At 36.4% G+C, this 72089-nt stretch overlaps 3 protein-coding genes and 1 non-coding gene across 6 annotated transcripts; 1 reads left to right on the top strand and 3 right to left on the bottom strand.

Annotated features, from left to right (window-relative positions):
- Window positions 1–17806: 17806 nt before the first annotated feature.
- LOC140830829 (uncharacterized) lies at window positions 17807–22064 on the bottom strand. Of its 2 annotated transcripts, XM_073194329.1 has the most exons (5): window positions 21654–22064; window positions 20854–20951; window positions 20708–20773; window positions 19210–19410; window positions 17807–18984 (listed from the first exon to the last, which is right to left on the bottom strand). In XM_073194329.1, exons 1-5 carry the CDS (start codon window positions 22004–22006, stop codon window positions 18068–18070), a joined length of 1635 nt encoding a protein of 544 aa, XP_073050430.1. In that variant the 5' UTR covers window positions 22007–22064; the 3' UTR covers window positions 17807–18067. The 2 variants fall into 2 exon arrangements, with proteins under 2 accessions (XP_073050430.1, XP_073050429.1); XM_073194328.1 differs by having other exon boundaries at window positions 17807–19410.
- Window positions 22065–23387: 1323 nt separating this feature from the next.
- On the bottom strand, window positions 23388–27107 carry LOC140830828 (protein DJ-1 homolog A-like). Its single transcript, XM_073194327.1, has 8 exons — window positions 26894–27107; window positions 26625–26825; window positions 26177–26326; window positions 25902–26081; window positions 24848–24928; window positions 24199–24399; window positions 23977–24117; window positions 23388–23743 (listed from the first exon to the last, which is right to left on the bottom strand). Exons 1-8 carry the CDS (start codon window positions 27050–27052, stop codon window positions 23537–23539), a joined length of 1320 nt encoding a protein of 439 aa, XP_073050428.1. The 5' UTR covers window positions 27053–27107; the 3' UTR covers window positions 23388–23536.
- A 17456-nt stretch (window positions 27108–44563) lies between these two features.
- Window positions 44564–60876, top strand: LOC140830827 (trafficking protein particle complex II-specific subunit 130 homolog). 2 transcript variants are annotated; one of them, XM_073194325.1, is made up of 21 exons: window positions 44564–44776; window positions 45419–45648; window positions 45827–46008; window positions 46349–46532; window positions 47088–47178; window positions 47747–47907; window positions 48162–48251; window positions 48356–48517; window positions 48855–48916; window positions 49176–49266; window positions 53082–53245; window positions 54889–55087; window positions 55482–56027; window positions 56117–56329; window positions 56476–56860; window positions 56946–57042; window positions 57129–57213; window positions 57469–57658; window positions 58297–58592; window positions 60296–60386; window positions 60465–60876. In XM_073194325.1, the coding sequence occupies exons 1-21, from the start codon at window positions 44716–44718 to the stop codon at window positions 60638–60640; spliced, it is 3756 nt and encodes a 1251-aa protein (XP_073050426.1). In that variant the 5' UTR covers window positions 44564–44715; the 3' UTR covers window positions 60641–60876. The 2 variants fall into 2 exon arrangements, with proteins under 2 accessions (XP_073050426.1, XP_073050427.1); XM_073194326.1 differs by having other exon boundaries at window positions 44567–44776; window positions 45432–45648.
- A 265-nt stretch (window positions 60877–61141) lies between these two features.
- On the bottom strand, window positions 61142–61213 carry TRNAQ-CUG (transfer RNA glutamine (anticodon CUG)). The gene has a single exon. It is a non-coding gene; the product is annotated as a tRNA-Gln (tRNA).
- Window positions 61214–72089: the final 10876 nt, after the last annotated feature.

The following is a 72089-nucleotide window of genomic DNA, read 5'->3' as shown; positions in this document are numbered from 1 at the left end:
CATGTGATTGCTTATGCTTCCAGACAGCTGAAATCTCACGAGGAGAAGTATCCCACTCATGATCTGGAATTGGCAGCTATTGTGTTTGCGCTGAAGATTTGGCGTCATTATTTGTACGGTGTTCAGTTTGAAATCTTTACTGATCATAAGAGTCTGAAATATCTGTTCACTCAGGCTGAGTTGAACATGAGGCAACGTCGTTGGATGGATTTGCTGAAGGATTATGATTGCGAGATCAAGTATCATCCAGGTTCTGCGAATCTCACAGCTGATGCGCTTAGTCGCAAGGTGAGAGCCTCTGCACTTCAGACTTGTGCTATGACTAGTGCCATCCAGGATAGTTGCTCGTTGGGGTTTAACTTCAAGCATCGGAAAGGTATGGAGAGCATTCGTGTTGCTACCATTTTATCTGAGCCCAATTTGTTCACTCGGATTCGAGAAGCTCAGATGTCTGATCTCAAGACTCAGAGATTAGCTCGGTTAGTTGGTGGTGATAGCAATTTCCATTATCAGTCCAATGGTCTTCTGTGCTTATCTAATCGGGTTGTAGTACCAGAGGATGACACTTTGAGGGACGAGATATTGTCTCAGGCGCATCGAAGCAAGTTAAGTGTTCATCCAGGAAGCAACAAGATGTATAGAGACTTGAGGATGCGGTTTTGGTGGAAAGGGATGAAGCGCAGCGTGTATCAGTTTGTCTCCAAGTGTCTAGTTTGCCAGCAGGTTAAGGCAGAGCACCGTCGACCGGGAGGATTGTTGTTGAACTTACCTATTCCAGAATGGAAGTGGGAGCATATTACGATGGATTTCATTACTCACTTGCCATTATCTTCGAGGAACAGCGATGCTATCTGGGTAGTGGTGGATCGACTCACCAAGTCTGCTCATTTTCTGCCGTATAATCGTGATTTCACTTTCGATCGTATGGCTCGATTGTACATTCAGGAGATTGTACGTTTGCATGGAGTGCCTGTCAGTATTGTTAGTGACAGAGATCCTCGTTTTACCTCACGGTTTTGGGGTAGTTTCCAGTCAGCTTTGGGTACTACACTGAGTCTGAGTACTGCTTATCATCCGGAGACTGACGGTCAATCAGAGAGGACTATCCGTACGCTTGAGGATATGTTGCGAGCCTGTGTTATGGATTTCGGACCCGCTTGGCAGGATCATTTGCCTTTGATTGAGTTCGCGTACAACAACAGCTATCATCGTAGTATTGGTATGGCACCATTTGAGGCGTTGTACGGGCGACGTTGTCGTACTCCATTATTCTGGGATGAAGTCGGGGAACGACAGGTAGAGGGACCGGAGTTAGTCCAGCAGGCTATAGATAAGGTTGCAGTAATCAAGAAGCGGATTAAGACTGCTCAGGATCGACAGGCTAGTTATGCGAACACAAAGCGTCGACCTCTTCATTTTCAGCCAGGTGAGAAGGTGTTTCTCCGAGTTTCGCCTTTTCGCAGGATTTTGAGATTTGGTCTCAAGGGTAAGCTGTCTCCGAGATTTATTGGTCCATTCGAGATACTGGAATGTGTGGGAGATTTAGCTTACAGACTTGCGTTGCCGCCGTACCTATCAAGTATTCATGATGTGTTCCACGTATCCTTGTTGAGACGTTATGTAGCAGATGAGTCGCACATCTTACATCCATCTGAAGTTCAACTTGATACGGATTTGTCTTACGTGGAGTGACCAGTTCAGATTCTAGATCGCAAAGATAAGGTGTTGCGGAATAAAATCATTCCTCTTGTCTTAGTGCAGTGGCAGCGTCGAGGCACTGAAGAAGCCACTTGGGAGTTAGAGAGTCGTATGCGTTCGGAGCATCCAGAGCTCTTTTGAGTTGTGCTTTGTATAAGTTTGTGTTTTCAGTTGTAATCATAGTATCAGTTGTATTCAACAACAATTGAGATGTATTAATGATGTTGTTATTTCGTTTTGTTCATTCTCTAAGCCTGATTTCGAGGACGAAATCTTTTAAGGGGGGGAGAATGTAGTAGCCCGAATTCCAAATTGGGTAATTAACGGAGTAATGGTGATTAAGAAGGTTTAAGGTGTAATTTTGGCTATGGTCATGATCGGACGGACCGAAGAGGGTTCGGAAGCACCGAAGAGTTCGGACGATCCGAAGTGTAGTTCGGTGAATCCGATCATAGGTGTCAAGTGTTGATCGACACGTCATTTTCCATGCATGTTCGGACGGTCCGAAGTGTATGATCGGAGGATCCGATCATGAGCTGTCAAGAGCCAATGGACACGTAGCGTTCGGACGTTCCGAAGTGTTGTTCGGAGGATCCGAACATGGCCTATAAATAGTGCTCGGATTTCTCATTTGTGACTTGCCAATTCATGATTTTGCCTCATAGTTGAGAGGATTTGGAAGGTTTCTAGGGTTAGTTGTTGGTCGAGCGATAGCCAAGAGCTGCCAGGAGTAGTAGCGTAGCGGCGCCTGAGTTTCAAGGCAATCGACATCAAAGGACTGTCGACGGACGAAGGTAAACCCTAAACCTTTGGTAGTACTAGGGAGTACTGGTTTTGCTAGTCGAGCATGGTAGTATTGATTGAGTATGCTTTTGATGCGTAGGCTTGTGCTAGACCTGATTAGCGGTGTTGCGTAAGGCTAGGCTTGCTGTGATAGAGGTACGAAAGTACTATCCGAGATATCCTGGTTGAGTATACATTCATATATGTGTTGCATGAGTATTTGCTGCATTGTTATATGATGCATGCTATTATGTCACGAGTTATGATGCATATTGCATATCATGTTGAGCCGTATCTCCTTCGAGATAGCCTTTACTGTTGAGCTGTATCTCTTTCGAGATAAGCTATATCTTGGGGCCGCTCAGCCCTGTCTTGTGGACGCATGGACACCGAGAGTACACAGTGGCCGACGGGTCGGGAGGGCTTCGGTGGTCCGGGACATTTTAGGTCCACGTCTGTCTTGTAGTGGATGCAGTGACCCAGAGGTTGGACCGCGCGGCACTATCCACTTGGCGCCTCTAGACTGAGCATTTTGAGATCCTTTGTGATTCCTGTTTCTTGACTACCCTGGTATCATATCATAGCATGTGCATTTCATATAGGTTTGTATACTCATACTTTTGTACTGGGCGTTCTTATCGCTCACGTCCTCGGTTTTGTTTATTCTTGGACACCCCATTCCCACGGGGCAGGCCTCAGGTTGGATGGCTCAGGAGGAGCAGGAGGAGGACGTTGAGTAGCTGGTTGGTTTAGTTTTCAGTGTTTTCCATTTGATTCGATATGGTTGTACTGGATATTTTATTTTGAGTTGTTCTGATTTCGATTGGGTTGTATAACTATTGTTGTTGGCCATATTTCCGCTGTTATCTCTGATTATAATTAATTAGGTTAATTGCATGCTTAGTTTTTGATTAGTAGGTGATTCTGGAACGGGTCACTACACGTCCAGTCCAAGCCATACACACGACAGGATCTTGAAACCAAAGCAGATACATAGCAAAATGCGCATTGTGCAATAATAATAATTTTAACACAAATTTTTCCAATAGAATATTGCCATTTCCTTTTTCATACCCTGTTTGATGCTTTTTGTGTTCAAATACACAAAACTAGAAAACATAATCGAATTGGAAAACCAACTGTTAGAGTAGGTGCCTCAGCGAGTCATCTTGTAACTTGAGCTTTATTGACTCTTATGTAAAAACAATATTTATTTTAATAATATTTTATGGTTTTATCCAAATACAACATTTTTACTTTATCCGTATACACATACAAATTGCATAGATAAAGTCCATAAATATGCAAAAAAGTACTACGAGGTTTGCCTCTCAACATGAGATCATAACTTAAGCTTGAGATTAACATATGTGATATAAACCTCATGTTTCATTGGTAAGGGTATGGAGATGTCCATTTATACAAATTGTTGATCATATGATGATGCACTGAACAGACCCCCACGGACTGTCCAAATGGTTATCATTTATTGAGTATACTGTAACGTCTACTGCTTAAAATACTACTGATTTTTTTGAAAGCTATGTTCGAATACTCATACACATGTATGCGAATAAAAGCAGTCAACCATGCATTTTAAGAGGTCATCCAACCACTGAATAAAATTAACTGCAGTTAATTAAATTTTAAAATGAAATCAATCTCCTAGTCTACTGTTTAAAAAGAGAAGCTCTAACTGATACCAAAAGTCCGACGAATCAACAACGTATAACAATATTCAAAAATATTTAAAAATATTGCTTAAATTCATGTCTCATAATCATATTATGCGGAAGAAATGCAAGGTCTTCCATTTTTCATGTGCACCCTCAGCTCAGCATACTCAGTCTTCAGTACCTTCAGTCTCCTCAACCACATGATCACCTGCATCAATCACACTTAGTGAGTCTAAAGACTCAACACACCTGAAACGGTATAACAAGAACATATACATATTATGCACAGTAAAAAATACTGTAAACAAAGTAACTTTCACGATCTTTCAAAACATGAACATAAACGTAAACATATTCATATCAAATCATGCAATATCGTGTCATCATATACGTATTCTTTTCCTTAATTGAATTCAGATAATTATTTGTGACATTCGTATCAGCTCTAAGTCGATGGATCCATCTACGTATAAGCGCGGTACCCAGCGGCGGGGACATCAAAGACAGTCTTGCCCATCTACTGAGCTTTGGCCTTACATGTTTGTGTTCGTGTTCGTGTTCATGTTTGTATTAGTTACAACCAACGCAGCTCCTTCAAAAACATATCATCATATTCATCACTTATAAAATTCATGCATATACATACATTTTCTTAAAACCAAGCATGCAACATAATTTCCCGTAATTTCATAAAAATTCATATTCGTATTAAACATATACATTTTATTATTCAATTTCGGTTATCAGGGCGTTGCCAGGACTGCTAACCCGACCCATGTGCAAAATGACCATTTTGCCCTTGAAACCCTAATTGACCATTTTACCCCTGGACATCAAAATTTCGACCCAAAGACAATCAAACTTATTAAAACACGTCAAAACAAATTTATAACCATTTTCTAGATGTAAACTCAAGCTCATGCATTAATTTATATGATTCGTTTTAAAACTTGGATCGGGGTCCCGGTTTTAATCCGAATTAATGTGAAACTCAACCAAACTTTTTCAAACCTAAACCATGACTTAAACCCACATGACAATCCTTAAACCACTTATTTCAGACCTCCTAAGAGCCACGAAATCCCTCAACCAACTTCTGGAATTTTCTGCACGCAATAACAATCAAACCCTAGCGAACCTAGCTCCCGATTTATCGACCCTAAACCAAACTCGTTTGGACCAGCCCCTAGCCGACTATCCTAAGACCAAGACCGAACCAAGAGCCCCCTCCTGCACTGGCCAAACTCACGCATACACTCCCTGCACGATGGATCGCTCGAACATCTCCAAATCGCAATCTAGCTTGTTATATAACACATGATCCCATCCAAGTCATGCGTCCAGCGGCTCACTGACCATTCCAAGCCCTGACACGGACCCACCAGGGTCTGAACCACGTCCCTACTGAGCCCATGCACTTTGCCCCCAACCTAACCATCCCAAGCCCTAGAATGACGAGATGCGATAGGCCACTTATAGGACGGGTTCTAGCTCGACATTTCCCATCTGAATTCAAGGTATAACTATAGTAAATCGCCCCTATCTCTCAAGCCATGGCAGTCCCTTACAAATAAAAATCAAGGCATGATAAATATGCAATAATGTCCAATGTTTTCGCATAAAAGCTAAGCAAAACCGATGCATAACACTGTATCTTTAATATAACATGTAAATACAATTCAACATACATAATATAGTGTGAACGATGAGAAAAAAAAAGGGAATCGGGCGTGCCTTTGCATCTAAACGCTCGAAGATTCGCACAAACGACACGAGGGACGAACACTGGAGGGACGAGATCACAACTTTCACGATTTTTCCTTGAAGATGGTGTGACAAAGCTGATGTAGCTCGTGAGGGGCGCTGATGGACGAGTTAAGGTGCGGCCAAAAATTTGAGGGGGGAGAATAGGGTTTTGGGGTAGGGTTTGATATTATATATAGTATATATGATATAATATATATATATATATATATATATATATATAGCCTATATATATATATATATATATATATATAGGCTCATTAAGCCCAATGACGTACTCGTAAAATATTTCATTCAGGTATGTTTTTGAAAATATTACCCGAACCCTCAAAAAGTCCTCTGATTTGCTAAAAATTAGATACCGGTATAAAATATGGCTCGATGCGTAAAATATCCTAAAGGCCCTTTTTCGAAAATCCCTAATAAGTAAAACATATATTAAATAATTAAAAATAATTATTTAAAACAATATTTTTCCTTAACTGTCCCCGATCTCCATTCCTCGTTCGAGCATAAAATACTGCTAAAATTCCTACATCATGCAATCTTAATGAACCAAGAAATAAAAACACATATTCATGTCACAATCATGCATATAATGCATTAAAAATAAATTAATTAAAATACATAAGAAATTTGATAACTTGCATGCATGTAGTTTACACGGACCTTCAAATTTTTTGGACGTTACAGGAATAGTCTGCGGTTATGGTTGTATACCATTTGTCCTATGACTCGGGACAACAAAGAAGCTTTATGTACTAGCATGCACTTTAATCTGTTTACCGACTCCATTGAGGGTTGTCAGGTGGCGAGGGTTGGATGTAGTTTTGAAATACGTAGGAGCAAATGCATTGTAGTCGAGGATTCACTGTTTGCCTAGGGGTGAAGATATCATATGTGATCTGATGAGCTAATAGTGCAATGAGTCTCTGGCCAGAGCAAGACATGTGCTTTACGAAAATCTGTTTTCTTAGTTACACATACCAAGTCACTGCTATCACTAAAAAATACATAACATTGTTATCAAATTCATTTGCAACTCTCTATATACCAATGGTCCAGATTCGATCAGAATCTATGAGTTGAAATGACCGTCATGTACGTTAACCATGACTTAATGTTCTTGTAGGCATTATCAGTGATAACTAAGAAATCATGGAAAGATGCTACTAGACGCTTTTACCATGATCTAATGGGTGTAATCATACTTGAGTTCTGACATTCTTGATTAAGGAATTGATGAAAGAGTGAGGCTAATTAGGATAAGCCCGAACAAGATTAAATATTATTATGAATCACACAAAGTTGTGAACCAACCGCTCGATGTATCCATGAACCATTGAGGGTCATACAAGTATCAGATTCTGTGTTTTTTTTAGATAATCAAATTCAAAGAATTGAATTTCACGACTGTAGTTTGATGAAGATCAAACAGATTGATTATAAAGGATTTTATAAGATAATTCCATATGATGAAAGTTAGCCTAACATCTAATTAAGTGAGAAGAGTGGAACTGCCTGATTTGGTGAAAGATTTCACAAAACTGACAGCTGCAAAAATAGATCAATGGAAATTTTGATATTCGAATTCAAAATTTTCAATTTTCATTATATGAACAAGAATTGTACCCTCGGTATATCGACGATATATGATCGTTGATCGGAATTGTGCTAAGTTCATAATTATTTCTTTAGTGAATTTAGAATCTACTAATTACATAATAATGTTAGTAGTAGTGACTGCTATATGTACATTATTCTCACATAACATTCTAGAGGAATCTAGAATTGATTAATAAATTAAAAAAATTAAATAATGGTTATTTAATTTTACATATATATTTATACATGTATATATATAAGTATAGATATATTAATAATGTTAGTAGTGATAACTTCTAAAATAAAGATAAATGTCATTTGAGCTTTAGAGTAGCACATGTGGCGTAAACTTCATAGAGATGTCCATACATACAGGTGGATCATCATTTGATGATTCACTGAACAATCATCCCTCAAACTGTCCATGTGATTATCACTTATCGAGTGGAATAATCGTGGTTATAGTTGTACACTATTAGTCCTTTGACAAGGAATAACAGAGAGGCTTTACGTATTAGCATACGCTTTGATCCGGTTATCGACTCCATTGAGGGTCATCAAGTACCAAGGTTGAGTGTAATTTCTAAATACTTATGAGCAAATGCATTGTAGTCGGTGATTCATCGTTTGCCTAGGAGTGAAGATATGCTATGTGAAAGATTTCATAAAACTGACAGCTGCAAAAATAAATCAATGGAAATTTTGATATTCGAATTCAAAATTTTCAATTTTCATTATATGAACAAGAATTGTACCCTTGGTATATCGACGATATATGATCGTTGATCGGAGTTGTGCTAAGTTCATAATTATTTCTTTTTACATAATAATGTTAGTAGTAGTGACTGCTATATGTACATTATCCTCACATAACATTCTAGAGGAATCTAGAATTGATTAATAAATTAAAAAAATTAAATAATGGTTATTTAATTTTACATATATATTTATACATGTATATATATATAAGTATAGATATATTAATAATGTTAGTAGTGATAACTTCTAAAATAAAGATAAATGTCATTTGAGCTTTAGAGTAGCACATGTGGCGTAAACTTCATAGAGATGTCCATACATACAGATGGATCATCATTTGATGATTCACTGAACAATCCTCCCTCAAACTGTCCATGTGATTATCACTTATCGAGTGAAATAATCGTGGTTATAGTTGTACATCATTAGTCCTTTGACAAGGAATAACAGAGAGGCTTTACGTATTAGCATACGCTTTGATCCGGTTATCGACTCCATTGAGGGTCATCAAGTACCAAGGTTGAGTGTAATTTCTAAATACTTATGAGCAAATGCATTGTAGTCGGTGATTCATCATTTGCCTAGGGGTGAAGATATGCTATTTGAAAGATTTCACAAAACTGGCAGCTGCAAAAATAAATCAATGGAAATTTTGATATTCGAATTCAAAATTTTCAATTTTCATTATATGAACTAGAATTGTACCATCGACGATATATGATCGTTGATCGGAGTTGTGCTAAGTTCATAATTATTTATTTAGTGAATTTAGAATCTACTAATTACATAATAATGTTAGTAGTAGTGACTGCTATATGTACATTATTCTCACATAATATTCTAGAAGAATCTAGAATTGATTAATAAATTAAAAAAAATAAATAATGGTTATTTAATTTTACATATATGTTTATACATGTATATATATAAGTATATCTATATTAATAATGTCAGTAGTGATGACTTTTAAAATAAAGATAAATATCATTTGAGCTTTAGACTAGCACATGTGGCGTAAACATCATAGAGATGTCCATACATACAGATGGATGATCATTTGATGATTCACTGAACAATCCTCCCTCAAACTGTCCATGTGATTATCACTTATCGAGTGGAATAATCGTGGTTATAGTTGTACACCATTAGTCCTTTGACACGGAACAACGGAGAGGCTTTACGTATTAGCATACGCTTTGATCCGGTTATCGACTCCATTGAGGGTCATCAAGTACCAAGGTTGAGTGTAATTTCAAAATACTTATGAGCAAATGCATTGTAGTCGGTGATTCATCGTTTGCCTAGGGGTGAAGATATGCTATGTGATCCGATGAGTTAATAGCGTACAGTACGGTCCCTTCAACTCATATATCCCGATCGAATCTAGAACCATTGGTATATCGAGAGTTGTAAAGAATTTGATAACAATGTGATGTATTTTTGAGTGATAGCAGTGACATGGTATGTGCAACTAGGAAAACACATTTTCGTAAAGAACGTGTCTTGCTCTGGCCAAAGAATCATTGTCCTCTTAACTTATAGGATCACATAGGATATCTTCACCCATAAGCAGACGGTGAATCCCCGACTACAATGCATTTGCTCTTAATTATTTCAAAACTACATCCAACCTCGACATCTGATGACCCTCAATAGAGTCGATGCACAGATCAAAGTGCATTCTAGTACGTAGAACCTCTGCGTTCTCCCGGGTCTAATGGTGTACAACCATAACCGCGACTATTCCACTCGAAAAGTGATAAGCACTTGGACAGTCTGAGGGAGGATTGTTCAGTGCATCATCAAATGATCATTCATCTATTTGAATGTACATCTCCATGACTTTTACGTCACAGATACTAGTTTGAAGCTCAAGTGACATTTATCTGTATTTTATGCGGCTGATTCGACTAGGAATCTGTTTAGAATATACGACATACTTCCTAATGTGTTTCATGATCTTACGTTGTGAGGCAGACCTCATGTTATCTTTTGTTGGTATACCGTTTTTCTCGTCTCTAAAACGCAGTGAAAGTTTAAAAATTTTATTTTGATATTCAAAATATTCTTTGGACACTCGTATAGTTTAAATTAAATAAACATTTATAGTATGTTTAGTATATACATGTAATGAACAATTTTCATTTGGCTCCAACTATTTTGGTATAAGCGGACGTAGCTCTTATTGTAAATACTCTGCGAACGTTCTTCAAATCTCTTTTCATTAATCCTCCTATCAATTTCACGACTAGATATATTGTTCCTTGAATTTATTTTCTCAAAATTTATTTATCATAAATTTAACTCCTTGGATGTACTATATCATAATTTTACATAAATTCGAATCCTTAAATGTATTCTCTCTACGAGAACAAATGATCAAGTGCTTGTGTGACTCTCAATGATTCAGGGATACAGCTAGCCATGGGTTCACAACTCTTGTGATTCATGACATTTTCTTTCATTCGGGCTTACCCTAATTTTCCCTATTTCGTGAGCCAACATTTGGTCATGAGAATGTCAGAAATCATTTTCTAATTAAACTCATCGAATCATGGTAAGAGCGTCTTGTAGCATCGCCCCACTGATTCCCTAGGTATCACTGATAGTACCTGCAAGAACCAATCGATTATGATTAATGTACAGTACGGTCCCTTCATCTCATATATCCCGATCGAATCTGCAACTATTGGTTCATCGATGGTTGCATATTAGATTTGATAGCTATGTGATACAATCATGAAATATTCATAGTGTCATCGCATTCACAACTAGAGACCTCTTTCCCTAATGTACATCTTACACAATGGCCAGAGATTTCATACACTATTATTTTGTTAGATCATATAGGATATCCACACCCGTAGGTGAGCGGTGAATTCCCGACTACAATGTACTGGCTTCTACACATGTCGATATTGCACCCAACCTCGCCACCATCTCGCGGAGTTGATAAACGAGCCAAAGCACAATCCTAGTATGTAAAACCTCAGTGTTGTTTCGGGTCGTAAGGACTGATCATGTACAATCACAACCACAGTCTTTTCCTCTCGTTGAATGATAACCACTTGGAAAGTCCGAGGGAGGGTTGTTCGGTACAATCATCGTATGATTACCCATCTGTATGATTAGACATCTCTATGCTCTTACCATGAAACATGGTACACAACATCACAGATGTTAGTCTCAAGCTCAAGCGGCCTTTTATCCTTATTTTTAAGTGGCTGAATTTTAGAATATACAGTGTTTACAAATGAGTTTCAATATCGAATTATGATTTATTTGTATTAAAGTATAATCAAGGACTTTATCTATGCTGATTGCATGTGTATACAGATAAAGTAAAATGAAACTATGAAAAGTTAAATTATATTAAAATAAAAATTGTTTATTACACTTGAGTCAATAAATTCTCTAACCAACTGTTGGTTTGCAGAGCATCTACTCTAACACCTTTAGTATATTCAAGGGTCTTATCTATGCAGCTTGCATGTGTACAAATAAAATAAATGTCATAATTGGATAAAACCGTAAAAAATTATTAAAATAAATATTTTTTTATACGTTAGAGTTAATAAAGCTCAAGCCATATGTTGGTTCACTGACAGCTACTCTAACAAGATCTCCAACCCACAATCCACCGACCATGACCCTACTCGATCTTGTTCTGACCCAAATTGCAATCCCAATTATTGAGCCCTAACTCCATCGTTCTGCTTATGAAACTCAACAGAGAAGCTCGCAGCCCATCTCGATTCGAAGAAGCCCCAACTCCACCGTCCTGCATTCGATTTCAATAGAGAAGCTAATATGCCATCTTGAATCATTGTCATTATTCAGATTCACTAGAAGCTTGAAGCTGTTGGGCATCATCCTCTCAAGATCATTTGATTTCTTTTCGAGAGAGTAGTTATTTTCATGATTTTTAGTTGCAGCTTAATCTGATGTGTTACTATGATTTTTTTATTTGCTTTAAGATCTTCGGCAAATTTCTTATGTATTTGGTTTGTGAATGAACTTTAGTAGTTTACGGTCTAGATTATGTTTTAAATCATGTAGAAACCGTGTATATCAATTTGATTCTCCCCCTAGTTCTACTATTAACTTGATTGATTAACTGATTATGTAGTTTGATAAGTAATGTATATGGAATGGCTTTCTAATTTCAAAAACGGTTGATGTGAAACAACAAAAAATTGAGATTGAGTGTGCCATGCCCTCTAGTGGAATAATTTTTCCTTAGGCTATGTCCGCTCGCAGCTTCATGGTTTTTTATGAAGGAAAGTATTTCAAGAGGAATGCCTTGGCCATATCTTCTCAAGTTGTGATTGAACCTACAGGTAAAAAATTCAATCACGCTTTAGCTTTGTCACACAAAGAAAAAGAAAATAAATGCAATCTAACAGCATCATCAGAAATTCAATTAAATTTAAAAGTATTGCAAATTTCTAAGAAGTCGGCAATGTGAGTGTTTGGGTCATCTAGTGCATTTCCCCCAAATTGGACCGTGTTCTAAATCATTTGAATAATGGCTGGTTTGATCTCAAACTGGTTTGCCCTGATGGTTGGTCGCATTATGCTTGGATGGGCTCCATCACGCAAAGGTTGTGCGTATTCCAGCATGGGTATGCGCCTAGGCTCTTCGACTCTTAGATCTTCATGTTGCTCTTCCTAAGGTTGGTTCTTGTTCATCATGTCTCTAAGCCTCTGTTGTTGTCTTCGTCTACGTAGGGTTCTTTCAATCTCGGGATCGAATATCTCTAGTTCAGACTCTAGAGATCTTGGCATGCACCGAGAGTGATACCTGCAAATAAATCGAAGGAGTCAAGCAAAAAAAAATCAAGAATGCTAAAGTAATAACTATGAATAAAATTGTGGATTAACAGTCCCCGGACAACAGCGTCAAAAACTTGATCGAGCAAAACTTGCACTATAAAATTCATAGTAAAAATTAATAATATTCAAGCTCGAAATAATCGCAAGTGTACGATATCAAGTAATAAGATAGTGTACGAGAGTACGAGTATTGTTCTTCTAGAGACTGTATTTCGCAATTTTCTCAGTTATTAAACTTTTAGCAACGATAATTCAGAATGATTGTTTACTACTACGATTATTAAATAAAAGCTCAACGAAATAATTCGCCAATTAATTATGAGATAAATAAGCTAAAATGATTGATTAAAGATTCAATGAAAAATGAATTTGTTGGAAATCTCGGTTCACCTATCCCTCGCTAATTTACTTAATTCGTTCGACAATAATCTATGCTTTCGACGGGATTTCCTATCCAATTGAACACGCCTTCTCGAGCTATGTCAAACTAATTCGACGCAATGAGTAATTAAATCTCTTTAATTATTTATCAAAGGTGAATTGCATGTCATTCTATGAAATCCCCTAGTTTCTGACCTACTGGACTATGACTATCGACGTGTATCCGACTTCGTATTTTTTTGTAAATTGTAAATCTACAGATTATACTACTCGTTCCTATCACGGGCTATTCTCTCGAACTCGCTCGCAATATGAAATCGTTATTAAAGTTAGTTACGCTTCAACAACGCAATGAAATAGCAGCACAATCAAGAATAAGTCAAAAGTCAGTAGATTAATTAACTAAACTCGATTTCGGGATAGGATCCTCTTAAATTCCAACAAATAATGAAACTTAGCTACTAGAATTCATGATGCAAATTAGCAAAACAAGGAATTAAACAATAAGTTTTAAGCTAGAAATACTAGACGTTACGAAAACACGAAGAACGTTGTCAGAAAATCTTGAAATCATCAACTCCAAGCTTTCTCCAAGACTTTTTCTCTCATTCAAACTCATTGGCTGATGAAAAGTCCCTGAATTTTCGTCCTAGGATTCCTTTTGCAGTCACACACCTTCCAAGTTGAATACAAGCCAATAAAAAAAATTCCTTGTTTACTCACGCTGGGGCGATGAAGAATTATCGCTCTAGCGCGAGGTCTTCTGTTGAGCTCGTGCTTCTTCCGCTCTCGCACTGGGGCGATCAAGAAATACCGCCCTAGCACGAGGTCTTCTACCCAAACATCATGTTTTTTATGTGCTCGCGCTGGGGCGCTCAAGAATTACTGTCCTAGCACGAGGTGCCCTGTCCAAGCTTCATTTCCGATTGAATTATCTTCTTTTGCCTAGTTCTACACATTCGTGCAACTCAGTGAGTGGTGATCATATGCAATAATTTAAGATAAAATGCAGTTTTCATGCAAAGAAAATGATGCAAACTAAGACTCGCACTATGCACTAAAATACGTAAATATAACCTCTATCAGTATTAGACATCTCAACAGTATTCAACATCTTCCTTCTATCTTTTTCTGTGAAAACATTGCATGAGAAATCCATATCTCATCTTGTAAAAGATCATTATATGAATCTGAAAAATCCGAAATCATACACTCTTCATTTCGAATATCCACTTAGTGCATTTCCTTCCAATTGTTCATAAACCTACTTGACTTGGATGCATCTTTTGATATCACCTGACGTGCCAACTTGTTTGCTTCGAATTTGCGGGTGTGCCAATTGCACAATGTAAGACTTTAAATATAAGAAATGAAAACATAACTTCTTAAACGAATGAGTCGAAATTATGCCAATAAGAGATAACAAGAACCTCTTTTACAACAAAGATTATGAAATAAATTCTAAGGACTGAAACTAAAAGTTAGGGAAGATAAGTGAAATTACAGTTATACAAATCCAGTAAACTAAAAAAATCGCTTAAACAAAAAATTTGCAGGTTTTGTCTGGAGAGTGCCGGTAGATCGATGAGTTTCCTCCTCTTTAATTGATCCTCGTTCTTTTGTTATGCTGATTCTCCGACAGTCGGATTCCTCCATGATATCCATACTCCACAACCGCTCCCCATGACTATTCATGCAAGGAGTGATTACTTAATAACCAAAAACTTAATCAAATTCCATCTGTCGGTTTTATGTACATGCATGCTGGGCCAGAGCTCATTTCTTCTCATTTGGCCAGAGCTCAAAGTCATTTTTCTGGGGCAAAAATTTGTGTGAGACGGTGTCACAGGTCGTATTTATGAGACGGATATCTTATTTAGGTTATCTATGAAAAAGTATTACTTTTTATGCTAAGAGTATTACTTTTTATTGTGAATATCGTTAGAGTTGATCTGTCTCACAGATTAAAATCCGTGAGACGATCTCACATAAGACCTATTCTTTTCTGGGTTATCACTTTCCTACACTTGCGTCTGTCGGTTTTATAGACGAGGCACCATTTATATTTTGACAAAAATGAACACAATTTAAATTGGGCTAGAGACCACTGCCCCAGCATAATTCTAGATGTGTTATCTGTACTGGTATCAGATTCGAATGGATACTCAGAGACTTATTATATAATTAGAATTTTTTTATACACGTTGTACGTGTAAAAACTAGTAGATATAATATAAATGTATATATTTAACTTCATATTTTTATTTTTTACAATCTTTAACTCAATTCCAAAATATACTACAAAAACTAATATTAGAAATAAATAAAATAAAATTAAGTGATGGATTATTTTAAATAACTTTAAAAATAATTATTAATCTTTATTTCTCTAAAATTGGAAATAAAGTTTAAAATAATGAAAATAATTTAGAAGGACTTCACAATCGACCTAAAAATTAGTTACCTTAAGCATCTCTTTCTTAATTAAAAGTGATAATGAATAACAGTCCATGGGGAAAAATTATTTACAAGGTTTACAAAAATTGAATGATTAAAATTATATTAACATACATTTAATTGGACATATATAGATATGTTTAAATAAATAAAAAAACAAATCCATACTGTTCTTATATATAAATATATTTGTAAAGAAAATATAGAAAATAATTTATTATTATTAATTAAAATAATTTTGATAAATTAAAATGGTAAAAGCATAAACTATTGTAATTTTTACAAAAATATAAATGATACATCGTAGACATGTCAAAATGGGATGGCGGGACGAGCCAGCCCGCAACCCGCCATTATGCGGACCGGGGCGGGCCAGCCTCTAAATGGTCAACCCCACCCACTTTGTGTCACTGGTTAAGCGGGCCGACCTGCTTAATTTTAAAAAAAAAATGCTAAAGAGTATCGCAGTAAACATAGAAGAAAATATATTTCAGTCAAATAGTTTCATAAATACTTAAAACATTGAATAAGAAATTAAGAAAGCATACACATAATCCATAAAGTAAAGTGTTTAAACCAAACATGAAGATTGAGACATGGAAGAGAACATAAAATCGAGGAAAGAGACGGTTGTAAATTTTAAAAAATATTATGTCTTCAACAATACACATAATTAGCAAACATCTGCCGGGTCCACAAAACTTCAATGCAACTCGTCGGACTTCAAACGAAACCGCTCTTAGTTTCACAAACAACTGCTATGCTTAAAAATTATTTTAAGATTCGTGAATAAAATTTACAGTAATTTCTTCCCTTTTGTTTATTTATGTATATCTATAAATTTCTCTCTTTTTATTTTTTTTATGTATATTTGTTCTAAGAGTAAATTATCAATATATTTGTTCTAAGATATGGATTTTATGTATATTTGTTCTAAGAGTAAATTATCAATATATTTGTTCTAAGATATGGAGGCACATGAAACTTATTCCAATTTTTATATAAAACTTAATACTTAAAAATATAAAATTTTATCCTAATTTGGCGGGTTTGTTTGAGCCCGACCCGTCTTGACCCGCAACCCAAACGGGCTCAACCCATTTGGCCCGTCTCTAAACGGGCTGTTATTTTATCAACCCAACCCGTTCAATTTTTATAGCGGGGCGGGTCGGCCCGGCCCGACGGTCCTAACTCATTTTGACAAGTCTAATGCATCATTTATATTTCGTCTGTTTCTTTTTAATTTCTAACAGGTACTCCCAAAAAATACCCTTTTATTTGTTATTTGTGAAGAAACTTTAAAAAGCCAGGAAGAACTTTACACGTCAAATGCCACCTTCATTTTCTTGTTTTGGCTGACAAATTTAAGCCCTTGACTGTTTAATGTGGGAAGATCGCGCATGGAAATGTTAGACTCGTAATCATACAAAGCATCAGTCACCTAAAACAAACACAAACTTCAAAATTATAGACAAGATTTAGCCTTAAAAGCTCCTAATATAGTTTCTTGATGCATTTATGTCGTTCAAATAAGATAGCAGGCATTGGAACAATCATAGTTCTACTCGTTCTGGGTTGATTTGAGTCGTAACCGAACTGTATCCAAGTGATTCAATTTCGATTTTGCCTCTCATTTTGGATCCCAAACTACAGATTTAGGAATTTTTATCAGGCTTAATGCATTTAGTTCTACAGGTATGTAAGACTTCCTTGCAACATACTGAAACTGTATTAACCTAGAACTCCATGACAAACTTAGCACAGCTACACCGGTCAAGATACAAGGTAACTTCTATTCATGTATTGGTTTCTGACGAATACAGTAGCCATTCATGCACTTATCCACATTAAATACTGAAGACCTCTCTCACAAAATTAAACAAAAATAATACAAGAATTCACAGTGTGCAGATACATAATTGCGGAAAAGGGCACCAAAGGACAGACACCTAGCAAAACAAAGGACCGGCAAAATCTCAGTTTCATTGACCAAGTTATATATCAGTATCAATCAGAGTATAAACCGTTCTAGGCTTCTAACAAAAACCTCTGAACTACAACATAAATCTTCGTTCTTGGGAATTCCATCCTCAATCGCTACTAATATCTCAATAGTTTGTAGGCGGAGGTATGTCTCTTCCAGGTAGATTCTGGTTTTGGTAAGGATTTCCACCACCTGTGATTGGAGTATAGCCATTCTGATGTCCCGGACCAGGTGGTCTGATATTTGGAGCAGAGTTCTGATTTTGCCCAGCACTGTATCCAATATCAGGGGTAAAACTTTTATCATTTTGTCCTGGATCAGATCCTGTACGAGGAGCGAAGTTGTTATGACTTGGTCCTGGACCAGATTGATATGGCATTCCTCCGTTGTTAGCTGCATACTGAGAGTTTGGAGCATTATTGGGCACTCCTCTGAAATTATTCGGTGGATAGCTTCCTGTGTTGCTCGGAGGCATGCCTCCACTGTAGTTTGGATGCCCTCCGATATTGGGTGGAGGTGCCCCTCCCCCGTAGTTCGGCTGCCCTCCGACATTGGGTGGAGGTGCGCCTCCCCCGTAGTTCGGCTGTCCGCCCATGTAATTTGGTTGTCCTCCCATTAGTGGAGATTCACGTCCGGCGTAATTTGGCTCTCTTCCCATGTTACTAGGAGGCATCCCTGCCCTATAGTTTGGTGGTGTGCCTCCCCCATAGTTTGATTGTCCTCCCATGTTATTAGGATAGTTGTGCATGTTCGGTTGCGAACCATTACTGGGCTCATTAGGTGATGGTGCAGACATGTTTTGAGAACCTCCCATGTTACCTGTTGGCCCTCCTCCCATTAGTGGAGATTCACGTCCGGCGTAATTTGGCTCTCTTCCCATGTTACTAGGAGGCATCCCTGCCCTAGAGTTTGGTGGCGTGCCTCCCCCATAGTTTGATTGTCCTCCCATGTTATTAGGATAGTTGTGCATGTTCGGTTGCGAACCATTACTGGGCTCATTAGGTGATGGTGCAGACATGTTTTGAGAACCTCCCATGTTACCTGTTGGCCCTCCTCCCATTAGTGGAGATTCACGTCCGGCGTAATTTGGCTCTCTTCCCATGTTACTAGGAGGCATCCCTGCCCTATAGTTTGGTGGCGTGCCTCCCCCATAGTTTGATTGTCCTCCCATGTTATTAGGATAGTTGTGCATGTTCGTTTGTGAACCAATATTGGGCTCATTAGGTGGTGGTGCTGCAGACATGTTTTGAGAACCTCCCATGCTACCTGTTGGTCCTCCAACATTGGTTACGGGGCTCTGATTACTCATTAGCATGTCTCCTCGTCGCTCAAAATTTCTAGACCTGTCGAAGTTTCTAGGCCTGTCATTGCGCCTGTTCCTTTCATTTGCCCTCGCATTGTTCCTTACCCACTCTTCATGATATTTAGGATCATAGGGAACAGCTACTCCATTGATAAAAGGCTCTCCTGCATTAACCAAAGCGTGAAAGTTATGAGATCATATTTGAATATCATCACATATGCAAGGCAGAAAACCAAAGTACCAACCTTCAAGAGGCAATACACGTATGAGGACATAGGCATAAGTTCAGAATTAGAAACATCAAAGCATTTGACACAACCTTAGCTAGCAAAACAGAACATGTTCTAGGAAGAGTACTATGGACACAAGACAACCAGAAAAATCTTCAAGAAGCTTCATCATGACTCTCCGTAGATTGATATATCACCAAAAAAAAGTCAAAGCTTTGGGGGCTTTGTATATGTTATCCTGAATGCACGATGATGACCAACAGATACATTCTGTCAATAAGAAAATATAGACATAAAATCAAGAATATGCATATTTGTGATTGTGTGCGACTGTCCATGCTTTGGAAGCCAAGAAAATTTACGAGAATGACTACTGGATATAAATGACTCACTCACTCACACAAATTCTTTTAGTGTGTTCCCATACCATTACAATATCTGGAAAGTACCGATTCCACTAAAGGTTAAGGTGTTTTCTTGGATTGTCGCTTTGGGCAAACTACAGACCTGTGACGTAGTGCAAAAGCGGATGCCGGGACTTGCTGTGTCCCCACAGTGGTGTACCTTATGCAAGATAAGTGACGAGACTCAAGACCATATTCTGTTACATTGCTCGTTCACGACGAGAATATGGGCACAAGTTATGCAACATTTAGGATTCGAATGGGTTTTTCCAAGAAGATCGCAAGACATGTTAATCATCGAGCCGGGATTCATCAAGGGAAAGAGTATGACGAACTTTTGGCACTTAGTGGTGCATTGCACTTTTTGGTCTATTTGGATGGAACGCAACAGCAGAATTTTCAGGGAAGAGAACAAATCTTGCGAAGAAATATGGGATAGTATCAGAGTCAGAGTGGCTACTTGGGCAATAATCAATCCTCAATTTCAGCACATCACATTATCAGAGTTAGCTAGGGACTGGAAGTTCATTTGTTAGTTTAATTTCCTAGCATATGATGTATGTGGATTGCTCAACTGTGGATTGCTCATCCACTGTAACTGTAACAATCTTTATTATTTAATAAAATATTAATAGTTTCTCATCAAAAAAAAAAAGACTTATTCAAAAAGGAATAAAGGGGATTAAGCTTTCATAAAACAATGTCTGGAACCATTAAGAATTGAAAAAAAAAATTATAAGAGTGACAACCATGACCAGATAAACAACAAAGAAATTCAATAAACATAGAACATCCAAGTGAAGCCACAAACATCACAAACTTTGTACCTCCGTAATCCTTGTTCTTCACATCCAAGTATGAATCGGGTAGCACCCATCTAACTTTCGGCAATTCTGGACCAAAAATAAAAATCTAATTCAGGCAAAACATAAAAATCTCATCAACCCAACAACTCTGATAAAACTCATATCACCTTTTAACTTGTATGAAAGTTCTTCCGAGACAAGGGCTCCAAATGCAAAGTAATGCCTAGTAGAAACTGAGTATATTTTCATCCTAGCCTCTTCCTCGCTGAAAAGTTCATAAGTAAAAACATTATACACCATAAAAGAAAAAATGAACACGATTATACATACATAAGCACAGATATGAAACACGGACAGAATCTAATTAATTGAACAAATCTTCTCATACGGCAAATTCAAACTGCTTGGTCGCAAGGAAACTCATGCTTCATAACTTTCAAAACAACATAACAAAATCAACCAAAAGAGACAAGCTTGAGAGGGTATTAACCAAACTGTTCGCCATTTCAAATTAACACGGACTTGGCTTTGACATAACAGCTCAGAACCATATAAAGTACATTTTCACACTCAATGTTCTTCAGAAGCAACTAGTTATCATAAACTCTTCATGAATGGTGTCTTTTTGTCCGAAAGTTTAACAAGTAACATAGTAAGCGACAGCTCGAGAGAACAAAAATTCCTTCTCCACGGGGAAAAGAATAGTTTTTGCACTAAAATGTAGCAAGTTGCCATAAGACAAATCCCCATGTCTACAGTGGTTACATACTACAAATTACTTCATTTTATAATCTCTAATTCATTTCATCCACACCACCAGCAAGCTAACAGTGGCCAAAAGCTTAACGATTGAACGATGTATCGGCTATAAACTTATCCTGAGCCTCAAAAAATCAAATTTTATTTCAAACTTTCAAAATAAATTTTTTAAAAAAATAAATAAATTCAGAAAAACAAGAAGTCAAACCTGCCAACCACCGTAGCAAGTGTTTTGATGTAACTGTCTATGATCTCATCTCTAGTAGGCTCGCCTTCTGGCTTTTCCACGACCACAAGCCAGTGCTCGAAATCACATCCATCGAGCAATATCGTTTCCTTCGGCGGGCGGTTCGACCAGTTAGGGTTCGGATCGTTGAGAGAAGAAGCGGTCCGTCTAGTTGAGAAGCATCTGGCGGAAAACCGTGGAGAAAGGTGGAGAAAATGGGAGTTGGACGACGCGGAGACAAGCGGGCGCAAGGTGGCGCAGGAACGGCGGAGAAGGGTGGCGAATGATTGCGCGGTGGTGGAGCGCAGAGATCGAGCCACATAGATAGTGGCCATTTTGGTTTCGATAAACCCTGGCGATACCGTACAAGTCGTTTTGAGGAGGGTTTTAGGTTAATACCCCTGAGTAGCTGAGTTACCTACAAAGCAGCTGGTTGCCGTAATTAAAAAATAGTGAATAATTTACTATGCAAAAAATTCCAGGAAAAAATATTGTAAAATTTTATTTCTTCCTAAATCCTCATTAGTCCACATTAGTATAATAATTTTTACAATATATTGAGTATGGATAATATCCCGTCTTTATATATAAGAGTAGATCTCATATGAGACCGTCTCATGGATCTTAATCTGTGAGACGGGTCAACCCTACCCAATTCACAATATAAAGTAATACTCTTAGTATAAAAATAATACATTTTCATGAATGACCCAAATAAGAAATCCGTCTCACAAATATAACCCGTGAGACCATCTCATACAAATTTTTGCTTATATCCAAATATTATTTTTTCAGGAACAAGATGAAGAATACCGATCATGATATTTAATAAAATATTGATTATTTATGTGAATTAAATTTTGTAAGATCCAATTGAATGAAACGTATATATTGATCAACAGCATCCGTTTAAAATAAATTTAATATGAATTAACTTAATCAACATGAAATATGATTTGTAATAAATTGAATTTTATTTCTAAATATTTTGTCCGTTAGATATTTTAATAATTGATCTACGAAATATCATTAAAATGCATCAACTAACCAGATTGATCTTATGGTGGAGAAAGATTTTGTGTACTTATATAAACATACCAATTTAATTTGCAATGAATAAGTGTACTTCCGATATTTCTCCTATAATCAGGTGAAAAAATTCCAAAGCAATTTAACAGTGTTGATCAACATAGTCAATCCGACATAGACAAACATCCGGAAAAGACACTTTCAAATCGGTTAGTTCTTGATCTGAAGTAAAAAATGCTTCTCTCCAAACACTATAATTATGAACCCAGCCATATCACGTAAATATGTCAAAATTCAAGAAATTTATCTTTGATACATAATTCTACGCTAAATTTATCACAATTTAAAATTAAAATATAGTCCAACCAATACTATCCATGTTCACTACGGAATTATAAGTATTTCCAAGTTATTTTTTTGTTCCTATCACCCTAAATTTAAAAATTCAACTTTATCTACACCAATTATTAAAAGGCAAAAACTTGTGTGAGACGATCTCACGAGTCATATTTGTGAGACGGATCTCTTATTTGGGTCACCCATGAAAAAGTATTACTTTTTATGCTAAGAGTATTACTTTTTATTGTGAATATGGGTAGGGTTGACCCGTCTCACGGATTATGACCCGTGAGACGGTCTCACATGAGACTCACTCTTATTAAAATGGACACACTCTGCACAACCGGATAATATAAACACACAAGATTTTTTATTTTTCAATGTACATCACACGGGAGTCTCACCGTAATTCTGATTGCTCTGAACTAGTTATCGGTAAAACAGTTCAGCCGTCAGGCCACATACATCACAAAACATTGTCATGGCCGCTAAGAACTCTAGTGCTGCACAAACAGCATGGTCTTGGCAACCTCGAGGGCTTTATCTCTTCCGAAAAACTTTTCGGCAATAGCCAGCGAAAACTCCATTGCAGTTCCTGGTCCTCTGCTAGTGATCAGATTTCCATCAACCACCACCCGGTTTTCGATTTCACTCGGGTCCGAGAGTTTGTGGCACAGAGCCGGAAAGGCGGTAGCTTTCTTACCCTGAGAGACATTCAGCCAAGATTTATGAGGAAATTAACTGGAACTATGCAAACTATTTTAGGAGAATTTATATTGCCGCGAAGCCTAGCAAACACCCTAAAGTAATTGATTGGAAAATGACAAAGAAACTCCAACCGAAAACTTAATTTTTTTAAAAAAAAATTGAGTAGTGATAACTGCCAAAAGCTCTCCCCTCCCCTCTAGGTTCTGTCCTAAGTATCTTAACACGTTACCTTCAGCAAACCGTGAGGCTCAAGAACCACAGCTGGAGAAGCACATATTGCTCCATATAATTTGTTTGATTCTCTCCGTTTCTTCAGCAAATTTACCAGCTTCGCTGACTTCGCAAAAGATTCAGCACCACCAAGTCCCCCCTGTTCGAATGGCAGATTTAAAACATTTATACCGTGTTTTGCGACATAAATCTGATAAATGTGGTTTAATGGCCAACTTACAGGTAAAACAACAAGGTCATATGAATGACTTATGACTTCATCTAGAAGTACATCAGCAACTAGTTTAACATTCCTTGAAGCTAAAATTTCCAGTTTGTCTTCAACAGAGGCCACCACCACCTCAGCTTTTGCTCGTCGGAGTACATCAATTATAATAACAGCTTCCATCTCCTCACTTCCATTAGCGATGGGTACAAGAACCTGTTAGGGAGTATGGAATAAATTTCTGAGCTAGAATATTGTTCATGAAGTAAATTATGCCTCCAATTTTATCTTCGGAGCCTCTCCATATGCGGCTCTCTGTAACATTTCTTCTTTTCCCGTCATCTCCAATCACAAGTGATTCAAAAGAGAGAAGAAAACAGTATAAACTACATCATTCACGATGATGGATAGCATGCCATCTCGTCGCATAATGCAAGATACAACATAAAATAAGGGTTTTAACAACCAGACCAACAGTTCCCAGAGCAACTCTAACCTAACCAGTAAGCCGCAGATTCACATTCAGAGAGTGTATTTTATTGCTCATCTTTTCAAGATATATCTGTAAGGTATCATTAATTTCACACAAAAAATAAAAATATAAACAAATAGATAGAATCATGGGATATATGTATAATACAATATAAAATACAATATTAGCTACCTTGGGAGAATCATTAAACGTCCATTTGACTGCATTTATCTCAGTAAAGGTATATTCATCCCCATGATTGCTAAGCAAGACCTGGATAAAAAAATGAGTTAGATGTCTTAGAAATATATCACAAATTTTGGTAAAAATCCCCAGACCATGTGCCTACTTACTAGCTAGGCACTCTTTACTTGTAAAGATCTGAAGTTAGTAATTAGAGATGCTGGGATGAATGTGGAATATACCAGCAGCACAAATTATTGATTGCACAGTATTCAAGCATACACACGTCAAGATCATTTTTAAGTCCTAGCAATTGGAGTTTTGGACATTCCGATGCAAAAGAATTCATTAAAAATTAACAGAGAAAACAGTCCAGATTATATTAATCACTATAACTCCCTTTAAATGGAAAAGTAGAAGCCATCAGTTTCAAAAAAAAAAGTTTATAAATGCTGTACAACAAACTTGTTTGCTCAAGTTAATGAATCAGAAAACGAATTTAGCCAAAAAGAGCATAACTTAAAAATGAAATACAATGTACAACTCTGTAATACAATTGGAATGAAGACATTACAACAAAAGTTTTACGTTTAAAATTTCTATCTCGTAAATTAGCAATGTTTATTGCAGGCCAATTTGAGTATAAATTTTCCCTTGTTAAAACATAGCTATTCCTTACAACAAGCATCATATCCCACAAAGCCACAAAAATGTACTATGAGAAATTACAAACCATTAAATGAGTTCAGACTCACAGCTGGGGGTGGCAAGAGAAATTTCTTAGCGAGGATCAACTTAACACCAACCTATAAATGACCAAATAACACTATCCGAAGTGCCAAGCATATATAAATAAATTTGGACGACCACCATAAACTTTAACAACTCATCAACATTTGCAACGCATTGTACCTAACACTTGCAAAAAGCACTTTCCTTGTATCTTAGAAATATTCTGTATCACTAATAGAAACCTTCAACTTATGCTATCTGTGATTTACAACCCAATTATTCATTGTTCAACCTTTTCAATAACATAGATCAGAAGGGAAAGTAGCAATACCAGAGGCTTTGAAACTTCATCAGCCTTTTCCTTCCCATATAACAGTTCAACCAGCACAACAGCATACTCGAATGCAGTTCCAGGTCCACGACTAGTCACAACTTTGCCATCTTGCTGCACTCTGGATTCAACGGCAACTTTGGATGATAATTGATCCATAAATGGTGGATAGCAAGTTGCCTGCCAAAAGAATAAAGAGTTCCAATCATTAGAGAACGTTTTCCTCATAAACTGTCGAAGTATGGCAACAGGCATATTATTTGATATTTTGATACCTTCAACTCCTTCAACAGGCCCCACGACCCTAGTGCAACAGCAGGAGCAGCACATATTGCAGCATATGGCCGACCTTCTTCAGACTGCTTTTCGACCAAGCTTTTCAAAGTTTTGCTATCCCTAAGAGTGGCTGCACCAGGCATTCCTCCCTATGCCATATCATTGGTACTAAATTTCAGGAAACAAATTATCAAGCTATGATGAAAATAAATGGCTGCTGCGAACCAATGAGAAATAAAGGAAAGCGCACTTAGGTATCTAATGCCATTCTGTTTCACCACCACTTTGGGATCTTCAAAACAGATTAACAGAAAAAAAAAAAAAAACAATGAAATGGAACACGGCACCAATAGTAGTTACACAAAACGATTGTTTCCTTGTTGGCGCGAGCGCGCGCGCGCGCACACACACACACACAGAGTAAAAGAACAGAAAATAATAGCGTACGGGAAGAGATATCAGATCGAAAGCAGTATCGTGACAATCCGAAATGAGAGCATCGGCGACTAATTTGACACCGTGTAAAGCATCAACGCGTAGCTGCTTCTCCACCGAAGCCACCGTCACATCGGCGCCGGCTCTTCGCAGCACATCTATCATCACAACCGCCTCCAGAGGCTCCGTTCCATTCGCCACAGGAACCAACACCTACACACGAAACAACAGAGTCACAGTGAAACACGATACAACAATTGGAGTGTTGGAAAAGTTGGTACCTTTTTAGCAGCGGAAGCCATGATCGAAAGTGAGAAGCTTCTGGTTCGACTGCGAGAAATGGGGAGAGAGCGTAAATATGATAAGTTACGGGGTCGCTTTGCGAGAGAATACAAATAGGGGGACAAAGTGGTGAAGTGGCGTAAATTTAAAGCCGCCATGGCAAATGCATAAGCAACGTGTGCCACTGCGAAGAGAAGAAAAGAAAATCGTGGAAGAAACTAGTAACTGTTGTGAAAAAGTAAAAATTTATGATAAAAAATAAAAATCTCAAACTCTCAAAATTTATCAAAGTACATATTTTATAATATTTTTCTCTACTACTCAATTGTGATTTTCTTCACAAATGAGAGATCTATTTATAGGAAATCTTTACAAATAATCCAAAAATAAAATACATCAGTACCTACATCATCACACACTAATTTTCAATATTTACAACTCTTATTTTCAACATTCAAATATTCAATACACACATTTTAAATATTATTTTCCAACACTCCCCTTTGTGATGATGATCATGATACGATGATGTCTTCATTACGTGTTTTGTACTGTCTCGTTAAAAACCTTACTTGGAAAAACCCATTGGGATAAAAACCATAGTAAGGGAAAAAGAGTGCAGTCACGTAAACTCCCCCTGATGTTGACATGAACAATTCTTCACAAATTTCGTAGATTGCGCATCCCAATATTATATATGTGCTTTCTAAATATTGACGTAGGAAGTGCCTTTGTGAAGAGATCTGATGAGTTTTCACTTGATTGAATGTGACGAACATCAATACATTTATTCTTCTCAAGCTCCTTGGTGAATGCGAAGAACTTAGGAGGAATATGTTTAGTTCTGTCGCTTTTTATGTATCATTCTTTCATTTGAGCAACACATGCATCATTATCTTCATATAGTATCACAGGCTTCTCATCGAATGATAATCCGCATGAAATTTGGATATGTTGGGTCATTGATTTTAACCACACACATTCACGACTTGCTTCATGTAGTGCAATAATCTCGGCATGATTTGATGAAGTTGTTACGAGCGTTTGTTTCTGTGAACGCCAAGATATTGCAGTGCCTCCACGAGTAAATACATATCCAGTTTGGGAACGTGCCTTGTGTGGATCAGATAAGTATCCAGCATCAGCATAACCAATTATACTTGGATTAGCATCTTTTGAATACATAAGTCCCAAGTCTGTCGTTCCTCATAGATAACAGAATATATGTTTAATTCCGTTCCAGTGTCTCTTTGTTGGATATGTGCTAAATCTTGCCAACAGATTCACGGCAAAAGATATATCAGGCCTTGTACAATTTGTAAGGTACATAAGGGCACCGATGACACTTAGATATGGTACTTCTGGACCAATAATATCTTCATCATCTTCACATGGACGGAATGGATCCTTTTCTATGTTTAATGATCTAACAACCATTGGAGTACTTAAAGAATTTGCTTTATCCATATTAAAACGTTTAAGGATCTTTTCTGTATAATTTGTCTGGTGAACAAACATTCCACATTCTTTTTGTTCAATTTGTAAACCCAGACAATACTTGGTTTTTCCAAGATCCTTCATTTCAAATTCTTCCTTCAAGTATGACACAACTTCTTGAATTTCCTTATTCGTTCCAATGATGTTTAAATCATCAACATATACAACAATAATTACGCATCCGGATGTTGTTTTCTTAATGAAAACACAAGGGCATATTGAATTATTTACATATCCCTTTTTCATCAAGTGATCACTTAGTCGATTATACCACATTCGACCTGATTGCTTTAACCCATATAATGATCTTTGTAATTTCACATAATAACATTCCCTGGGTTTTGAACTTTGTGCTTCAGGCATCTTAAATCCTTCAGGGATTTTCATATATATATTACTATCAAGTGATCCATATAAGTAAGTTGTAACAACATCCATAAGACGCATTTCTAAATTTTCAGATACTGCCAAGCTAATCAAATACCGAAACGTAATTGCATCCATCACGGGAGAGTACGTTTCTTCATAATCAATTTCAGGCCTTTGAGAAAAACCTTGTGCAACAAGTCGAGCTTTATATCTTACTATTTCATTTTTCTCATTTCGTTTTCGAATAAAAACCCATTTGTATCCAACAGGTTTTACACCTTCAGGTGTAAGGACTATAGGTCCAAAAACATTACGTTTATTTAGCGAATCTAATTCAACCTGGATGGCATCTTTCCATTTTATCCAATCCTGCCGATTTTTACATTCACCAAAAGATTTTGGTTCATGATCTTCGTTATCATTTATAATGTCGATTGCCACATTATAAGAAAATATATCATCAATTTCATCTATATCTTTTCGGTTCCATATTTTTCCAGTATTAATGTAATTGATAGAGATTTCATGATTCTCTTCAGTTTGTGGTTCTGACAGAACATTTTCATCATCATGTGTTTCTTCAGGAACACCATTCTCTATTTTGTGACCATCATTTGTTTTCTCAGAAACATCATTCTTTATTTTGTGATCATCGTGTTTCTCTATGAATTTTCTTTTTCGAGGATTTTTATCCTTGGAACCGACTGACCTTCCACGCTTCAGGCGTTTAATGACATCATGAGTATCTTCCATTTGTTTCTTTGGAATTTCAATTCGAGCAGGGGCATTTGCAGCATGTATATATGATTTAGTTACCCCTTTTGTGTCTGCAAATGCATCTGGTATTTGATTTGCTATTCTTTGCAAGTGTACAATTTGTTGTACATCTTTTTCACATTGTTTTGTTCTTGGATCCAGATGTAACAATGATGATATATACCCTGTAATTTCCTTTTCGGTATGTTTATGTTCACCCCCTAACATTGGGAAGATTTCCTCATTAAAATGACAATCAGCAAAACGTGCTGTGAACACGTCGCCTGTCTGAGGTTCAAGATATCGAATGATTGATGGACTATCATAACCGATATAAATTCCAACCTTTATTTGAGGTCCCATTTTCTTTCGTTGTGGTGGTGCAATAGGCACATACACCATATATCCAAAAATTCTCAGATGAGAAATGTCTGGTTCTTTACCAAATGCAAGCTGTAATGGGGAGTATTTATGATATGCACTAGGTCTGATGCGAATTAATGAAGCAGCATGTAAAATTGCATGTCCCCATATAGAAATATGGAGCTTTGTTTTCATAATCATTGGTCTTGCAATCATTTGCAGACGTTTAATCAATGATTCAGCCAATCCATTTTGTGTATGTACATGAGCAACATGATGCTCAACAATGATTCCCATAGACATACAATAATCATTGAAAGTCTGGGAAGTAAATTCACCAGCATTATCAAGTCTAATTTTCTTGATTGTATAATAGGGAAACTGATTCCTCAATTTTATTATTTGAGCAAGTAATCTTGCAAATGCAACATTTCGAGTTGACAATAAACATACATGTGACCATCTGCTGGTGGCATCAATCAATACCATAAAGTATCTGAATGGTCCACATGGTGGATGGATTGGCCCACAAATATCACCCTGAATACGTTCAAGAAACATTGGTGATTCAGTTTGGATTTTGACTGGTGATGGTCTTATAATAAGTTTTCCAAGAGAACATGCTTTATATTGAAACTTATTATTCTGAAAGATCTTCTGGTCTTTCAATGGATGACCATGTGTATTTTCTATAATTCTTCGCATCATTGTTGAACCAGGATTTCCCAATCGATCATGCCAATTGGTTAATCTCGAAGAATTATCAACTACCATGTTTGATTCAATGGGACTTATATGTGTATAATGCAATCCAGTAGGGAGCATTGGTAGTTTTTCAATCACATATTTCTTTCCTGATTTATATGTGATAAGACACATATATTTCTCATTCCCTTCATTTATTGTTTGAGTATCATACCAATGGGAATATATATCATTAAAACTCAACAAATTTCTTTTCGATTGTGGTGAATATAAAGCATCATTGATCAAAAAATTTGTACCATTAGGTAACAAAAATTGTGCTTTACCACATCCTTTAATCAAGTCTACAGGACCTGATATTGTATTCACCGTTGTTTTTGTTGGTTTTAGTTCCAAGAAATATCTTTTATCTCGAAGGATAGTGTGCGTTGTATCACTATCGGGTATGCAAACTTCAGCTTTGCTCATAGCATTTTCCATATTTGAACTTCAAAAAAAAATATGCAATGAAATAAATTACTAGCAATATATATTTAAATATAACACATATCATAATTATACAATAAAACATTATTCTATGAATACATGAAAAATAAATTATTGTACATTTATATTCTACCATTATATTGTTCATTTTCAGAGAAATCGTTGAGAAAATCTGCAGCATCAATATTGTTCATTTCTATCCCACCAACATATTGATCATTTCCAGAGAAATCATTCATAAAATCACCAGCATCAAAATGAGTTGAATCACTCAAACGGTCACTGCGTTCAGTGAAGTTGGTCTCCTTTTCTTTCCTCTTTAATGATTCTTTATAAAGTTTACAAAGGTGCTCAGGGCTCGACAAACTTTGGACCAATGTCCTGGAGTACCACATCTGAAACAAGAACTTTCATATCTTTTTGAGTGATTCTCATTAGCACTTGTATTCTCATGATGCCTTTTCAGTGGATGGTTTGGGACGCTCTTTTGAGATGAGTTATAAAAATAACTATCTCTATTGTTTTCAAAACCACGGCCTCGACCACGACCACGACCAATTCCACGTCCACGTCCACGACCACGACCTCGACCTCGACCAAAATCTTGTCTTTGAATTTGATTTTGGTTCCGAGGTTTAAATTCATTTTTACTTACAGCATTTACTTCTGGAAATGCTGTTGATCCAGTGGGTCGGGACTGATGATTTCTCATTAATAGCTCGTTGTTTTTTTCCGCCACAAGAAGACAGGCGATGAGCTCAGAATATCTCGCAAATCCACGTACTCTATATTGTTGTTGTAGAGTAATATTTGATGCATGAAACGTGGAAAATGTTTTTTCAAGCATATCAGATTCTGTGACCTCATGTCCACAAAATTTTAGCTGCGAGATTATTCGATACATCGCTGAATTATAATCACTGACTTTCTTAAAATCTTGGAATCTTAACATATGCCATTCATCACGGGCGGTCGGAAGTATAACTTCCCTTATATGTTCAAATCTTTCTTTCAATCCTTTCCACAAAGCCATGGGATTTTTTTCAGTCAGATATTCACATTTTAATCCCTCGTCGAGATGTCGACGTAAAAATATCATGGCTCTTGCCTTTTCTTGTGATGTACATATGCCATTTTCTTTAATAGTCTCGCTTAGACCCAATGACTCAAGATGCATTTCTACATCGAGAGTCCATGGCATATAATTCTTTCCCGTGATGTCGAGCGCAACAAATTTGAGCTTTGTTAAATTTGACATGGTGGTACTAAAAAAATTACGATGTATTTTATTAGCTAATAAATATTGCAATACAAAGTAACGGATAAACAACAAGTACAAGTATTTGTAAAAATAAAGAAAACGCACGAGGAGGATATTCTCCGATAAATACAAGACTCGTGAGTATGATAACCAAAATAATTAAAAATATCCTTGAGAAAGTCATCTTCTTTTTTCTTCGAAAAATTGGATGATGAATAATTTTTAGAGAAGAAGAGAAAGTTGGAGTGATTGAATGTGTTTGTGAGATCATATTTATAGAGCAAAAACTAGCCGTTTTTTTACCATTTATGACCGTTGGTGTACAAAAAAATAAAGGTATGTATTTGTATAATTTTATGGTAATAATATGGTATATATAATATTAGACATGTTTAAATAATTATGTATATCATATCATAATATTATAATGAGTGTCATAATTTATTTTGTTTAAAAACCTTATAGGCTTTTATACTTGTCGTATCCCTTACCGGGAGTGTGGGATGTCGTCTTAACATCCTCCCAGGATTTATAACAAGTTTATGAAAAATTTATTTTTATTATTTCTAATAATAAAATTATATTGTATATTAAATAAATACACAATAAATAAATAACAGTAAAATAAATATAATTACTTTTGTTACCTTTTTCTTCTGTTTGGAGCTTGGAAAAGTATATAGGACTTTTAGAGCTTCGTGCTGATAACGTGTTGTGAAAAAGTAAAAATTTATGGTAAAAAGTAAAAATCTCAAACTCTCAAAATTTACCAAACTACACACTTTATAATATTTTTCTCTCTACTCAATTGTGATTTTCTTCACAAATGAGAGATCTATTTATAGGAAATCTTTACAAATAATCCAAAAATAAAATACATCATTACCTACATCATCACACACTAATTTTCAATATTTACAACTCTTATTTTCAACATTCAAATATTCAACATTCAAATATTCAATACACACATTTTAAATATTATTTTCCAACATTAACTATTTAAATCCATTCTCTCGTATTTTGTTTAAATTTAAACAAAAATAAATATATTTATATCAAAATTCTAAAGTTTGTTAAAATATATATTTTTGATATATTTTGCGTTTAGCATCGATGAAGTGGCGTTTATCTATTAAAAATATAATTTTTCTATATTTCGTCACATCTAATAAATTTGTGACATGTCATGGATTATCATATAAATGTGTATGATAAATGTATAACATATCAAAATTAATTAAATATTTATAATATAGTATAAAACCCAAGTAAGGCATTTAAATAGAGAATTTCTATTGTTTTTTAAAGTCTAAACGGAGAATTTGATACAAATAATTGTTAAAGAGTTTTGATAGAAACAAAATTATGAAATTCTCCTGTGGTATTAATCAAAATAATATGCAACTAATTTTCCGATTTATTTTTTTGCAGAAATAAGATCTTAAAAAACTTTGTAGGACGAAATATTTTTTAATAAAATGTTAATATTTAAATTTAAAAGTTTTATAAAAGATGTTGACGGTGTTGAAAATAAGAGTTTGAAATATTGAAAATTAGTGTGTGATGTTGTATTTAATAATATAATTATTTTTAGATTATTTTAAAAGAGATTCTATAAATAGGTCGCTCAATTTGTGAAGAAGATACACAATTGAGTGGAGAAAAAATTATAAAGTGGTAATTTAATATATTTTGTGAGTTTGAGATTTTATTTTTTTACCGTAAAATTTTGTTGGAACATTTCATGTTTGCAATCTTGCTATTTTGTTTCTAATGATTTACCTTAGTGCGCAGGTAGCTGGAACTGATCAGGCTTCGAACTGATCAGTTAAGTGAGGTAAAACTGAAGCTATCGAGACGTTAACTGAAAAGACCAACTGAACGACCAAACTGAATCAGTTCAACTGACATATCAAAGAACAGTTCAACTGACTGTCCAACTGATGAAGAACCCAGCTGACCAGTTCAACTGACGGGTCAACTGATTTCACCAACCCAACTGAGGATCATTTCAGATGACCAGTTAGGAACATCAGATAGGAATCATTCAGTTGCAGATCAAGACAAGCTTATCTTAGTGGATTCCAGCTACGCACAAAGATACAAACTTTTGTATGATCAAAGGTGCAATAATGGACGTTGTAGTAAAGATTAAAGCCGAAAGATTCTTGAAGGCATGTCAGAAAATTCAAGGCACATATACCAAGGTCAAAGCTGCAACGATCACATGTGATGAGTTTTGAAGTACGGTCTCAATGCCTCTATATATACAAGATCAAGATCATCGGGAACGAGAGAGAGAGCACATACTAAAGTATGTGAAAATTAAAAAAAAAAAAGCACGCTTATTTACTTATTAGCTTACAAGAAGCATTTTGCCCAAAGGGAATAGTCAGCCATATTAGCTTAGTCGAAGCATATTTTTCTCAGTGTGTGAGAACACTTTCGGGTAGTTTTCAGATATCAGTTCTCACACACACACACACATCACCACTCAAATACAGTCTTGCACAAAGACAATAAACTTGTGTATGTAGTCTTTCTCATATAGACATTAAACTAGTGTTGATTGGAAGGTGCTGTTTTCAGTCTAGTCTAGGATTTTAGTTAGGCAGTGGGTGAGTCCTAAGCTGAGTGGGTTATTACACTTGTTATAATTAATCAAAGTCTTCAAATGAATCATACCGAAGTGGTAAAAGGGGTGACGTAGGAGCAGTTGAAGTCTCCGAACATCCATAAACATATCTTTTTTATTTAATTGTTTAACTATTGTTTTCAAACTGTTTGGATCAGCAAGAGTATCCGTCGGTTCAGTTGTCACCATAACTGAACTGATGACTGCAAAAACTGATCTACCCTTTTTCAGTTATTCAGTTACACATGATATACAAAATATATCAGTGTTTCTCAAAGAAGGATTATTTCGAGTAATTTCCGCTTGGTTCAATACCAAACTCGATCTAATTCATCGGTGTATACATTCTTAGAACACAAGCTTTTGCAGCTCATTGGAGAAGATGAAACTCTAAGGTTCTCTATATTTTTCCAATATTCAAAACACAAGTAAAAGGTAATAATAATAAAAAATAAGAATACTTATTTTACTATTTATTTATTTATTTATTTATTTATTGTGTATATATTTAATATATAAATCATATTATTATATAAAAAGAGTCTATGACACCTCATTATAATAACGTGATGTGATTATATTATTACATTGTTTATATATTTTTATTGTGTTATGTTTATTTATTGTGTATGTATTTAATATATAATATCATGTTATTATATAAAAGGAGTTTGTGGCACCTCATTATAGTAATATAATGTGATTATTTCACTGTTTATATATTTTTATTGGGTTATATAATAATTATATATATATATATTTGAATAATGTCACAATATTATATAAAGGAGTATTTGACACCTCATTATAATAATGTGCTGTGATATACATAATTTTTTAAGATTTTGTATTTGTATAAATGGTCATAAACAGTTAGTTTTTGTTTTATAAATATGATTTCACACACATTCACTAACTCTAAACTTACTATTCCTCCCTAAAAAAAATTCTTCATCAATTTTTCGAAGAAGAAGATGATGATGATTCTTTTAAGGTTATTTTGTATAATTATTTGGTTATTATACTCATTAGGCTTGTATTTATCGGAGAATGTTTGTCTCACGTTTTTTCTTTATTTTTAAGTATGATTTTACTTTATCTGTTATTTTCTATTGTCATATTGATAGATTTAGAACTTAACTAATAAGTGCATTGTTATTTTTTAGTACAACCATGTCAAATTTGACAGAGCTCGAATTCATTGCATATTACGGGAAAAAAATTATATGTCATGGATTATCGATGTAGAAATACATCTTGAGTAATTGGGTCTAAATGAGACCACTAAAGATAATGTTATCTCATCATCACAAGAAAAAGCAAAAGCTATGATATTTTTGCTTCGACATCTTGATGAATGATTAAAATGTGAATATCTCATTGAAAAAGATTGCATGGCTTTATGGAAAAGATTTGAACATATAAGGGAAGTTACACTTCCGACCGCCCGTAATGAATGGAATACGTTAAGATTCCAAGATTTTAGGAAAGTCAGTAATTATAACTCGGTAATGTATCGAATATCTCGCAATTAAAATTTTGTGGACATGAAGTTACGGAATCGGAAACGCTTGCAAAAAATTTCCACTTTTCACACATCAAATATAACTCTACAACAACAATATAGAGTGCGTGGATTTGCGAGATATTCTGAACTTATTGTATGTATTCTTGTGGTGGAAAAGAACGTGTAGAACCCGTAAATTGGAGTGTGTATAAGCCATGCATAATTTCTAGTATTTAAATTAAAATGATTTTTATTGCATGAGTATTTAAATTCTTTTCTTTAAATTTATTTATTTTACGCAGTAGTTTAATTGTTACCTTTTCAGTTAAATAAGTGAGGCCGGACTGGAGATGGAGTATTGAGATAAGTTAATAAAGACTCATTTAAGAAGTGGTAATTTAGCATGTTAGTAAATATAATTTAAAAAGTTGGCATGTATGAAAGTTATTAAACTTCTTTGGTATTTTATTTAACTGTTTTTAAAGCATTAAATGCATGTTTATTTCATTAATTTATTTTTAATTATTTTTATGCATTTTCAGCATAATTCATGCATGATAGGATTTAATTCATGAAATTCATGCCTTAGAATTTCTAGATGCATTTCACATTCAAACGAGGATCGGAGACTGAAGAATTTTCAGGAAAATTATTTTATTATACGATTTATTTTTATAGATTAACTTAAAGCATTTTAAGTGCATTTTTCGAAAATGGGATTTTTTGGGTGTTTTTACTCGCAGGATTTTAATTTTTAGCGGTACGCGAATTTTATCAAATCGGAGGACTTTTTGAGAGTTCGGATACTATTTTCAAGAACTTGCCGACCCGAAATTTTTTTCAGGGATCTGTTTGGACTTAATGAGCCTATTTTTAAGCTTAATGGATCCTAAATTCATTTTGTCCCCCTTTAAACCCAACTCTTGGCCCATTAGCATTTTCCTAACTATTTAATTAGCACCCTAAGCTAACCTTAACCTAAATCTAATCCTCCTATCAGCCGACACCACCCCTCCTCTCTCATTTCTCTCGGTTTCCTCAAGAAAATCAGCAGCAACCTCTCGGCCATAGCTCATTCTTGCATCAGAGTTCCCCCGGCGTTCCCCGCTTCGAGTTTTCTTGCATTTATTGCATCCCGGCGTTCCCCGCTTCGAACTCGAACACACTAGATTCGAGCCGAACTCGAGCCTGAAATTTTTAGCATTATTCGGTCCGATTCGGTTCGTTTGCACCCCTACTTGCTACTCACGTTTCGGTTTTGTGGTGCAAGGGGCTGCTGGGTTGGATTGTCAAGAGCAGGTAAGGATCGAGTGTAATGCCCAAGATTTTATATCGTGTTAAATTACGATTATTAATTTCTAATCGAGACGATTATGAAAGGGCTAATCGAGACACGAATTAAAAGTTTGTATGTGAAGTTGTTGGTGCGAGAGCCGAAGGTCTCGCGCATATGCGCGAGTAGGGCAGAAGCCCATGGTGCGGAACAAAACACTAGGCACACATGCGCGACTATATGCGAGCACATGCGCGAGGGGTCCAGAGAGGTTGGCACACATGCGCGACTTGGATTCGCGCACATGCGCGAGGGTACCCGAGACTTGGCAAATTTGAGCAATGGCCTCGCGCATATGCGCCGAGTAGGGCGCGCATATGCACGAGTCTCCGTGAAGCTACGCACCGAGACAGAATGTCTCGCGCATATGCGCGACCACCTTCCGCGCATATGCGCGAGACGTGCAGTGTGCACATTGAGCCACTCGTCCATCTGCATGTGCTTATATATATATATATATATATATATATATATATATATATATATATATATATATATACAAACGTAATTCTTCAGAAAGAAGGAAGAAAAACGAAAGTTGAGGGGAAATTGCTCATTGATTTCAGAATTTGATTTCGAGTAATCCGTCCGTTAGATTTTAAATCCGACTTCGGTACTGTGTTCCTATCAACGCAGGCTACTACAGGATGTAAGTTTTATTACGTTTTGAAATGTTTTGAAATTATGATGTTGTTGGAATTGAATACACGTCATATATGTTGTTCTTGGCATGTTAGACAACGTAGAATCGAAGTCAGACTAATAAACGGACTGAATATGGAATTGTTATGATTTTCAGAATGAGATTGACTAGAATTGATGTCAGATTTGTACGGTGGTTGATTGTAAATTATTGGAATTAGTAGATACTGGGTTGGTATCACCGGTATCGTAGGATTGTACCATTGTACTGTCAGAATTTAATAAAACAGAGATGTTTTGATTTGATTAGAATATTGATACAGTATATTGATATTGTCATTGCCAGATTGAACAGTGACAGACTTGGAATCAAGACTTCGATTGTATCAGAGCAACAACAATAAAGGTATAAATAAATGTTGATTCGGGATTGCGCAACTCGAGTTAGGTTTGACTTGAGTTTCCCTAAATCACATACTTTATTTTATTGCATTGATATTTGCAGATTATCAGATTGATATGTTTAGTCTATTGAATGATAGCAGAGCCAGAGTTTGAGTCTAGGGCAGATCAGCCTAGCTAGGGCAGAACCGCCGAGTCTTTGTCAGAACCGCGAAGACTCTAGGCTTACGGTGTATTGATGAGCTTAGATGTAGATCGACGTCTATTGTAGACATTCGATACAGCATACCAAAGTCTAAATTAAATCGGGATCCCTAGGTTAGAAATAAGTTGAGATAAGATAAGAAGTAATTGACTTAAATACATATTCGTATTTGTTCATGTAGTCAGATTGAATATATCTTTTAATGATTGTTTATACTTTTATATATGTTTTATATGATTGCATTGATACATTGTTTATACTGGGATATTTATATCTCACCGGAGTTATCCGGCTGTTGTCTTGTCTGTATGTGTGCATGACAACAGGTGGGACAGGTTCAGGGTCACAGAGGTGAAGAAAGATCGAGTAGAGTGGAGACTACGGACTTGGACTAGAGATAGGGTTTAAACACTTGATAGTTAGTTGTTGAACCTGAGATGTGTATGATTGTATATTGTATCAAATTTATACTTTTATACTGATATGTATAGGAGTTTGATTCCATTACCTTCCACATTTAAAAAAAAAATTAGATCATGTTTATTCTAATTGATTAAATTAGTCCCAATGACGATTAAGAAGATGATTAGCGTCCGGGTTCCCACATCGAGTGTGATAGCTGTAGGTGCAGGAGTGGGAATTTGATGGAGTTTGGTTCAAAGCCGTGATGGCTATGCGGATCGAGACTTGGGATAGTGGGTGGTTCCTTGGATTCTTGTACACCAGCCGGGTGAGGACCTTCTCCAGTCCTAGACCAGACCCTGATGGGTCTGTGGTGGGGGCTGGAATGGCTCGAACATCGCTGGGGTCGAAGGAGCAAACAATCGAACCATGTTGGGTAGAGTAGTATCGGTAGAGAGCTTAACACGTTTTCTCGATTCATAGTTGTTACAGGCGTGTATGGGGGCGGTGGCTTGGTTTTGATAGATGTCTTAAGTTCTGATCGAGGTCCTTAGTAGGTTGGCTCAAGGCTGGGGAAGTCGGTTTAGCGTGAGGTGTGAGTTTTGGGGAGTGAATGCACATGTGTTGGTGTATTGTGATAGGACCGTAAGATGCTGTCAAGTTCTGAATATTTCAGCCATGAATTAGCAGCTTAATGACATTTATTTAAGGCCCCTTAATCGTTTTTAAGATGTGGTAAAAGTTGGAAAAAAATTTGGGTAAAGTTTCGAGTCGCTTCGGGTTAAAAACGGGACCCCGGTCTAAGTTTTAAAAAGAATCGAATAAGTTTGAAATGAGCTCGAGTTTACGTCTGAGAAAATAATTATAAAAATGTTTTGGATTATTTTAAGGAGTTTGGGCTTGGGGTCAATTTTAGAGGTCCAGGGGTAAAATGGTAATTTTTGGGTTTCCAGGGGCAAAATGGTCATTTTGCACCCGGGGTGAGATTTCGGTCCTAGCAGCGCCCTGAGCACAAATCACGATATTTTTAAATGTTCATGCATCACGTTTATGATTTTTACGCTATTACAATAATTATGGTGCATGCTTGGTTTAAAGGGATTAAGAGAGAAAAAGTGAGAAAGTGAAGAGCACTCCGTCTCCGTCGCGCCACGTCGTTATTTCGTTTGTTTTCTGTCAAAACAAACCAAGGCATGTTTATATCTTCTTTCACTCTTCAATCAAGCCATATAGGTATTTTTAAATATCGCAAGTAAATGATTTTAATGGAAGAAGATCGAAATTGTTCATATTTAATTATGTTGGTTAATTATATTACGTGCAAAATATTCATTTTGAGATTTATGCGATATTGCTTGTGGTCATTTTACTATCATGATTAAATCCAGTCGCCAGTTACCGGTCCGGTCGTCAGTTACCGGTTATGGGAGCATTATTAAATCCGGTCGCCAGTTACCGGTCCGGTCGCCAGTTACCGGTCAGTTCAGTTCAGGGGCCACTTGCGTAGACCATAATCTCAACAGAAAATTTATGACATGCTATTTTATTACAGGGCTCCAAGGAGCAAACATTTTCACTATGATTTTCAGTTCAGTTATGCACGTATTATAATTGCGCATGGCAAGTTATTTTCACATTATGCCTCATGACATGATATTTTTATCCCATGCAAATTTTACTATATTATTTACTCGTTATTTACGATATATGCATGCTGAGTCTTTAGGCTCACTAGACTTGATTGTTGTAGGTACTGATGATGTCGGGGCCGAGGGCGGGGACCAATGATCTAGCTTGGGTCGGCAGTAGTGGCACCCGAGGACCTCATTTACAGCACTTGCCATTTTTTTATGCTCAAACATTTTATCAATTGTTGGATAGTTTAACTTGTTATTTTGGCGAGTAATAATTTCTTCCGCTGCTATTTTGAGCAATTAAACTTGATTTATCAGTTGATTTTGTGAATGAGGCAAATTTTGATTATTTTAAAGAGAAATTTTTTAATTTTTCCGCAGATTTTCAAACATGAATTTTCGGGCTGTTTCACAACGAACTACTGATGAGAAATCATCAGTCTCGATCCACTGGATCAACATCATTTCCAGAAGTAAATGTTGTAATTAAAAATGAATTTAAACCTGGAAACCAAAATCAAAGTCGTAGACAAAGTTTTGGTCGAGGTCGTGGTCGTGGACGTGAAAATAGTCGTGATCGCATCCGTGGTTTTGAAAACGATCGAGATAAATCATGATTCGTCAATGATTTTGTCAACAACATTTCCCTTGTTACGCAGCAAATAGATGTAACAATACCTCGTGCAATCATCAATGAAAGTAATGAACTACTTTTTTCTCCTCTAGTTTGCACAAATTTCAAATCACATAAATCGATGTGAATTAACTCTGGAGGAGTTGTATTTCTTTCCACGGATGGAAACAAGGCTTTTGTATATTTTTTCTCTACACAAATCTCACATTTGCGCATTTTGTTTATGTAATTGAACACAATAAATTTAAATTTACTAGCTTACATAGTGGATTATAACTTACATGACCCAAACGATCATGTCATAAATCACATGACTGAACCAAGTAAATAAAATTGGTACTTTTAATGCTTTCAATGTTATGAAGTACATTCATCGCATTTAGTTTAATTTTTTTTTTTCCTAGATAGCATTTTCCTATAAACATATCATTCTTAGATAGTACAAATGCACTATAATGAAACACCAGTCTAAATCTAGCATTGACAAGTGGTGATCAAGACACAAGATTCTTTCGAATGTCTAGAACATATATCACATCAATAAGAGTTAATTCCTTACTGGATGTTACCTTGATCATCACCTTTCTAAGTCCCACGATTTTTGACATAGTAGAGCTAACTATGAAAAGTTGCCGTCCACTAATCGAGATATAGGTAGAGAACATTTTCTTTTCGGCGCAAACATGCCTTGTTGCTCGGTGTCGATGAACCGTTCTTTTGGATTTTCCACTATATTAGATTCAAACGCAACAGCGGAAAATCATGAAATATGTCATGTCATTTGAAAAATGAGTTTTATACCCATTTAGAATTGATAAAATAATTCGAACAAGCTATGTGACGAACAAAATTATTTATCGATTATCAATGAGGGTAAATAAAAAATTAATTGAATTAAAATTGTGTGTTGAATGCAAATGAATGAAGTCCTATTTATATAAAAAGCCTTGAATCTGAAGACACGCATTTTCATAAAATGATGCATCATTTAACTAAAATTAATTGTCCTAATATATTTGACCTCTCAACTACTAAATGGCTCCTCTTCAATTGAAGCGCCAAAATTGCTTTCTTTTTAAATATATATATTATATATAATATCACAATACAATATATATATAATCTTTTCGATTCAATCTTTTCGCTCGAGAAAGTTCCACCTCAATTAATTTCTCATTCACACTAACTAGTAATCGAGAAATAATTATGTTCGTCACGTAACTCGTCTGAATTATTTTATCGATTCTAAATGGGTAAAAAATTCATTTTTCTAATACTTATCGAGTGGATAGTATGTTGTTTTGTTATGGTTTTACACCATTATTTCTTTGACCCTGAACGACGTAGAAGCTCTACGTACTAGCATTCACTTTGATTCGTTTACCAACTCCATTGAGGGTCGTCAGTTGACGAGGTTGTGTGTAGTTTCGAAATACCTACGAAAAAATGCATTGTAGTCGGTGATTCACCGCTCTAATATGGGTGAAAATATCCTATGTGAATAGATGAGTTAATAGTTTAAGAAGTATATGACTAGAGAAAGACACGTGCTTTAGGAAAATGTGTTTTTCTAGTTGAACAAAAGATGCTACTATTATTACTTTAAGAAATATCACATCGGTATTGAATTCATTTGCAACTCTCGATATACCAATGATTGTATATTGAATTGAGTTATATGAGTTGAATGGACCGTACTGTACGCTAACCATAACTTAAGGTTTTTGCACACTGTTAGTAATACCTAAGAGATCATGAGACGATGCTACTTGAGTTCTTATCATGATCTGATGAGTGCAATAAGACTTAAGTTCTGAAGTTCTTGATGAAGGAGCTGATGAAAAAAATGAGGCTAATCAGCATAAGTTCGAATAAGAATAAATATTATTTTGAATCACATAAAGTTGTGAACTCGCGGCTAGCTGTATCCCTGAACCATTGAGGGTAACACAAATATTGGATTATGTGTTTCTGTTGAGATAGTCAAGTTCAATGAGTTGATTTTAATGACTGTAGTTTAATGGAGATCAAACATATTGCTGATAAAGAAGTTTACAAGTTGATTTCATATAATAGAAGATGTGGAAGTTAGCTGTTTAAATGTGGAGAGTTGAACTACCTGTTTTAGTGAAAAAAATGAATCAGTGGAAAATTTTGTAATTTTTAATCATATGAACGAGAATTTTATCATCAACACACCGGCGTTATCTGATTATCGATCAAGATTGTAATGAGTTCACAATTATTTATTTATTAAATTTAGAATCTACTAATTAAATAATAATGTTAGTAATTTAGACTAGTATATGTACATGACTATCATGAAATATCCTGAAAGAATATAAAATTGATTAATTGATTCATTAATTAATTAACAAATAATTAAGAAATTAAATAATGATTATTTAATATTATATATATGAGAATTTTAATTAATGAAAATAAAAGAATGCCATTGAGATTAAGATTGGAGTAATAGTAGAATTGGACCAATATATATTTTTTATTAATATATTATTAAATGTGGATAATATGCAACATAATCGTACAAGAAAAATATACACAAAATCCTCTTCTCCTTAACAAGCAAATTTTCAACCACCACATAATTTGTTGAGAAAAAAATTTCGGCCACTTTTTCTTGTGCCGCGATCCAATATCGATGCAAATTCGTGTAGATTTATAGTATAGTTTACACGAAAAATATAGATTTTGATCGTCAACATGTCAAGAGATGAAATAAGTTAATATAAAATAAAAGAAAGACAATTACGACTTAAAATCCAAATATTTTGATATCCATTATTTAGAACATAAAAATAAATATTCTGGTCGCTCCATGAACCGCGATTTTACAAAACCACAGCGAGATCAGTAGCGACTCCAGTTCGCAGGGAAACAACACCCACTCCTGCTGCTTGATTGTGCTTTTGCCTACGGATCCTGGTCTCAATCGATGGACTGAAGGTCGCCGCAGATTGATAAAAATGGCGGCTTTCTTACCTCAGTATCAGATTATCAAGACCTGTGATCACGTTGTTCTTGCCGGTAACATTTCGGCGATAATTGTTTCTTGTAGTTGGCCATACGATAGTGTGACCCTAATCATTGTTCCAGCTTTCCATTTTACACTTCTTAGTTTCAATGATTTAGTATTCGCGTTATTGAGTGATTGAATTCCCTTCCTTTTGTATTGCTCTAAGCTAAGTAACCGATCACTCGGAAGTTTGATTAAGCATTTGTCCCGATGATGTAAATTTTCTCGTTTTAGTATTTATTTTGTCGAATTCGTGGGTTTAGGACAGTTTAGGTTTTCTAGATGTAGCATGTGTGCTGTTAGTTTGTGGAAATTTGATATTGAAAGTTATATGCACAGAGTGACATCACATGATCAGATTTAGTGGTAACAAGATAGTTAAGAATCAACTTAGTTTCAGCTTCACATTGAACGATTGGACAAATGCTGGTCAAGATCCTGTGGTGGAGGTGTTTATTTTAGTGGTTCGAAGGAACATGTATTTTTTTTACAAGAGTTGGTACATATTTCAGATTGATTTTGAGTCATTGCATGTACCATTTCTTAGTGCAGACACCCCATTCACGTTAAGTCACTGAAAATTTTACTAGTAAAGGAAGAAACTTTTGCATTTCGTGTCATTGGCTTACAAGCATCTCATAATTTTGTCGTAGTTGAGGATTTCAGTGACCTGTGGCCTGTCATCAAGAAGGGATTTGAAGAACGGCTACCATTTAGAAGTGTTTTTCTGAACAATAAAACCCGCAATCCGGTTATGGTCGATGAACTACCCGCAGAATTCATATTGACTACTGATGCACGACTCCGTAGTCGGTTTCCACAAGAGCAATCGTTGTTTTGGTTTCGGGAACCATATGCTACAATCGTTCTTGTTACTTGTGAGGTAGTTCTTACAATTTCTGTTACTTCCTTTGAGTAGGTAAATATGTTTACCCTCCTCTTAGCTTAGGTCTATGCCCCTTCACTGGAAACTGCTATCATTTCTTCTTACACTTTTTCTGTTCATGATTATATCCTTTCTTCGGTCATGATTATTTTTCATATTGTTGGCTCTTGTCTAGGATCTTGACGAGTTTAAGAACATTCTTAAACCACGCTTGAAACTGATAGTTCAAAATGATGAACGAGAATGGTTTATTGTTTATGTGTCTAAAGCACCGGCTCACAATGATCAGGCCACCAAGATGGCCAAAAAGGTGTATGCCAAACTTGAACTTGATTTTAGCTCGAAGAAAAGGGAAAGGTAATAGTTCTACCACGCCATTGTGAAATTCCAGGCATTTTGTGTTCTATATTTGAGTAAAATGTTTACATCAGCTACGTTTGACATTTGGCTGTTTCTGGGATTGTAATAGCCATTTGGTTTACAATTTTTTCCATCGAAATATTTGATCTTCACTATCATGGTCCCTCTTCTCTATCACTAATATCAAAATTGTATCATGATTGTTTTAAATCCCATTCTTGTATTATACTGGTGTTTTGTAAGAAAATTTGGAACTTAAGTAAAATGGAAATAATATAATAGCTGACTATGGTTATAATAAGCTATGTGAAGATCTGATTTCAAATGCTTCACTTAGGTGCTGCAAACTAGATATCCACGGGCCTGATGCAAATTTCTGGGATGGCTTGGAGGCCAAAATCGTCGAGTGCATCAGAAACACACTTGATAAACGCATTCAATTTTATGAAGAGGAAATCCGAAAGCTCAGTGAAATGCGATTCATGCCAGTTTGGAACTTCTGCAACTTCTTTATCCTAAAGGTAAAATTGATAACTATTTTTACTGTTAGAAGAAGGCAATGATTCAAGCATACTGCTTATCCATTGTTTTCCACTTTTCCACATAATAAAAAAAATTGAGGGTGTCTATTAGTCTTTCGATCTTCGGCTGCAATTGTATGAAGATTTAAAATATATAGCATCACAAATTTGGAAATCTGCAGTGCTCGCTGGTTACCCCTTATTCCTTAAATAGTGAAACTTTAATTGTATCAGGGTCAAATGGATCATTGAATCAATAGTCGCTTTTTCTGTTTCCCCTTGCTCAAATGATCGAGAAGAAATTGGATAATCTGGTCCATAACAAATAAAAACAAAGAAATTTTGATAGTCTTTTGCCTGTCTAACTCCTGACATCTGTCATAAATAACCATTTAGTTTTTGCTGGAATGTATGAGTTCCTTTCCAATCACTTAATTAACTCTTGTATTTATTTCTGTACTTTTTTCGGGCATTCAGTATCTATTTTCGGGGAGCAACTTTGAGATATTATTTTCATATCAAGATTTCTCATGTGTATTCCATCTCTGTTGACAGGAAAGTCTGGCTTTTATGTTTGAAATTGCTCATCTACATGAAGATGCATTGCGTGAATACGATGAGCTGGAACTTTGCTATTTAGAAACAGGTGTCCAACGAGCTTTTTACCTTGTTTAACACTGCTTTGTGGAAAGATATTGATTCTACGAGTCATTTTCTTTTCAAATTTTAGTGAATAGTTTGTCATCATTGACGTGTTTCTTAGGCTCTTATTCTTTCTTTTATGAAGATCCATTCTCCATGTGTCATGTAATGATAGTATTGCTCTTGTACTGTTTGACTGTTCGCAAAAGAAATGGTAATTTACATATGAAGGTATTAACATTGATGGTCTTGGAACATAAATATATAATAAAAGGAGCCGACCTTGAACTATCCATGCATGTTTTTGATTATACATTTGTTTTTTCCAACTCTTTCCTTATTTTGACATTATGGTTCACTTAATTAAACACAGCATTAGGCTTATTTGCTTGCTCTAGTAAAATGAACTCGAGTTCTTTCTACATTTTGCACATAATATTGTCTTCTCCGTGTGTTACATGTTATTTCTACTGTTATTTTGGTGCTCCTCCATCATCCTTAGTTCTGATTGCAGTTTATGTAGTTGTCTAGATGTATGACCTGACTTTGTTTTGCATATCTGTGCATTATAGTTAATATGGTTGGAAGACGAAGGGATTTTGGAGGATTGGAGCCAGAAGATGATCAAGCTATTCTTCTTGACCCAGGGAAAAAGGCATTAACTCAGATTGTTCAAGATGACACATTTAGAGAGTTTGAATTCAGGCAATACCTCTTTGCTTGTCAAGCAAAGGTATGAAAGATTGATGATTTGTTTTTATTTAGGCTTTGTTGTAGCTTGTTTAATTTTTGTTTTAAAAATTGTTCAAAATCTACGTATTTGATTTTTAACTGTAAAATACTGCACGCATTCTGAATATTATCTCAGTCATTATTTGTATTTGCCCCTGTGCATTTAATTTAATTTCCTAGAGCCCTAGACTTAAATAAATTATCTTTCTTTGCAATGTTCTGAGGGTGTTCTGCTGTTGCCTCACTTAACTCCAGTTACTTTTCAAATTAAGTCGTCCATTTGAGGTTGCATCAAGGGGTTATTCATTCATAATTAGCTTTTCAAAGGCATTGGCAGTGCATGAGGTAGTTTCCATTTACCTCTGCTTGGTATTTTCCTTTAGTCTCATCATAGTTGTTCTGAAGGGAAGTTTTCCTACTGAGTTTCCTATTTATGGGGGTTATTTCAGAGTACATTTCCTTTTTGTATGCGTGAAGTATGGGTAATTACTGCTTGCTTGGCTGTGATTGATGCGACTGCTGCTCATTATAAAGATGGATTAGCAACACCTGACGTGGAGAAGGAGTTTTACCGTGTTCAAGGGGAACTTTATACTTTATGCCGGAGTAAGGTAATATATTCTTCATGGTTAAGGATTGTGCGTATAAAATTTAATTGTTTGGCACTAGCAACTTTTTGGCCCATATTCTATGTAATATTCTTCATAGTTAAGGATTGTGCCTATAAAATTTGATTATATGACACTTGCAACTTCTTGCCCATATTCTCTACTATGTGTAATAGTTTGCATGAGAGAGAGATCTTGATGCATATATTGTGGACAGTTTTGATATTCGATTTATAATTCACTACAATGAAAATGAAGTGCAAAATTTATTTTATAATTTCTTGTTACAAGATCAATGGAACAGTCTGCTGAAGTGTGTTATGCACTTATGCTGTGGCAGTTTATGAGGCTAGCATACTTAATTGGCTATGGAGCAGATATAGAAACAAGTCCGGTCAACAGGTACTTTCCCAATTTGTGATTATATAATTTAGTTGGTTCTAGCTCCCACCACTTAAGAATAAAATATATATAACTGCATTCTGTTGGCATATAATGATGAATTGGATCGTTACTCACATATGGAATAGTAATTTCCTAGTTGGCAGTGTACATGAAATGGAAAATAGTAGTAGTGTTGCGGAAATAAAGACGAACTGTTCGACCACCATTAAGTATTCTGACATGTGCTTATTATTTGTCTTATTTATCTTATGAGTAGCGCTTCACTTAGCACGTTACCGTGGCCGAAGCCAGGAGTTTGGCCTTCACTTCCATCCAATGCTTCATCTGAGGTGCTTGCAAAAGAAAAGGTGAGTTTCAGTGAATGGAAAGTGAGGAAATTGCAGCGGGGAACATAGTAAACTACTGTCTTTAATTTTCATTTAGATAGCTCAGTACAATCATAATAATAAGTTGCCTATTTTCCTTTAGCATTTACTACTGAACATGGAAAAAATTACTTAATATTTTAATAAAATATATATCCTTACATTTTATGGACTTCATGATCATCTCCAGATGCCTCCACATTGGCTCTTTTAGCTTGGAATTTGAAACTATCATTTGAAAATGAATTATGTTAAATGCAGTTGTTATTGTAATTTCTAGTGAGTGAAAATTTCACGAAGATGGGTGTTTTAGATGGCATCTGACATTGTTGACTGCAATGTCTTTCTTTGTAGTTTGCATGAATGTATGTCTTTTGTGAAATAGGTCATGCTTTCCCTTTAACCAACAGATTTCTGATTTAAATTTTCTTGCACCATAAATTTCCCAATAAAATTAATCCTTTAAGTTCGAGTGAATCAGAAGAGTACGAGTTAAGTTATAATATAGCGTACAAAGTACGAGTATCGATCCCACATAGATTGATTAGACAATTTACCTCAAGCCAAATTCTTTAGTTAATTAAAACAATAATTGAATTAATTAATAAACTAAATTAATAATGAAGTAAAAAGACCAAACAAATGCAACATAAATAATTAGACTGAAAATAATATATAAACAATTATTAGGATCTCGGTTCACCTACCCCTGAATCTTCTCTAATGATTGAATTTCAATTCATAAATCATGCTTTTCATGAGATTCCCTAATTTATTAATATACTATGTTAATCTAATTAACAAAATGCAGTAAACAAGTGTCCTTGTGTTATTTAACAATTGCAATCGCATTGACAAACCGTGAAATCCTCTAGCTTTCGATTTTCTGTATATGACTATCAACATGTATCCAACTTCATAGAGAGTGAGGGGAGGGAGAATGCGCAAGGGGCGGTTGAAAAATTAAAAATTAAATGTGAGTTGAAAGAGTTGGTATGCCAACGACACAGAATGTTACATCAAAAAGCAAAGATTAAATGGTTAAAAGAAGGAGATCGCAACACAAAATTCTTCCACTGCTTGCTAAACCACAGGAAAACAAAGGCAATGATTACTAAATTGGAAATGGATGATGGAGGGGTTATAGAGGATGAGGGTCAAATTGTTAAATTCATTGTCGATTATTTCCAAAAATTGTACAGTAAGAGATCGGTGAAAAGATTTGGCATTGAAGGAGTGGAATGAGCAACTATCGATGAAGATATGAGAGCTGAATTAGAACAACCTTTCTCCGAAGATGAGGTTAAGAAAGCGGTGTTTGCATGTGACAGGTGAAAGCACCGGGGCCCGATGGTTATACATTGGCATTTTATCAGGATTGTTGGGAAACAGTCAAACAAGAGTTAATGAAGGTTTTTGCAGAATTTGATGAAGGGGGATCATAAATGGGTTGACCAATGAATCGTATATATGTTTGATACCAAAGAAACATGACTCGTTGAAGGTAAAAGATTTCAGACCAATTAGCCTCACAACGAGCTTATACAAAATCATAGCAAAAGTGTTGGCTACAAGGATGAAAGAAGTGTTGTCACATATATTGTCAGAAACTCAAAATGCATTTACCGAAGGAAAACAGATATTGGATTGTTGTTTGATTGCAAATGAGTTGGTGGAAGATGGGAGGAAGAAAAATAAGAAAGGGTGGGTTTTGAAAATTGATTTTGAAAAAGCGTATGACAATGTTGAATGAGATTTTCTGGATTTTGTTTTACAGAAAAAGGGGTTCGGGGAGAGATGTAGAGGATGGATAAAAGGATGCGTGTCCAATGTTTCGTTTTCGGTAATGATTAATGGGAGACCGAGGGGGAAATTTAAAGCATATAGAGGACTTAGACAGGGAGATCCCTTATCACCATTTCTCTTCAATATGGTTGTGGATGTTTTGGGAAGGTTGGTTGACAAAGCAAAAGAAGAGAATTTTATCGGAGGGTACCAAGTGGGCCGAGATAGGGTGGCCGGTGGAAGTATCACATATACATTTTGCGGACGATACGCTATTTGTGAACACGGAGGAACACTTGGGCTTTTTGGTGAGAGTTTTGAAGGAGTTTTGTGACATGTCAGGATTGAGGATCAACTGGGATAAGAGTGCTTTATTGGGTTTAAATCAAGAACAAATGAAGGAGGAAGATATAGCAAAGGGGATCGCGTGCCGCAGGGAACAATGGCCAATAAAATACTGGGGAGTTCCTCTAGGGGGTAATCCTCTACAAGTGTCTTTTTGGGAGCCTATCAAGATTAAGATCATTCGAAAATTGGCAACTTGGAAAAAGGCTTTCTTGTCTAAAGGGGGTAGAGTGACTTTGATTGCTTCGGTATTGAATGCTCTACCTATATATTTCTTATCTCTCTTCAAGATACCAAAAGGAGTAGCGGGGGAGATGGAGAGAGTAATGAGAAACTTTTTGTGGGATGGGAATGAGGGAGATTTACATTGTCATATGGTTAGATGGGAAAAATTTGTCGACCGAAAGAGAAAGGTGGATTAGGTCTTGCGAATATATGCTTGAGAAATACAGCTTTAATGGAAAAATGGTGGTGGAGGTTCAACGTTGAAAGTGATACGCTGTGGAAAAGAGTAATAAAGAGTAAGTATGTGTTACAAGACAATGGATGGGATGCAGGGTTGGCTAAGAATGTGACTTTTAGATGTCCGTGGAAGTTCATTTCTACATCGTACCCGACTTATCACCGACTACTGAGACTAGTGGTTCGAGGGGGGACTAAAATCAGGTTTTGGGAGGATATTTGGTTGGGGGAAACTTCTTTCCGGGATTTGTTCCCTTCTTTGTTTCAGCTATCTTTGGTTCGTAATTTGCCTATTTCATATTTTACTTCTTTTGATTCTTCGTCACATAACTTTTCTTGGGACTTGCATTTCCGTAGATCTCTCCGTGAGGAGGAGATTAATCAGTTATCTTCGCTTTTACTCGTTCTTGAGGGAGTTAGATTGGTCGAAGGGGTTGATGGATTAAGGTGATGCAAGAGCTGAGATTTGTTTGGATCTTTCCGAGAAGAGCACAAGATATGTTCATTCTAGAGCCCGGAATTCAAGTAGGGCCAACAATTAAGAGATTCTGTTATATGATCGTTCATTTCACGTTCTGGACATTATGGCTCGAGAGAAATAACAGAATATTCAACGACTCGTGTGCCTCGATCGATAAAGTATGGGAGGTGCTTAAATTCAGGGTTCCAGCGTCGACAACAAAGATCAAAGAGTTCAGTCATGTGGCTATCTCCGATGTAGCTAGGGATTGGAAGTTTGTAATGTCTTGACGAAAGTGTATTAGTGTCTTTTAATCCGCGGATCACTCATCCTCTTTTTATGTAAAACAATCTAATTATTATATAAAGTAATGTTTCCTATAAAAAAAACTATTGACTCTAGAACAGTTATGTTTGTGAGCTTTGAAATGAGGATTTCTGAACTCATTGCTGAAACAGATTCCCACTACTTGTTCTGTTTTGAAAATACGGACTTCTTATGAAAGCACCATGTATTTCATTCTCAGGCTTGTTTAATTATTGTGAAGCCTTTCTTCCCTTGCCACTTTTTTCTTACTTTTGATTGTGGTTACTTGTTGTTCTCAATTTTTTTTCCTGATTTACCCATCCAATTTCTGTGACCATTCACAAGTTTTTCAGCAAACATTCGAGAAGTTGTTTATGCTAAAGTTTTAGTGATTTTGGTGCCTTTTACTTTTAATAATCTTTCTACTTTGTTTGTATAGATGATACTTCAAGAAACTTCACGGCCTAAACACTTTGACATTCAGAGGAGGCCACTGCCTCTCGAGCCATCTCTTCTTCTGCGTGAGGCAAATCGTCGTAGGGCTTCTCTATCTGCTGGAAATATGTTTGAATTGTTTGATGCTCGTCCAAATGCCGTGGAGAGGTAACTAAACTCAAATATTGGATCATCTATAATTTTAATTGCTTAACCATATTTCTCCTTTACGTACGTGGCTAAAAGATCAAAGAGAGAGGTTAGTTTGACCCAATGATTTGAACTTCTCTTTTTGAAATTGAATGCCATCCTTTTGTGTGTTGGCAAAACCAAACTACAATCCAGATTTTAATCAAAGGAATTGGTTCATAATTTCTTGTGTTTTTTCCCTGTAAAATACATTTTACTATAACTGTTAAAGTTAATGCTCTACCCCTTAAATTACCATTGAAGCATCAACTCCATCAATGGATAGACTATTCCTTTGAATGGTCCACAACATTAATCATCAATTAAAGTTACTCTATTGGCTGCTTGACATTTATGCCTCCCGAACTACATAGCTATTTCTGGTTTATGTGTTCATCTCATCAAATACCATGGCACCACCTACAATGTTCTATTTTAGAATTGGAACATGCAAAGAAAATGGATACAGACTCTTATTTAGTCTGGATCTTATGCAGAAATTGCATTTGTTCTCTAGGTAATTTTTTGAATATATCCTCATTGAAGCTCTACATTTATATGTTAAATGTTCGAGATGGGAATTTAGGATCCCTTTGAGCACTCTGGAAAATCTCAAGTGTAAATTCCAAAAGACAATTAAGGAAAGACACTGCATGTTTGGTTTTGACTGGACCTTGACTGTACTTATGAGCCATGTCAAGTGATATTGGCCTTGATGGCATCCCCTGGGAATACAAACAAGTTTGGGAATAATATTTATGTGTTTAATGTTCGCGGTGGGAATTTAGGATCCCTCTGAGCACTCTGGAAAATCTCAAGTATAAATTCCAAAAGACTATTAAGGAAAGACACTGCATGTTTGGTTTTGACTGGTCCTTGTCGGTACTTAAGAGCCATGATAAGTGGCATCCCCTGGGAATACAAACAAGTTTGGGTATAATATTGATGATATCGCCTCTGTTATTAAAGTTGGCATTGGCATTTGTGAATAGCTATAGCTGTTGGATGTGGCATTGCCAACCTCCTTTGCGCCTTAGGATATAGTGACTTGGAACTGAAACCGGTGAATACAGAATCTTGAGTTGACATGGGTATTTGATATGATGTGACGTTATAATCTAGGATTGCATTCTTCAGTTGGGCTTATAATTCCTTGTAACCCTTTTTAACTGGTGCCCATTCAGATTTAATGCAAGTCCAATAAGTGCAATTAATCGCTGTTGGAAATCAGTTGTTATTACTTAATATGCGCAAAAGAAAAAGGTTACTGTGTTTGATGCCTAGAACTTTGTTCACTTCTAAATGTTTGAATCTCTACATTAACTTCAACTCGTTTTTGGATTTATTTGATAGTTAGTCTTTCCGTCATTCGTCTTGGAAAATTCATTCATTTTAGAAGTAAGTTGCCAATGAGAAAATATTTCCATTTCAATGATGGCATAAAATGAACAGTTACATATGGAATTAGAAATGTGGATGTTTTGTGTGAGATGCACAGATCTCTCTGTTTTTTTTTTTTTTGGTTTTTTGTTTCATTCTACTGGGATTGGATGTATGGGAAGTTTATTACCTTTGGGTTTTGAGTTTTTTTAGCTCATTTTCAATTTGAGTTTCATTGGCAGTTCAGGACTAATATCCCCGTCGCCAAAAGTGAATGCCTTATCCATGTCGCGGACCCTTTCTTCACCTGGCAATTTTGAGGGTACAATTGACCGGCCTATGAGGCTTGCTGAAATATATGTTGCTGCTGAGCATGCCTTACGGAATACAATTTCTGATGCTGAATTGTGGAAATCATTTTCTTCTGTTGCTGAATTTGAGGTAGTGACTTGAAGGATTCACTATTCTGTCCTAGTAATGGATGAAGCCTCTTCCAACATTCTTTCTCTGATTTTCCTTCTAAATATTTGTGCGCATCTACTTTCACATGCTCAGAGACATTTTGAATTTCATTGACTTAAGTTCTAGATATTCTTTTCCAATCTTAAGTTACGATATGTATCTAACTGGAAGCTGTTATTTCTCAAGGAAATGGAGTTTGTTCCATTATTTAATCTTTTAAGAGCTTCTCATCTTTTGATTTCATATTTGCCTAAACAGATATAACATTATGTAGTCATTTTTGTATTAGGGTGAGTTTATTGTTGGTTTTGTTGATTCTCATTTCATTTCTTTGGTATAATCTTTTGTGCGATCTGGGCTTCTTGCATTTCAGAAAAAATATTTGGAACTGTCAAAAGGTGCGGCAAATAATTACCATAATTCGTGGTGGAAGAGACATGGGGTTGTCCTTGATGGTGAAATTGCTGTGGTCTACCATAAGCGCTCAAATTATGATATTGCGGCAAATCTGTATGAGAAAGTTTGTGCACTTTATGCGGGTGAAGGATGGGAGAACTTATTGGCAGAAGTCCTCCCAAATTTGGCAGAGTGTCAAAAGATACTGAATGATCAAGCTGGCTATTTATCTTCTTGTGTGAGATTGTTGTCGTTGGATAAAGGATTATTCTCATTAAAAGAGCGACAAGCATTTCAATCTGAAGTCGTCCGTCTTGCTCATGGTGAAATGGAGCACCCTGTGCCCCTAGATGTTTCATCCTTGATAACATTTTCTGGCAATCCAGGGCCTGCTTTGGAGCTTTGTGATGGGGACCCTGGTATTCTCTCTGTAACATTGTGGAGTGGATTTCCAGATGATATGACTGTTGAATCACTTAGTCTTACGCTGACAGCAACACATAATACCGATGAAGGAGCCAAGGTATTTGTTCTGTTTGACAATCCAACTTCGTTGATGTCATGTAATAATAAAGCATCTTTTACGATTTTTATTTACTCTTTAATGTGTAGGCAATAAAGAGCTCCGATGCTATCGTCCTAATGCCTGGGAAGAATACAATCACCCTTCCAGTGCCCCCTCAGAAACCTGGTTCCTATGTATTGGGGGCTCTCACAGGACATATCGGTCAATTAAATTTCAGATCTCATAGTTTTTCAAGGGTTGGCCCTGTGGACACTGACGATTTTATGAGTTACGAGAAACCAACAAGGCCAATCTTGAAGGTATCACATTGTGAATGTAAATTGAAATTATACTTTTTTTCTGAATTGGAGATGTTATCAGTGGAAACGTGATTCATTTTTATTACCTGTATATACCTTTTCTGCTTTCTACCTAAGAGATTCACTTACTTTATGCTATTGTCTAGGTGGCAAAACCAAGGCCTTTGGTTGATCTTACTGCTGCTATTTCATCTGCTTTGCTGATGAATGAATTGCAGTGGGTTGGAATAATTGTTACACCAATTAACTACTCTCTGAAGGGTGCTGTACTGCACATAGACACTGGTCCTGGCTTGAGGATTGAGGAGGCTCATGGCTTTGAGATAGAAAAGCACAGAGAAGAAGCGTCACAGAATAGAGCCAACATGGCTGATCCAGAGTATTGCCTTTCTCATACTGGAGCTGAAGTCAATAAATTGGCTCTCGAAGATGGCAACATCAGGTTACCCGATTGGGCAAGCAACATTACTTCAGTTTTATGGATTCCACTGCAGGCTGTTAGTGATGGGATAGCTAGGGGAGCAACTGCTGGTCAGTCATTTGCGTTAACTTATGGGAAATTAAAAGATCCTTATATGGTTAAGATTCACTATTATATTAATTCATATCTGGATAGGGATGGTTGTACCCCAAGGACAGAGTTTAGTGGATGGTTTGAGGATGATAGCTCTGAAACTTGAGTTTGGAGTTTCTCATAACCAGACATTTGAAAAGTACCATTTTCTTTTGCCTTCCGAATTCTTCTATGTTTTTCCAAAACATTTGGAGTCAAGTCTAAACCAATTGCGATCAATCACAGGACAATTGCTGTGCATTTTACAGATCCTTTTGATGTGAGTACACGTGTTATAGACAAATGCGATGAGGGTACTCTGCTTTTGCAGGTATTTATCGCACAATTTTTCATAACCAGTCACCTTCTTAAATTTGTAGACGAATGGATTTGTACTACATTCTTCATATTTTTGTACACCAAATGGAGTTGTATGTCACATTTACTTTTATTTGTTGCGCACAACCATGTGAATTTAACCTCCAAAACCAGGGCAAAGTCTGGTTTTTCTATTTGACTTATACGAAAGGATTGTGAAGAAATGTACCTTCCATGCTCTTCTCCCAAGTTTTTGCTTTTTGTGCAGGTCATACTGCAGTCCCAGGTGAAAGCTTCGCTTACCGTCCATGATGCTTGGCTGGACCTTCAAGATTGCTTTGATCATACTGGCAAAGGCAATGGAAGACCAGTCTCCAGGTTCTTTCCATTGATTGTTTCTCCTAAATCCAAAGCTGGAATGCTGTTTAGCATCTGCTTGGCAGACACATCGACCAATGGTAAATTTAACATTGGTTCCTTTCGCTATTTGTTTGATATCCCTTTCGATTCAACTCTTTGGTTTAACTGAAGTACTGGGTTATCGTACATCTGCAGTCAACAAGAAGATATGATCCATCCTTCTCAGTTGCCCACACATTGCACCATATTCATATTGTTATAGACAGACATTTGGAGAACACAAGTTTTTCAAAATTTCAAAGAAATCATCACCTATTGTTTAGTATAAAAATGTTGAAACTTGAAATTAGTTGGAGCAAACAGGAATATCACGGATTGAATGGTTATTGTACCTGCTAGGTATCGACCATTTATCCCGACCTTACAAAGCTTTGTCACCACTCAACCCTTACCTCTGGCACCATTTTTGTTCTATGGAAGACCTCCTTAGTTTAAACAAATTAATTAATTAAATCATCAGAACCTTTCATTGCTTCTCATAGTAGCCACTTCAGAAATTTCCTTGATCAAACTAAATAATATATGTGATGATTAGATATACTTTTGCCTAAACTATACAAAATTATACTTTTGCCTAAACTATACAAAATTTTGTATAAGATGTCAGAGATAGCTTTCTTACATGGTCTACTACTGCTTTGTTTGGTTATTTATCTAGTACATCTTCTCCTTACAGATGATACAAAGGAGTTGCGTCCAGATAGTATATTAAATATCAGATACAAAATTTGTGGATCTAGAAAGCTTGGAGCTCACACCCCTGTGGCTGATGGACTTTCAGAATCTGGTACTGATGAACAACTATTCTTCACCTTTAGGAGCGCCCTTACTTTACAGAGACCAGTGCTGGACCCTTGCCTTGCTGTTGGTTTCCTTCCTCTCCCTTCAAGCGGTCTCCGAGTTGGACAATTTGTGACCATTGAATGGAGGGTTGAAAGGTTAAAGAATATGGTGAATGGTGCTGCTGACTTTGTGAGTATTTTAAGATGTTTTTCTTAAATATTCAAGGCTAAAACATCATTCTTTCGTTGCAATTCTACTTAGGCTACCATTTGATGTTTGCCATGATGAGTTGATTTATTCCACCAGGTGGATGACATATTGTAGCAAGGAGTCTCATTTGTGATGATTTGTTATCTTTGGTCATGTTGTTGGTTGCCTCGACCGCCCAAGGTGGTCTCTATAGGCTGTCAACGGCCAGCAGGCTGTCGAGGCGGTCAATGATTTTAAAATCCTAGTCAATTGTTAAAGTCAAATAATTTTAAAGCTCAATCAAAATCAATTAATTTAAAAACCCTTAGATATAATAAAAACCCTTCACTCTCTTTATATTTGCTTTTGGTTTCAAGTATTCTCTACCACCAGTCACCACCTGTGTCACGATCAGTCCACCACCAGCAAAGGCCGAGCCCAACCCAACAACTTCAAAAGATATTGTTTATCAAAGGCATACTATACTCATGGGAGGTACAAGGTGGTGGATTAGGTAATAGGATTAGATTTAGGGGTGGGAAAAAATACCGAAATACCGAAATACCGAAAAACCGTGCCGAAAAAAATACCGAACTTACCGAAAAAATCGGTATACCGAAAATTTCGGTACGGTATCATACCGTACCGAACTTTTCGGTATCGGTATCGGTATGAAATAATTTTTTTTCGGTATTTCGGTATATACCGAAATACCGAAAATAATTTTTTATTATTATTTTTTTTAGATTTAAGTTCGGTATACCAAAAAAATGTCGGTATACCGAAAATATTTTCGGTATACCGACGGTTTTTCGGTATACCGACAAAATTTTCGGTGTCGGTACGATACCGGTATGAGTTTTTTTCATACCGAAAATGCGGTATACCGAATTTTCGGTATCGGTATCGGTATGAAAAAATTTCATACCGATATTTTCGGTACGGTATACGGTATCGTAGTTCGGTACGGTATACCGTACCGTACCCACCCCTAATTAGATTTATCTTGTTTTTAAATTCCTTAAAATAAGAGTTTATCTCAATTAGTTAGGAAGATATCATTTGGATTAGATAAGGGTTTTTATCTTGGGATAGAGATTCTTATCCTTTAGTTTGGATTGTCAAAAACATTGTATATATCTATCAGAAGCTGAGAAATAAAGGCATTGAATTTTGTTGCTTCTATCAAAGTCGGAGATCGTGAGGTTCTCTCTTCAACGAGCTTCAACCACGATTATCAAAATAGCGAGACGTGGGCGAAAATCTCATAAATACGCTCACAATCTTGCGAGTGGTGAATTTTCTGTAAATCGCCCCATAACTATTCCATTACCCGTGAACGTAACAACCTACCTCAAACCACCTCCAGCCGCCGCCGCTATTGGCTACCACCTTATTTATCTAGTTAGTTTAAATTTATATATTTATTTGCACTTTGCCTAGATTGTATTATATTGTATGAAGTTTTTTTTATACATAAACATTATTTAATTGCATATGCCTACCACGGTGCCTAGGCGGTAGGGGGTTACTGACTGCCTTGCCAGTTGCCACCACTTCCCGCAATTTACAGCATTTTCCATTTTATATATAATTCCTCGACATGACAAAGTTTAGCGATTATAACTCAGAAGAAAACTGACCTATATTCAAATAAAATGATACTGGAATCGTACTAAATTGCACTTTCTTTCCCGTGACAGGATGAGGTGTTATACGAAGTCAATGTTAATCCTGAGAACTGGATGATTGCAGGAAGAAAAAGAGGATACATTTCACTCTCCACAAAACAAGGTATCTCCACATCCTTCTTGGCCCCCCTGCCTCTCTACGCAATAGATCATCCTTCGTACATTTCATCTTTTTCTTCAGGTTCAAGAATCGTGGTCTCAATATTGTTCTTGCCCTTGGTGGCTGGATACGTTCACCCTCCTCAACTTGGCTTGCCAAACGTAGAAGAAGCAAATATAAGCTGCAATCCACGAGGACCGCACTTGGTTTGTGTTTTGCCTCCTGCACTTAGTTCCTCTTTATGTATACCTGCTTGATCTCGCCTTTCTTTAGTAAGTACCATATGATGTAAAGTATTACAAAGTGTGTTGATCTCTTCGATTTTCATGTTGTTGCATTGATATTGTTCAAAAAAAATTCATGATCTTTAGTTTATCAGTCCAGTTTTTGTGTATTCAATTAGCGTTGCATGTAGGATACAGTGGAGACTCGGAAATATCGATTCGTTGTATACAATTTTTCCAAATGAAACATAAGCAATTGATTTTCTTCAGTTTCGTTTGTTCCAAACCTTCGTCATTGTTCTATAAGATAAGAATTAAACCCACTCAACTTTTTAAAGAATCCGCTCGTTTGGTTTTTGAAGAATCTATTATTTCTTAAATAATTGGTGGTTTTTAATTTTCTAAACGATATAATATGATTAAAAAGTGTGCACAGTTTGGTTTGGAGTATAAATAAGTTTGAAATTAAATCAGTTGGTTAAATTAGTTTGATTAATTTGGAAAAATAATGGCAAAAGTACAAAATGTATGATAAGGTCCCACCGAGATTTGAACTCGGGTTACTGGATTCAGAGTCCAATGTCCTCACCACTAGACCATGGGACCGTTTTGTGAGGGAAGGGGAAATTTAATATCCTTATTATAGGTTTTTGTATCTATTTAAGTGGCGCAATTGACAGTTTGATTCTCCACTGATTAAGTCACACAATTATTTTAAAAATGATGATTATATTATCATTTTTAAAATAATATTTTAAAAACCAGGATTAAACAGATTTTTTTTTTTAAAAAAATGATATTTTTGCGTAGTTTAATTTTTAATTTACTACCATCAGTTTAGCATATACTTTAAAAAGAAATATATGTGACCATCAATTTTAATCTATTAGTATGGTAAGCAATTTTTCATCAGTGATTAATATTTCCTAAGGATGAAATTTTGGTGAAAAATTAGAATAGTAAGATGAAGATACCTAAAATTGATTGCCTGACATGATCATAGAATTAAAAATTACAAGCTTTATTGTAAAATATTATTAATATATAATAATTTAATTAGTATTGATGGTGTAATGCTCCGAAAATTTGAAGGTCCACGCGAACCACACGCATACAAGTTATTAAATTCCTTGTGTATTTTCAATTAATTGTTTTAATTGCATAAATTAATTATGTTGTTCATATTGACATGTTCAAAATATATTTTTCTACATGGTTGCATTAAAATGTATTTTTAAAGGTTATTCGAGTTGCGATCGAGGAACGGAGACCGAAGGCTGAAAAATAGAAAATGTTTTTATTGGTTAATTTTTTTAATTATTTATAATATGATTGATGCTTTTTATTATTTTTGAAAATAAGGAGTTTTGAGGCGATTTTATATGTCGTGACGTATTTTTTATCGGTGTTGGATTTTTAACAAAATACGAACGTTTTGGCAACCCATATAATAAATTCACATACTTTATTAAAAAATATTTTAATTAAACACTAATGGACTAAATGGGACTAATTAACATTGTCAATTGGCCTCAACTAACAATTAGAGTTTAGTTAGAATTTTATTTAATATTCAAAGTGCTAGACACCCCATAACCCTACCAAAACCCCACGCCCCACTTCCCCTACAATTCCAAAATTTCTCTCAACACAAACTCACGCACACACGAGATTTCTCAAGGGGAAGCTTCGGCTTTTGAAGAAAAAATTCAGCCAATGTTTTTACGTAGTTGTTCTTCGATTCGTCAACGAATAATCGTGCGTTAAACACGCAAAGACACGTCATATTCTTCCTTTAAATCATCTATCACACCATAATATTTATTTGGTCATGTTTAAAATGAAAACAAGTCACACAAATCATAATTTTCGTAGCTATGAATATGCTTGTGTTTAACTCTTGATATTGGATTCAAAAAGATGTTTATATGGTTGCTAAAGGGGCTGTCATGACTATGATATGATCAAAGATGATTTACACAAGTTTTAGAGTCATAGAAATCAACCAAAAACGTTGCACAAACTGAATAACAGAAGCTGGAACCCATCGTGTGCTGGTTGATCTTAAGGGCTCGGTTTATGGGAGTTTGATGGCTAGGCTTGGGCTCGGCTTGGACCAGGACTAGTTAGGGTCGTGAGGGGTTAAGGGAAGAGTCCTAGCCACGCTAGGAATCAAGACCAGGTGCTGGGGAGGAGTCCTAGCCACCCGAGAGCAACAAAGAAGTCGCGTAGGTACAATAGCTTGTGCAGGGAGGAAAGGCTCGGCCAGGGGGCTCTAGGCTGGGCTAGGTCAAATCTTTAGGGTCCTAGGAGGGTGCATGTAGGGCTGGTTCAAGGGCTGGCTCACGGGTTAAGTGGCTGAGCAAGGAAAACAAGAATCCTAGTCTAGGTGGGTTCTCGGCCATGGCTTGCATCTGTTGCTGGGGTTCGGTTTCAAGTTTGGGGCTGAGTCCTATGGTTCTAAGGCTCCAAGAGGGTTCCTAGAAGGGCTGGGCAGGGGCTGGTGCGGCTTGGGTGGCTGTTGGCTCGAGTGGAGATGGAAACCGTGAGTGAGCAACGGAACGCGCAAGTTGTGCTTCTGAATTCAGGAGCTTCGCTGTTGGGTTCTAGGGATTTGGCTGGGTCTGGGCGTGGTCCAGGATTGGTTAGGGTCAGGTTGGGTCGATGGTTAACCAGCTGGAAGGGTCCTAGTTGTTGGTCCCACGTGCGGAATTTGAGATAATAAAACCCGAAAATAAAGAATAACTGGACACCGAGATTTACGTGGAAAACCCCTAAAAATTATTAGGGTAAAAACCACGGGCAAGATGAAAAGAATTTCCACTGTAATATTTTGTGGTGTACAACTCACTCACTGTGTTTCCAAAGAGAACACACACTCTCTTAATACAGGAGAACAAACACCTCACAAATATTATAGAACTAAGCACGCAAATGCTTATAAGATGAGAGAAAACTCGAAGAAGGGATGATTTCCAAATGAAGAGAGGAGCTCTATTTATAGAACCCCCTGACCGTGTGAACACGCGTTAAAAACGCGTATTCAATTTCTTTACGAAACTTTGCTTCCGGCTAACCCACGTTTTTATTTCATTCAGCTTTGCTGCCAGCCATGTGCATTTATTGCCATGGTCCTGCCGACATTTCTCCCACTTGGAGATTTGATTGAGAATCAAACATATCTCCACACATCCTTTCAATCTTGCCATTCCCTGCTGCTTACGTTTCCGCTAGACCACTTGAGAATCTACACCACTCAAACTTATCAGTGTTCACTGGCTTGGTCAGAAAATCAGCTATGTTGTCCTTTGTATGGATCTTCTGCATATCCACGCTTCCTTCTTCTACTACTTCCCGCACAAAGTGAAATTGTACTCCAATGTGTTTCGTCCTGGAATGAAAGGCTGGATTCCTTGCAATGTGCAAGGCACTTTGACTGTCACAAAACAAAGGAACATTCTCTTGTTTGTGCCCGATCTCCTCCAACAACCTTTTAATCCATATTGCCTCCTTGCAAGCCTGAGTAGCTGCCTTGTATTCTGCCTCTGTTGTAGATAATGCCACAACTGTCTGTAGTTTTGAAACCCAGCTTACTGCTCCTCCTGCAAGTGTAAACACATAACCAGTAGTATATTTCCTCTTATCAGGATCACCTGCATAATCTGAATCGACATAGCCCCTGAGTGTAAAATCCGATCCTCCATAACATAATGCAGCATTCGAGGTACCTTTAATGTATCTAAGGATCCTCTTAACAGTGCTCCAATGCTCTCGTCCAGGATTCGCCATATACCGACTAACTGCTCCCACTGCTTGAGCAATGTCCGATCTTGTACATATCATGGCGAACATCAAACTTCCCACTGCTGATGCATATGGTACTCGAGACATCTCCATCCTCTCTGCTTCACTGCTAGGACACATTTCGGAGGATAACTTGAAGTTAACAGGAAGAGGGGTCGAGATTGGCTTACTATCTTGCATGTTGAAGCGTTGCAAGACTTTCTTCAAATAATTTTTCTGGGAAAGCCAAATCTTTCTGTTACTTCTGTCTCGGTGAACTTGCATCCCTAGAATCTTGTTTGCTGGTCCCAAGTCCTTCATATCAAATTCCCTAGCCAACTGTGCCTTCAATTCTTGGACCTGATCTTTGTTGGGGCCTGCTACCAACATGTCGTCCACATACAACAGCAAAATAATATAATCATCACCAAACCTCTTGAAATACGTACAAGGGTCTGCACTCAGTCTGTTGTATCCAAGGCTCGTGATATAGGAATCAAATCTCTTGTACCAACACCTCGGCGCCTGTTTGAGACCGTACAGAGATTTTTTCAACTTGCAAACCAAGTTCTCTTTTCCTTTTTCCGCAAAACCTTCTGGCTGGAGCATATAGATTTCTTCTTCAAGATCTCCATGAAGAAACGCCGTTTTTACATCTAGCTGTTCTAGATGTAGGTCAAACACCGCACATAATGCCAACACTACTCTGACTGTTGTAAGCCGAACCACAGGAGAAAATATCTCATTGAAGTCAATGCCTTCTTTCTGAGCATACCCTTTTACTACCAATCTAGCACGATACCGTTCCACTTGATTATTGCCATCTCGCTTGATCTTATAGACCCATCTGTTACCGATGGCTTTCCTCCCTCGTGGTAGTGTAACAAGATCCCAAGTTTTATTCCTGTCTAATGCCTCCAATTCTTCTTGCATTGCTATCATCCACAAAGATACAACCGAGCTTTGAGTAGCCTCGTGGAAACTCGATGGCTCACCATCTTCTGATAATAGACAATATGCAATGTTGCTTTCAGTGACATAATCTGAAAGCCAACCTGGTGGTCTTCTGTCTCGAGTTGACTGCCTCACATTGGAAACCTCAGACTCAACTTGTACTTGTTCTTCGTGCTCTGGTACTGCTTCACAAGAAACTTGACCTTCGTCCGTCTTATTTTCTACCTGAAAAATAGTAGTTTCTGAATTCTGTGTGCCTTTGTCTCCCTTTACTTTATATTCCTCGAAGATGACATCCCTGCTGATGACAAGCTTGTGAACAGTAGGATCCCACAAGCGAAACCCCTTTACTCCATCAGCATAACCCAAGAAGATACATTTTCTGGATTTCGAATCCAACTTCGATCTTTCTTGCTCATTGTACAGAACGTATACCGGACTTCCAAATGTATGCAAATGAGAATAATCTGTCGGCTTCCCGGTCCACATCTCCATCGGAGTCTTCAGATCAATCGCCACTGAAGGAGAACGATTGATAATATAACAAGCGGTTTTGACTGCTTCTGCCCAAAATGACTTTTCTAGACCTGCAGTCCTCAACATAGCTCTTGTTCTGTCCAACAAGGTCCTGTTCATCCGCTCCGCCACTCCATTCTGTTGAGGTGTGTAAGCCGTCGTGAACTGTCTCTTGATGCCTTCATGTTGACAAAATTCATCAAACTCGTCACTGGTATATTCTCCTCCATTGTCAGTCCTCAGACACTTGATTTTCTTTTCAGAATCAAGTTCAACCCGCGCTTTGAAATCTTTGAAGATCTGGAAAACATCTGATTTTTTCTTGATTGGATACACCCAACATCTCCTAGAGAAATCATCAATGAACGAGACAAAGTATCTCGCTCCTCCTAGGGATACAACCGGTGCTTGCCAAACATCCGAATGAATCAGCTCTAATATGCTTTTGCTCCTGGCAGTAGAAGTGCCAAACTTTAATCTGTGTTGTTTACTGGTAACACAGTGCTCACAAAAGGGTAGTGACACTTTTGTAAGTCCCGGCAGCAGCTTCCGTTCTGAGAGAATTTTCAACCCCCGTTCTGACATATGCCCGAGCTTTCTATGCCATAACACTGTTAATTCTTCTCCTGAACAAATTGATGCAACAGCTAGTTCTGCCTCTTTGTGTGTTTCTCCCAAAAGTACATACAGATTTGCAGCAACCTTTTCCGCCTTCATAACCACAAGCGCGCCCTTCACAATTTTCATGATCCCGTTCTCGATCCGAGTTTTGCACCCGATGTCATCCAATTGTCCCAAGGACAAAAGATTTTTCGTCAGTCCTTTCACATGTCGTACCTCCTGTATGGTGCGAATGGTGCCATCAAACATTTTAATTTTGATAGTACCGACTCCAGCGATTTCCAAGGCATGATCATTTCCCATGAATACAGATCCTCCTGAGACTGGTTCATAATGATCAAACCATTCTCTCCGAGACGTCATATGCCACGTCGCTCCTGAATCCATTATCCATGTGTCACAAAATTTGTGCCTGCCTTCCGCAACTGTTGCTGCTTCGCTGAATAATATTTCACCACTGCCTGAAGTACTGGCCACATTTCCTTGAGAACTTTTATCGATACTCGTACACTCTCTTGAAGTGCCCTTTACCGCCACATTTGAAGCAGTAAATATTTTTCTTCTTACTTCTGGACTTTGATCTACCTCGTCTTTGGCTCCCACTGGAGTCACGGTCCATAAATCTTCCTCTTATCATCGGCAAAGCCTCTGCCTGCTTCGAAGTTACCAACCTGTCTTCCTTATTCTTGCGCCGGCTTTCTTCTCCAAGAACCGCAGTTAAGACATCGTCGAATCTTAGAAAGCCCATAAGAATATTGTTGGTAATGTTGATGATAAGTTGATCATATGAATCTGGTAGACTTTGAAGTAGAAGCTCCGCACGTTCATTTTCCCCTATTTTATGCCTCATGGAAGTGAGTTGGGCAAATAGAGTATTTAGTGTATTGATATGGTCGGTCATCGATGAGGATTCCGCCATCCGAAGAGTATAAAGCCTTCTCTTTAGGAAAATCATGTTGTGTAGCGACTTGACCTCGTACATCTTTGTCAGAGTATCCCAGATAACTTTGGCTGTTTTTATCTCAGAGATACTTGACAAAACTTCGTCAGCTATAGCCAAGTGTAAATTGGCAACAACATTATCATTCATCTCATTCCACTTTCCATCATCCGTAATCTCCACCGGTCTATCTCCAATAGCCGCCAAGCAATTCTCCTTTCTTAAAACTGCTTGTATCTTTATTTTCCACAGCATAAAATTGCTTCCATTGAACTTTGCTATCTCGTACCTTCCCGCCATTATGTCTACAAAAATTTTATAGACTGGACAAAAGAATCCCGCCTTAAATAAAAAATCTTGAAAAATCTTTTCTGATGTGGAAGTTCAGTCTAGGCTGCAACCACAGAGCATACTCAGAATTTTAAGAAATTTTAAACCAAGGCTCTGATACCACTTGTTGGTCCCACGTGCGGAATTTGAGATAATAAAACCCGAAAATAAAGAATAACTGGACACCGAGATTTACGTGGAAAACCCCTAAAAATTATTAGGGTAAAAACCACGGGCAAGATGAAAAGAATTTCCACTATAATATTTTGTGGTGTACAACTCACTCACTGTGTTTCCAAAGAGAACACACACTCTCTTAATACAGGAGAACAAACACCTCACAAATATTATAGAACTAAGCACGCAAATGCTTATAAGATGAGAGAAAACTCGAAGAAGGGATGATTTTCAAATGAAGAGAGGAGCTCTATTTATAGAGCCCCCTGACCGTGTGAACACGCGTTAAAAACGCGTATTCAATTTCTTTACGAAACTTTGCTTCCGGCCAACCCACGTTTTTATTTCATTCAGCTTTGCTGCCAGCCATGTGCATTTATTGCCATGGTCCTGCCGACACTAGTTGGGTTAGGAGACCTAGAAGTGCATGGTGACTCACACACTTACACATGCTGAACTTGGGTCAAGTTTGAGGTGGGTTTGAGCAAGCTAGGGCTAGGTTCTTTGGGCTGGGATGAGTATTAGGATGGTGCCTAGGTGGGTTGGCTCGGGTTTGGCTCAAGGTGGCTTGACCATGGCTCGAGTGAATTAGGAGATGACTCGGCGGTTCGATAATGTGTCAATTTTGAGATTTTAAAAAGAAAAAAGTGAACCATGGGTCCACGGGTGTGGTTCATGGTTCAAAAGGGTAGAATAAATAATAAAAATGTTATGTTTAAAATTTGGGATCAAAATAACGAGTTTTGGATTTATTCGGGATTTAATCGCCTTACAAAACGTTAATTAAAGAATTAATTGAAACACCTAGATTTAAGCTTAATAAAATTATGAAAAATTATATTTAAGCTCAAATAATTATTAAAAATCTAAGTGTTTAATTTGGAAATTTTATATTGAGGTTTTGTTTAATTCAAGATTAAAACACATTAAAATGGTATATTTAAATATTAATTTAAAAGTCCTAGATTTATGCTAAATAAAAATATGAGAAAATTCATGTAAGCTTAAATAATTATTTGGGACATGTTAGAGTAAATGAGATTAAGAAAATGCCAAAAACATGAAATTTTACATCTAGGGGTAAAACGGTAATTTTATACCTAAACATTAGTAACGTCATGGCAGTGTCCCGAATACTGTTTTATATGTTAATATGATTATTTTCAATGATTATGAATGTTTATGAATTTTTATAATGTTAATATGTTTTATTTTTAATGTTTATGAATTTTTAATATGTTAAAATGTTATTTTAAATGTTTATGATCTAATATGTCAAAATGTTATTTTAAATGTCATGATTCAATAGGTTAAAATGTTGGTTCTAAATTTTTATGGATGTTTTTATGATATAATATGCTAAAATATTTATTTTTAATATTTATGATTTAATATGTCAAAACGTTTATTTTAAATGTTTATGATTTAATATGTTAAAAGTTTATTTTAACCTTTATGGATTTTTATGATTAAATATGTTAAAACATTTATTTTAAAATGTATAAAGAATGTTATATGTTAAAATGTTTATAGATTTTTATGAGGAAACGATAACATTAAAATATATATTGCATGCTTGGTTTTAAAGAAAAACGTTATATGCATGTTTAATTTTTATTAAGTGATAGAGAATATGAAACGTTGAAGGATGTGAAGTAATTGTGACTACGATGATATGTTGGAGATATCGTGAGGACGAAGGTCCCAGTAGGAGAACGATGATCATATTTCCATTGATATGAATACGATGATATGATTGGAGATGTCGTGATGGAAAAGGCCATAGAAGGAGCCTGTTTATGGGAGAAGGCCCCAGAGGGAGCCCGTCTATAGGAGAAGGCCCCAGAGGGAGCCCGATGATCGTATTTCCCCAGTTTTTTAAAATTTCCAAAAAACATCTTCAATCCTCATAATTATGGTACGTGGCATTGTTTTACCTATTGATCTTGCTCTTAAAGGCATATAACCTAAATACATGCATCTATGCAATGTTTTCAGCCTATATACCATGTTCAGATGATCGTTTTTTAAAAATAAATGGCCCATCATGCTTTCGTATAATAAATTGAACAGTTTATCTCTTTGACTGGAGTGTCGTAGAGTAGTATCCATCGGGTTTTATAGACCGCTCCTCACAGTCTAACACGCAGTCACAACAGATGGTTCCTAATGCAGATTCCTTCAACAACACCTAGCACAACCCTGTTTAGTTTCTTACCTTAGGGTATGTTGGAACATCTAATGTTCGCAATTTTGATTTTGATGTTAACAAAACTTGTTATTTTGTTTCTAATAAATTTACCTGAGCGCACAGAAAGATGAAAGTGATCAGGCTTCAAACTGATCAGTTATCAAGCCAAAACTGAAGCTATCGAGACGCAAAATGAAAGTGCCAACTGATAGCCTAAACTGAACCAGTTCAACTGATTGTCTAGCTGATAGGAAGTTCAGCAGAAGAACTTCAGAAGCCCGATTAGCTGATGAAAAGCTCAACAGATGAAGAGCCCATCTCACCAGTTCAACTGAAGCAGCGAAATCAGTTCAGGTTACGAGCAAACTTATTTCACCAAACCGGTTCAAGATCAGTTAAACTAACCAGTTCAGAACACCAGTTATGAACCAATCAGTTTGCAGAACACGACAAGCTTATTCAAATGAAATCCAGCTCTGCGCATTGAGGAAAAGCTCTTGTCCAGTCAAATGATAATAATAGATGTTGCAGAAGTGCTTAAAGACAAAATGTTCCAGAATGACTGTCGAAAAGTACAGACATATTTCGAGAAATGAATTCAAATTGCAACGAACATATTTGATGAGCCTTGGTGTACGGTCTCATTGCCTCTATAAATACCAGACCAAGATCATCAATATGCAATGTGTGGAAAATACACATGTGTACGAAAAAACATAAGAGAAGAAGAAGGGCACGATCAACTCATATATGCTTACAGAAGCAATCAGCCCAGATTTGATAGAACACTTCAAAGCGTTATCAGCTCAGTTTAGGAGCATTTTTCTCTCAATGTGTGAGAACACTTTTGTGTTGTAATCATATCAATTCTCACACACACTCACACACAATCACTCACATATACATAGAGTTAATCTTACTGATAAGTTGAGTGAGTTTTGCACAAAGACATTAAACTTGTGTACGTAGTCTTTGACACATAGACGTTGAACAAGTGTTGGCTGAAATGTGTTTCCTTCAGTCTACGCTAAGAGTTCAGTTAGACAGTAGTGTAAGTCCTAAGCTGAGTGGTTTTGTACAAGGCATTTTATAAATCAAAGTCTTCTAGTGGAACCTACCCGAGGTGGTAGAAGAGGTGACGTAGGAACAGTTGAAGTCTCCGAACATCCATAAACATATCTCGTGTACTTAACTGTTTAACTATTTTTTTCAAATTGATTTGATCATTTCGAGCTGTTATCAGTTCAGTTCTCACCATAACTGAACTGATATATGCAAGAACCGATCCCCTCTTATATCAGTTAATCAGTTTACACAAGTTAAAAAACTTTTACACTAGTTATATTTCTTAACGAAGGATTACTTCGAGTATTTTCCGCTTGGTTTAAAACCAAACTTGATTTAATTCATCGATGTTTACATTCTTAGAACACGAGCTATTGTAGCTCATTGAGAATATTGTGTTCGAAACACCCTCGCAGATGTCTAAAACAGATCCATCAATTGGTATCAGAGCTAGCTGTTCTAAGAAGGACATTTGAAAGCTAATATTTTAAAATATGTTTCAAAATATTATTTAAAATGAATTTCAAAATCCTCTTAAAAATTTTATATGAGCTTACTGTGGGAAGGGAGAAGATTGTTGGATTTGCAATTAACATTGTAGCCACTTCTCTCGACTCCGGATTTTGGTGTTTTAGCAAATTGCAGGGTTTTGAGTTCAACTGACAGCAGAATAGCTAAACTGATTGGTGGACAAGATTTCAGTTGACAGCCTACCAGTTTAGCTGATCAACAGATGAAACCCAACTACACTGAAATGTTGGATTATTAAAGTGGAGCTTAATCATCAGCAGTATACCGCCGCTTCATTGTCATATCAGATCAAAATAGATTATCAATGTGGTTCAGTATCAGTTGAGTCCAGTTTGAGTCAGTTCAACCAGTTAGACAACACTAGGGGTGTTCAT

This window comes from Primulina eburnea, chromosome 4, assembly GCF_022965805.1.
Source record: "Primulina eburnea isolate SZY01 chromosome 4, ASM2296580v1, whole genome shotgun sequence".
Classification (NCBI taxonomy): Eukaryota; Viridiplantae; Streptophyta; class Magnoliopsida; order Lamiales; family Gesneriaceae; genus Primulina; species Primulina eburnea.
This window is presented reverse-complemented; position numbering and strand designations above follow the sequence as displayed.

What these genes read in the sequence shown, in the direction of transcription:
- LOC140830827 (XM_073194325.1), top strand. Translation starts at nt 44,716, where the DNA reads ATGGCGGCTTTCTTACCTCAGTATCAGATTATCAAGACCTGTGATCAC. An exon ending in TGATCACGTTGTTCTTGCCG is followed by an intron (nt 44,777 to 45,418) that starts GTAACATTTCGG and finishes ATTTTGTCGTAG; the next exon opens with TTGAGGATTTCAGTGACCTG. An exon ending in CTTCTGTTGCTGAATTTGAG is followed by an intron (nt 55,088 to 55,481) that starts GTAGTGACTTGA and finishes CTTGCATTTCAG; the next exon opens with AAAAAATATTTGGAACTGTC.
- LOC140830828 (XM_073194327.1), bottom strand. Translation starts at nt 27,052, where the DNA reads ATGGCGGCTTTAAATTTACGCCACTTCACCACTTTGTCCCCCTATTTG. An exon ending in ATGAAGTTTCAAAGCCTCTG is followed by an intron (nt 24,929 to 25,901) that starts GTATTGCTACTT and finishes TTTTTTATCCAG; the next exon opens with GTCTTGCTTAGCAATCATGG. An exon ending in AGCCTCACGGTTTGCTGAAG is followed by an intron (nt 23,744 to 23,976) that starts GTAACGTGTTAA and finishes AATGTCTCTCAG; the next exon opens with GGTAAGAAAGCTACCGCCTT.
- LOC140830829 (XM_073194328.1), bottom strand. Translation starts at nt 22,006, where the DNA reads ATGGCCACTATCTATGTGGCTCGATCTCTGCGCTCCACCACCGCGCAA. An exon ending in CTTGCTACGGTGGTTGGCAG is followed by an intron (nt 20,952 to 21,653) that starts GTTTGACTTCTT and finishes TGAACTTTTCAG; the next exon opens with CGAGGAAGAGGCTAGGATGA. An exon ending in GAAGAACAAGGATTACGGAG is followed by an intron (nt 19,411 to 20,707) that starts GTACAAAGTTTG and finishes TGGTTAATGCAG; the next exon opens with GAGAGCCTTTTATCAATGGA.